Raw genomic sequence first — 72,089 nt, forward strand, 5'->3', positions numbered from 1 at the left:
TGCATAGTAGTAGGCAGCTTCAATTGTTTCCTGAGGGCAACAATGTCCTCTTCCTTTTTCTTTATTAGGGCTTTTATGCCTTTGGCATCCTTGGGATCATGTCCCAGCTCGATGATAATCTCTTCCAAGGACTTTATTCTATTGTCTTTGGCTAAAGAAGATGCCTTCTCCAAATCTAGTTGGGCAGATGTGTTGTTCAATGAGTTCTGCAATTTATAAGCCAACATTTCCTTATCTGCCAATGTAGAGTAGACCATCTCTCTAGTTTGCTTATGTAGCTCAATTTGGTCCATAGGATGAATGTCTTTGGAAAGGACCTCCAGATTTGTTCTAATGTAGTTAGCTGCTGACTGTGGCTGCTGCACTTTGGGCTTGAAGTGGCTTAAGATCATTTTTCCTTCTTTTATATCATATGCAAACATCAACCTTTGCTGGTTGGCGGGGGTCATCTTGAGAAGCTGATTATAAAGTTGCAGCCTCAGTGGGTCATTCCAGGATTTTATCTCTGTGAATGTCTTTTTGATCTCAGAGCCCTGCTTTCTTTGTGGCCTTTTGAAGGAAACTTCCACACTGTGCTGCCTTTCTGGGTCCTGCCTATGAGAGTTGGTGGATGTTTCTATTACCGGGGAGATCTGTGGGCTGGTTGACCTCTCGCCCCTTAGGCTTTCTATGGTTTTCTCAATAATTTCTTCTTCAGATAGAGGATTTATTCTTTTCCTTTTTGCCCCTGGTTGCTCTGCTGGTCCACTTACAGGTGTGGGCTCTTCTCTATCTCTTTTCCTGCCCCTTTCCTCATTTAGAGGAGTCTGTAATGCTGGTATCTCTGGTGCTTTGGTTTGGACAGGAGGAGTTTGTCCTTGGCCCTGTTCCTCTGATGTTGCTGGCTGATCTGTCATTATGTGCTGCTCTATATCTAGCACTTCTTTGCCCTTTGATGTCCCTGCAGCTGGTGTAGTGCTTTCTTGGGCAAGTTGCTGTGAAGTTCCAGCAGATGATGTACCAACTCCAGTTTGCTGAGGTAGCTTGAAAAATACCTGTCCAAAAGAGTCCAGGTCAAGAGTATTTTTTAGATTTTTCATAGCTTGTTCCATTTTCTCTTGCTCAGTAAGCTCTTCTATCAATGTGCCTTTCACCCACTCATCTTGATTAGCAAATTGCTCTATTTCAGGGATCCTACAATGTTTATAGGCTGATAGCCTGTTTTTTACTTTTCTTTCACTGATAAAGCCATTTGGGTCATAGGGTACCCACCAAAAGCTCTTCTTTAATTTGAGTTGTTCTCCCAATATCTTGTCAGCATCTTCCCATGCTTCCCTTTTGTTAAGGATAAAAGGGCCTAGCTGGTTTCTTATTTTCAGCTGGGCCTTTTTCTTTGCATTGTAGAAGTGAGTTAGATCTGAATTTATTAGTTTCCTGAAATATTCTAATGCAAACAGTCTCATAGGCACATACTTGGGTAGCTTATAAGGGCACAGCTCGCAGCCATATATCCTGATTTCAGTGTGATTCTGGTAGAAGTACCATTCACCTATTCTGTAGCTTTTAGAGAGCTGTAAAATCTTCCTCATGTCACCAGAGAGACTAGGAGGAGAATTTCCTATTAATAGAGAGGAAGCAGGATGTATAAACAGGTCAATAAACTCATAGTAGGTATAAGGAGTCTCACCAATTCTGTGGAAAACAGAGGTCCAAAAGATTACAGGCCTCCTCTCTCCTTTGGAATCCAATGTCTTGATGGGAAATACAAAATGTCTGGATGATAATATAACAACAGGTGGTATATGTAAGTTGTGTATTTAAACACACCTTCTCTTTCCAAGTTCATGAACTGAGTATGGATTTTGCCAGCAATGAAGGAGGCATAATCATACTTAATAGTAGGGGACAATCCTGGAATAAAGGTGGATAACAGAACCAAGACCATCTCATCCACATACTCACTGGACCTAAATCCCAAGATTGCCAAGATCATGTCAAGAATAATTCTCCCAGTCTCATTAAACTGGACATGTAAATAAGGAGGTGGCCCCCGGGCCTGGCAATTTGGTTCCATGAATAACTTAGCAATCTGGCCTATTTCTGCAGTGGATAGTTGAGAGCCTTGTTCAAGTAAAAATCCCATGGACTAAGGAGCAAGAGGCTGAATTGGATGGAATTGTAGCATTTCATTGATAGAATCAGCAGTTATGTAGAAAATGACATCTTGTGATGGAGAGAGGACTGCCTTAGTGACAGGGTCATAATTTGCATAGTAGTGGCAATTATATCAGGGAATATATTGATTGAGGGAAGGTAATATCTGGGGAGATTGGATTCCCATATTCCATAGATATCAGAGTTGTTCAAATGACTGTTTCTGACTAGGCAGAAGGTACGAAGACGATTTTGGCAGCTAATTGGGTCCTCTATCTGGAAATCTCTGTCAGCTAAGGGAAAATGATGCTGGTTAGTATGAGGAGCATTTAGAGGCGCAACATTAAGGGCCACAAGAGCTTCCATTATTCAGTTCTCTATGTTTTTTAAGCTGGGGGTCAAGTTTCTATGGGAAAAACGGGCCAAATGGGAGTTCTGGTGAATTTCGGTGGGCTAACAGACTGTTCTGTTCTTGAATTTGGCTCTCACAGATATAATTTGTAGAGGAAAAACCAAAAACACGGGTTTGGGAGATGGACCGGGGTAAATGCCTGTGTTTTTGCGGCGAATGAGCATAGTTTTGCAGGTTGGATAATGAATTGCAGAGCAGGATGCCGGATTATTCTGGCCAGGGTGGTGGACTGGAGCTCTGGTAGCAGCTTCGACGTAATTTGCATGCACCGGTCTCGTGAAAACAACCAATAGAAATGAGCGAAAATGACACTTTTTTCGCGTTTTTAACAAAATTTTGGCTTTGGCGGGCTTTTTGGCGCTTTTGGTAGGATGACGTCAGCATGAAGGAATGTTTTGTTGCGAGGCGGGGTAAGGAGGAGTGATGTGGCAATGATGCGGAGGTGACATCAGTGGATGATGTGGTGATGACGTCAGTCGGGGGGTCAGCAGGGGCGGTAAGTGGTTTGGGCCCGCATCGCTTTTAAGCGAAGGTGGTATTGGGTGGGAGGGCCACGAGCATATCGGGAGGGCGCCGCGTGTCCCACGTACGGCAGAAATACCGCCGGCTCCCCGGGCGGTAATCTTCGGAGGGTAAGGGCCTTGCGATATTACTGTGGGCTGTCGGATCGGCGGGCTAGGATCTAATGGCTGGCGGTCAATGGGATGTGGCGGAGGTTGAAACAGCGTGGGCCCAACACAATTTTAAATAATGTTGTTTAATATGGGCGAGTATGATTGGTTCGTGGGACCTTGGGTTAAGTTATTTAATCAACCGGATGTTGATAAATCCTTATAAATGGCGCTGTAATGGGTTATTAAAAGGTTTCAAATAAACCTTTTAATTCCTTTTGAACAATAATATATGGCTATAGTTTAGCTGGGGGGTGGGATAGTAAATATTTCGGGGGTTTTTTATATGTTAATATAATAAGGGAAAGGGGCATTAGGATAGGGATTTATACGATAAAGTTACTGGTTAATATGAATATGAGGTAGGAATAAGCGCTAAGTTTAATGTTTAAGATACTTAGGCTGAGGGGAGAAAAGTATTTTTTCAAAAGAAATGTGGTTTCTTCTTTCAAAGCAAGAATGTTGTACTTCTTAGGTTTTTCATGAAATGGAGTGTTTTTAAGAGTATTGAGCAGATCTCAATATCCTTGGGGGGGAGGTTAGCAAGTGTTTTTAGGAAAAAGTGTGAAGGGAAGTTAGACATGCTTCATTTGATCTGTCACCACATAGTTGCCATGGAACTTATGATAGTAATAAGATGAATCACCTTGGAAAGACAAAATTACTCATAAGCCCGCTTCTGCAACATCAAAAATGCTTACCCAGCCTATTATACCTAACATTTTTTTTCCTTTTTCCTTGGGTGCATTTAAACTAGCAAACCCTTACTCTCTTCTTTTCTTTTAACTGCTATCCTATCTAAGTCTGCCCTTATTTCTTCCAGGGGCTCAGATTTAGCTGTTGAGCTCCTTTGCTTCTCTATCTAACTATTTATTTGCCAAGCTTGAACTGTTTGGATAGATTTTATTCTCTATCTCTAAAACAAGAAATTTAAACATGAACTGGCCAAGTTTAAGCTGTTTGGCCATCCATCAACTGTGACAAGAGTCAACTGATTGCACACGATGAGATTCTTTGCAAAAATAGAATAGTAGTGGCATTTTGGACTAGCAAACTTTCATGGTCTTCTTCATTTGAGGTTCATTTCTTTTCTTTTTGACCATTTCATTGTTTTTTCCCTTTGATCTTTCTTTTAGGGCATATCTTCTTTTCATTTTTTAATTTTTTCAAAATACGGAACATTTGCAGCATGGAAAGGATGAACATATTTGGGACTTTACCAGTCAATCATGAAATATGACACCTATTGGTATAGGAGCATAACACTGGCTCCACTTGGGGATGGCTTTTCCTAGTGAAAAGTCAAGAACAGCAGGTCAGATGGCCTTATATTCAATTCTTGCTGCATTCTGAAATTTCCCCTTTGCTGTAAGTAAACAAAACTGTACCTCTGCAACATATATACATTTCTCATTAGCTCATTCAAACAATTGCAGCTCTGTTTTGGATAGTTTGTTTGAATGTTTGTTCTCCTATTTATAGCTCCCAAGTCTTCTTCTTCAATTTCTGGTAAACTAAAAAGGTAACACAAAAAGGTAGCACAGTTCCTTGACTGTTCCTCAAAATTTGCTACATATTGCTTCCTATCTTATTGCTGTAATAAACTGCAGAAAGTAAACATTTTTATGTACAAGTTAGAGTCCTGACATATCAACAAACTGGATCAAAATAATGCTTCAGCATCCGACCATTAACTGGTCCATCTTCTGCTTCTGTGCCATTCAAGCTCTTCAAAAAATAGGTGTTGTTTCCTTGTGAAGCCTGAATAATAAAAGGTCCCTTCCACAGGAAGTCAAACTTCCCATGTTTTCCTTTATCTTCCCTTCTGGAATCCCATTTCAGTACCTTGTCTCCTATGAAGAAATATTCTACCTTAGTCCTCTTGTCAAATATCTTCTTGAGTTTATCTTGTAGAATTTGAGATCTCTGATACACCTCTTCTCTAGTCTGCTGTAAATGTATAGTCTGATTTATTCTTCTCTGAATGTCATTGGGTTCTGCCTGCATTTCTTGCAGCAAATTTATCACAGGGACTCCCAACGATGAAGTGAATATAACCTCCATGACATAAACCAATTCATAGGGGCTTGCTCCAATGGATCTCTTTGTAGCTAATCTATCTGCCCAAAGTGCATTGATAAGCTTCTTATGCCAGTTTTTCTTGTTTTCTTCCAATACTTTATTAATGATATTGATCAGGCTTTTATTGGATGACTCAGCTAGACCATTACCTTGAGGGTAATAGGCTGTGGAGTGGCCTAAGGTGATGTGGTATTTGTGATAGAAATTAATCATTCTCTTGGATTTAAAAGCAGCAACATTGTCGGTTATAATCTTTTCAGGACAGCCAAATCTGGACAGGATATTGGTTTCTAGGAATTGCATGATTACTAAATCATTGGCCTGTCTACAAGGGATGGCTTCTATCCACTTGGTGAAGTAGTCCGTGGTAGTCAAAATCCATTTATGCTGGCCAAAAGAGGGAGGGTGAATTTCCCCAATGAAGTCTAAACCCCATTGTTGAAATGGTCTTTTAGTGGAAATTGGTCTGAGGGGTAGAGGTAGAAGCTTTCTCTTGCCTTCAAAGATTTGACATTTATGGCAAGTAGTAACAAACTTTTTGACATCAGCAAACAGGGTGGGCCAATAAAATCCAGCCCTTAGGATTTTATCAGTAGTTGATTTCCAATACAAATGTCCACCACAGTCCCCTGCATGAAATTATTTCAACACTTTGTCAGTTTCATCCTTTGTTAAGCAACTCAATAAAATGCCTTCATGATTTTTCCAAAATAAAACATTATCTAAAATACAGAATTTTGAAGCTTTCATTTTCAGAAATCTTTTTTTAGTTTTGGATAACCCTGGAGGAGCCTGCAGGTTGAGCAATACATAAATTATATCAGAATACCAAGGTGATTGTAAAAAGGCTTGATTGATCTGTCGAGTCGCCATCTCCTGTTCATTATCCAGTTCATTAATGTCAAGGGCTTGAAAGTTGGTTTTAGTCATAAGTTTAGCTAATCCTTGTCCTTTTATCAACTTTGTTGGTTTAATTTCAATGTCATATTCGAAAATGTTAGCTATCCACTTGCCCCGTTTGCTTTCAATTCCTTCATGAGTTAGGATGTCTTTGACAACAGCATTTGGCACATAAGCTATTACATGCAAGAATAAGATATAAACTCTGAAGTCCTTAATAGCTTTTACAAGTCCATAAGCCTGTTTTTCCATGATTTGATACTTAAGTGGTGCATCTCTACCTGCTTTGCTGAAAAAAGCTATGGGTTTTTCACACCCCTGATCATCTTTTTGTAATAAAACAGCAGCAATAGTATGTTCAGATGCAAACGAGAAGATTATGAAGTCTCTGTCAAATTTTGGGCTTGTAAGGACTGGTGTTTTGGTTAAAGCTATTTTGATTTCTTCAAAGGCTTGTTTAGCTTCTATTTTCCACTTGACCTTGGAATCCTTCTTTAACATGTTGTTCAGTAGTCTGATTAATTCAGCCAAATTAGGTATGAATCTTCTTAGAAAGTTGATTTTCCCCAGGAAAGCTTGAAGTTCTTTGATATTTCTAGGGTGAGGAACTTGCAGAATGGCTTGTATTCTATCTGGATCTATTCTAATGCCTTCTTTGGAGATGATGTGACCTAACAGTTTGCCCTCTTCTAGGCCAAATAATGATTTCTTTGGGTTTAGTGATATACCATATTTTCTGCAGATTAAAAACACTTGCCTGAGATGATCTAGGTGTTCCTAATCTGATTTGGAAAAGGCAGTGAGATCATCTAGGTATATGACCAGGAAATCATGAATTTCTTTAGCAAAAGCTATGTCCATGGCCCGTTGAAATGTCGCTCCTGTGTTCTTCAGTCCGAATGGCATCTTTACATACTTGAAAGTTCCCCAAGGTGTTGTAAAAGCAGTTTTTTCTTGATCATCAGGGTGAACTAAAATCTGGTTGAAGCCTGAAAACCCATCTAGCAGTGAAATTCTAGAGGCACCTACTACCCTTTGTAAAATGTGATCCATTTTAGGTAAGGGGTAGTGATCTTTTAAAGAGACTTTATTCAGATTTCTCAAATCAACACACAGTCTTATTTCTCCTGTTTTCTTCCTAGTGGGCTGGTGGGCTCCAGTATTGTAGCAATAATGCTACAACTCCTGGAGCTTCCTTCTTTAATTTTATCAACCCGGTTGTTCGTAACAAACTTGGGAGCGACGGTGCTGTATGCACAAGTACTAGCTCTTGCCGCAGCTGTCACTTGGTCAGCTGGCACAAGTCCGCTAGGGGCTCAAGACAACTTCTATGAGCTCTTAGAAGAAGCTTTTTAACTGATGGATGAAAGCTAACTCAAAGGAAGCTAATCTACTTGCAGAAAGGAACTAAAAGCCAATGAGAAACACAAACCCTAGCAAACCCTAATTCTACCAGCTAGTCCTACTGATGCAAAGATGGGAATGAAAACTACTGAAAGAGATGCCATTACTTCTATGAAGGTGAGATGCATGTGTCTAGACTACTTCTACCTGAAGAAAACATCTTTTTGTATTTTTGAATAAGTCATTTAGAATTATCATGCATGTGCTTGTAACTGGCTTTTTACTGTGCAGAGGCGGATCATGGAGGAGAAATGCTTGGAAGAGGTCGGGAAGGCTCAGAGAGGGTCTAAGGAGTTCCTAACATCCTTCCAGAGAGTTTCACAAAGTTTGGCTGCCAAGAAACCGCGTTTATGAGCTTCTACAGGAAGTCTGCAGGGGTTCTACAGGATGTTTCAGAATTTCTACAGGATGTTCAGTAATTCCTACAGGATGTTCTACGATTGGATTTTGGATGATGGGTGAGTGGAAGAGGCTGCATGGATGGATAGGGGGGTAGGAGAGGGGTTTGTAATGACTTAGTGACAGAGAGATGAGGTGATGAGAGGGTGTGTAAAGCTAGTTTGTCTCAAAGAGGGCAGAGGGAATGGAAGGCCAAAAAGGTAGGATGACGTGGGCAGTAGAGTAGTTGTGAGACGAGGGGTCTAATTTGGAGATGAGAAGTTGGCCTGGACGAAGCTTAGAAGGACGAGAGAGTGATGGAGTTGCAATGCACAGTGTAAACTGAACCAAATCATCCACGTCCTGCACATAATCAAAATATTACTAATCTCTCCTAACTGTTTAATGAAACCAATGAACAACAACGTTATTTCTAAAGAGAATCATGTATGGTACCGAAGCAAAGAAACATTCCAGGAGGTCTGAGCGCATGGATAACTTTTACAAATGAAAATATTGCACCAAAGATTGCATGAGTATGCTACTAGTGTTTTTGGTTGGGAAGCACTGTCTGCAATTCCAGCCCCTAGAAAGAGGTGAAAATGAAAGTGCAGGCAACCCTTTTCTGGAACTCTTATCAATTCTAATCTCTTTACTCTATTCTAGACATCTGAAGCAACTCTATCTTCTAACAATGACCTACTTAACCACACCACGAAATCTAACTCAACAAACTGCGTTTCAAATGCATGTAAAGAAAACCATATTGCTGAAAGGAAAGATATCAATACAAAAGAAGGAGGCCCTAGGCTATCAGGTTGGGCCCAACCCCGAGAGCTATGGCTCTTTTAGAAACTCAGAGCTGGGATCAAATCTGACTGCTTCTCATTAAAAAATAATAATCATAAGTCAAAAGGTCTGCCAATGATGGCTACTAAAGAGCAAAAACAGAGCTGGCAGCTCGTGGTGCAGAATGTGCAACGGTTTTCCAAAAGTCCCTTTCGAAGGCTGAAGCCTCATCATTTATACATCACGAGGCCCCAAGCTGGCCTCCTAAATCTATGGGACTTGGCTGACCAAACTGGGAGTGAACAGCTGCTTCCTCAAAATCCGTTTGGCTGCCTTCTAGATCCGGTTGTGGTGGCTTTTGGTGCTCAGAGTTGGGGGTGAAGATCCCGAGGAAGGCTATTTAATGCCGTGGACAACCCTCCTACGAATCCTCAACCCCATCTTGGCTGTCTCCTAGCCCTTATCTGTTCGGTTTTGCTCCCACATGTGTCAAAAAACCTGAAATGAGCACGTGTTAGCCACCTAGGAATAGTGACTGCCCTTATTCGTACAAATGACATAAACATACTAAAAAATGATGCATAAGTTATGAAAAATGAAGGATTGAGCAAGGGTAGTTAGGCCAAATGAGCCCAAAATGTTACCAGATTTGGGGCTCATCATCACCCCCCAGCTAAAATGATTGCTCATCCCTGAGCAACTAATCCAGCTCCTCGTCCTTCATTGCTTTCACCGCCACTTTCACATCCCAGGCTTCTGAAGTAGTATCCTCTTCACTGGCATGGAACCCAGCCTTCCTTTCCACCTCTTCCCACTGCTTATGCTCTTCTTTTTCTGTGCTGCCTTCCATCAATCCTAAAAGAAAAGGTGGGCTTAGCTTGAGGCCAATCCAGCTGGCTTGGAGGTTCTGTATGGACTTCTTATAGAGGGGCACCCGTACTAGAGCTTCCCTCATTCGAGTTGGAGTGTGATATTCCCTGATTTTGAGGCTGTGGGACAATGTGTTCCATCGGCGGGTGCAAGCATGAACACAGTTGTCCCCTAATAGTCGCTCCATATCCTCGAAATGTGCTATAGCCTGAGCCTGCTGATCCATGTATTTCAATAAAGTTTGAGGGTTGGTGGCTAAGTGTTGGTGGGCCGATATCAATGCAGTGGGATCCCCTGGCTTTGCTCTAATCAGCAGTGGCTCATGTAACTCTCGGTTCATGACCTCTTTGACCTCTGCTGCTCTCTTTTCTTCATGGTTCAACCATGAGGCAAATGCCATCAACTACATATCTCCTACGACTGTGTTGGGATCCCATGAAGTCACATTAGGAAGGGCCAAATTATGGAGATAGAACTCCGATAGTTTGGCCTTGTCCTCTGATGAACTGCTATTGCATAACTCTGTGAACTGCTGGGGGTCTTAGATTTGGGAGATACCCCTCTGTGCCAATGCATTAATTTGGAATTGCAGCCATTGGTCCCGTAGGTATAGGCCATAAGATTTGGCCGGTTGTCTACATTGTAGAGCATCCATGGCCCAACTGGCCATGCAGGCCAGTTGTGCCTCTTTTTGCTGCAACTGCTGTTTGAGAGCTTGTATCTTGATTTGTGCTTGTAGTTCCCTTTCCTGTAGATGCGAGGTTAGCTCCCCAAGACCAACTTGCAGTCCTTCTTTGCCTTGATGTTCTGCTGTAGTGTCCCCTGATGATGTGCCCCTTTCTTTCCTCATTTCCTGTAGCTGCAGTTTGAGTTTCTCATTCTCTTCCTGTAGGAATACCTGCTGGCAGTTTGCCACGTGTTTGGCCATAGCTAATTCTCTTCGTGCCTCCTTGAGTTGTTCCTCCAAGGGGCCTATATCTGCCACTCCTTTAGATTTAGCTATCTTCATCCATGTGTGGGTTCTCACTCTTTCTTCCTCCAACACAAAGAAAAGCGGCACTGTGAATTTCTATGGAATAATTTTTCCAGCCTCCAAAAAGTTATAATACGAGCTCAAGCTTGGCTGGGGACTAGGTTCCAGAATATGCTCTTCCTCTTCTTCCCTCGGTGGATCTACTCCATCTTCCCTAAGTGGTGATGTGGCTGCCTCTCCCTCCATTCTCTCTGTCTCCTCGAGCCGGGCCAATGTTTCCTGTAGAACGGCCTCAGCATCCTGTAGCGGGGTTTCTGAAGCCAACCTGTCCATTCTCTCCTTCCAAGCAGTTGTCTTCGGGCTCCCCTGCTCATAAGTGACTGATATTTTTGAGGGGGACCTCTCCCTTGGCGAGGTAGGGGTGTCTTCTATGGTAATTGGGCTGCTGGATGGAGGTTGGGGCCTGCCTGTTTTGATCCTCACACTTCTCCTTGCTTTGAAATACAGAGGGATCTCCCTCTTTCGTTTTTCCCTCGGCTTGGGAGGGGTACTAAGGGTGGCCAGCACGGCTGCCACCTCCCTTGCAAGGATTTCGGCTGTCTTCTCCTTTGGTTTTCCTTTCTCAGGACTTCCTGTAGAAAGCCCTGTAGCAGCTGATTTCTGGCTTCCTGTAGAAGCCATTTTTGGTTTTCCTGTAGAAACAGGTGGCACTGTTTTAGCCTGTTTGGCTGAGGGTGCTTTGTCTTTTGACTTTGCTGAGGCTGCTTTCAAGGTGCCTTCACTGACGTGGACTTGTTTAGTCCACCCTACTCTGTAACCTTTTCTCCCTGGGTGTCAATGTGGGTTTGTCATCCTCTTTTTCGGCAACCTGGTGTTTCTCTTGTTTCCCCTTTTGTTCTATCTTCGGTGCTTTGGCCATGGTTTCTTGGCCTTTCCCTTTCTTCTCTGTTTGTATTGGTTCCTTCTCCTCGCTGCTGGAGGAGGTGAGCTCCTCGGTCAACATTTTGATGTCGCCATCCTTAGTCAAATTTTGGAAGGCTTCCCACGAGAGAGGGACGGTGTATGTGTGGAGTGCATCCTCCACGAGGAGCTTAATGAGCCCATGATGGGCTACCTGGTCTGGTGTGCCCTCTCGTAATTTGGTGGCACATTCAGTCATGGACTGCAGGAGGAAGTAGAGAATACTTAGCATGTTTTCTGAAGGTAGGTCCATCTGGTGCCTAAGTTCTGTGAGCAGCCGGAAATGGTACCCATATACGACGCTGAATCGTCCTTCACACGTGATATATTTCATAATTTGGAGGCTGACCTCACTCCAAAGCGGCTGTAGACTAGCTCTGCGAACCCCGTTCTTATCCTCTGAGAATTGTTCCTTCGGCAGAAAGAACTCCTTTTTAGCCTTCTGGCCTAGTTTTCTCTCCTCCTTATTCCACGGTACCCCCATTGGGAGATCAGTGACTTTGCTGATGAACTGTGGGGTGAGTCTGAGATTTAGACCCCTGAAATTGACGACGGCCAGCGTTTTTGATTTTGGCTTCAAAGCTCGCAGGAATTCCTCTGCCACCTCATCATCGTAACCCTGCAGCTTGTCGCAGAGCGACATCCATCATGCACGAGAAAAAAGTTCTACCACCTCAGGGTTTTCCCGTAGCTTCTTTGAGTCCGTTGGTTCCTTCCTAATGAACCCACCCGGCATGGTGAAAGCTTGCTGTGTTAGCCGGAGGTGGCTGGCACGTATCACAAGATGGGCCTTTGGGATTTCTCTAGACAAAGCGCAGAATTACGCCTCTGTCAAGCACATGGTTCGTGAATTCTCGGCTATCTACAGGTGAGCCTTGACAGGGGCTCAATTACGGCCGAAATCCTGTAGAAAACCCCGCATATACTACGACGACAATTCTCATGCAGAAGGAAGACGACGCTTGCAAATTTATGCGCAGACTATAGTTCTACTTTTTTAGGACGTCGACTTCGCCACCCTTCAAACCAATTGCATGGGAGGACCAGGTTCAGGCTTACCTCTTCCAATTCGCCACCTTTGACGTGAATAGATTGATTTCCTCCGTAGCAGTGAGCTTCCTGTAGCGCAGCTTCCTGTAGAAGTCGCGCACGGGCTCTGGAGAGCGCATCAGTGGTTCTGGGTTTTTTGTGCAACCACCAGACATTTGAACAAGCCGAGGACTCGGAGTAACAGGCTTCAGGGAATTTCGGACGCTTACTCGACTGCAAAGCGGTTGATGATAAATGAGTGGAGTGACGATCTAGCCGGTGGATTTGAATCCCTGCGGAACTCGTGGCGCGGGGGTGAGTTGTCCCTGCCGGACCGTTGGACGATGTCACCTATTCATTTCACTGCAAGTCTGCCTGACCGCCGCATCATTCCCTGCATATCTACCGCCACCATTTCTGTTAGATCGCCGCTTCTCCCCGACTGGATGCTTCCCACGTGTCCATTTCCTGTTTTGCTTGACACGATCAACACTTTCCGAATCTGACGAGACCGTCGGACTGGTCGTGGTGGCCAGTTGAATGACTACCTGACTGGCTCAACCCATTCATTTTCATACTCGCAAACATTTTAGAGCATTGTTCATGTAATTTGACGAAAAAGGGTGAGGCACTTACCTGTGCGGCCGCGACGTTATTTTCAGGCTTCAGGACGAGGGTGATGGATCCGCTTGCTGCTGCTTCATGCACAGGCACGGGGGTTCCTCCTTGCCGACTGCGAAACTTATTACCTGGCTATGGATGGTGCATGTGCCCGCTCTATGTGTTGCAGGTGCCTTCATGGTGTACGCTCTAGCTGGATGAACTGCTACGGGATTCCTGTAGGATATCTTGTAGCAGTTTCTCCTCCTCGGGTGCATGCCGAAACGGTGGAGACGGTGGCATCACGGTCACGATCGCAGGGTCCTCGGATGGATTTGATAAGTAGCACATGGGGCCTCTGCATCCTTTATTCCATTTGAGAATTGCTTCCTCTGAGAATCCAACGTTTTGATTTGACTGTGCAGGTATTTCCATTGCATGGCAACAGGAGTGGTAGAAGGAGGCGACAGCAGTGGGTGATGGAGAAAAACATTGGCTTGCATGCCTCCATGTCAGACCTCGGGCTTCAGATCTTCCCACACAGTCGGTCCTGGGCCGTCCAAAGATTCTACAGGAAGTTTCCTGTAGAAATACATAACTTCTTGTAGAAAGTCCTGTAGCTTCCTGTAGAAGGCTAAACTGTGATCAAATCATGCCCAGACCTTGGAAGAGATGAGTGTTTCTGGAGGGAGTGCTGGTGAGGTCACCTGGTAGCATAGTAGGGACCCTTGTCCTTGAGTTGAGGGCCCTCTTTTCCTGCATGGAATACTTGCAACCTGCATGAATTATCAAATCTTGAACCTGTTTTCCCTGTTTGTTTGTTTGTTTGTTTTTTTTTTTTTGAAAGACAGTAGGGGCGCCTCCGTGAGGTTTTCACCCTTGCCATTTGCCTTGAGCGCCTCAGAAAGGTTTTCACCCAAGGATCTTTTTTCAAACATTTTCAGAAAGACAGCAGGGACGCCTCAATGAGGTTTTCACCCCTACCATCTGCCTTGGGAGCCTCAGAAAGGTTTTCACCCCTACCATCTGCCTTGGGAGCCTCAGAAAGGTTTTCACCCAATGATCTTTATTACACATTTTTTTTTTTTTTTTTTTTTTTGAGATGTTCAGGGTATGCCCAAAACAGAGGCAAAACCCTTCTCTATGACCAGCACTGATTTTTCCACAGTTTTGATGAATTCTTGCCTTGAAAGAGGTCTTTTGTAGATCTTTAGTCGATTCCCATTGACAAGCATGGGGATGGCCTCCTCATCAATGGTCCGAATAAGAACAGACCCATTGTCATTACATTTTTCCACTGCATATGGTCCCAGCCATCTGGTTCTCAGCTTCCCCTTGAAATCCTTATGCCTGGAATCGTACAACAGCGCCCAATCACCCGGCTGAAATTGCTTGTCATTGAGGTGTTGGTCATGCCATACGTTCCTCTGAAGTTGAACCACTTCTGAGTGGAGAAGGGTTTGCATTCGGTGCTCGTCCAATCCATTCAGCTGCAATAACCTTTCTTGTTGGGCATGGCTGAGATCCAGGTCCAGCTGAGCTGCCATCCTCAAGGTGTTGTACTCGAACTCAATTGATAGCAAAGCTCTCTTCCCATAGACCAGCTCATAAGGTGTGAAGCCAGTTGTGGTCTTCCAAGTGGTGTTGTAAGCCCACGTGGCCTCAACCAGGCGATTTGCCCAATCTTTTCTACTACTGCTCACCACCTTAGTCAAGATCCCTTCCAATGCTCTATTGGTGACTTCCACCTGCCCATTTTCTTGAGGATGATAGGGGGTGGAAGTCCTATGCTTGATTTTGTGATGAGCGAGTAGGTCTTCAATTAAGTTGGAGGTGAACTGGCTCCCTTGATCGGTGACTAGCTCTCTTGGGTAGCCAAATTTGTAGAAGATGTTTTCTCTTAAGAAATTGGCCACCTTTTCTTCTGTCGCTGCTTTGATTGCCTTAGTTTCTGCCCACTTTGTCAGGTAGTCTGTGCACACAATGATGTAAGACCTTTGCCTCGAAGGAGGATTGATTGGACCCACAAAATCCATACCCCACTTCTCAAATGGCTCAAGAGTCACTTGAGGTTGGAGAGGCATTTCGTCCCTTGGAGTCAGTTTCCCCATCCTTTGGCATCGGTCACATTGGCTGATATACCTTCTGACATCTTGATGAAGCGTGGGCCAATAGTAGCCTGCCTGCAGGATTTTGAAGGCAGTCCTTTTGGCTACAAAATGTCCTCCACAAGGGCCGTCATGATAGGTTAGGAGGATATCAAAGACTTCCTCCTCCCTTACACAACGCCTTAAGATCTGGTCGGGGCCAAGCTTGAACAGGTTGCCCCCGATCCAAGTGAATGAGGCACTCTTCCTCACGATCCTGCTCTTCTCCCTTGAGGATAGGTGTGGAGGGAACTGTGCTGAGACAAGGTAGTTTGCTATATCAGCAAACCATGGAGAGAGTACTGAGATAGCAAACAGATGTTCATCTGGCATCTGGTCATCCACTGTTCCATCCTCACCTGCAAGTAAATCCAATCTAGACAAAAAGTCAACAACAACATTTTCTTTACCTGGTTTGTCAACGATAGTCAAGTCAAACTGCTGCAACAAAAGTAACCATCTAATAATACGAGCATTCACATATGGTTTATTCATTAAATATCTAATTGCAGCATGATCAGTATGTACAAATGTTTGATAGCCAGTGATATAATGTCGGAACTTGTTCAGTGCATGGACCACGGCCAAGAATTCTTTCTCAGTTACAGTGTAATTCTGTTCCGCCTTGGATAAGTTTTTGTTGACAAAGTATATGGCGTATGGAAGTTTTTGTTCAACTTGTCCTAAGGCTGCCCCTATGGCTTTGTTCGAGGCATCAGTGTGGATGTGGAAAGGTAGGGCCCAGTTTGGACCTCTCAAGATTGGGGCAGACACCAACTTATCCTTTAATTCATTCAGAGCCTTCTGACAATCGTTAGTCCATTTAAACTCAACATCTTTTGCCAAGAGGCTAAACAATGGCGAGGCTAGCTTACTGAAGTCTTTAATGAATCTCCTATAATACCCTGCTAAACCTAAGAAACTTCGAACATCTCTTACCTTCTGAGGAGGTGGAACCTTCTTGATGAGAGAAATTTTGTTAGGATCCACCTGTAACCCCTGGCGAGAAATGGTATGGCCTAGCACGGTCCCTTCAGTCATCAAGAATTCACACTTTTCAGGACTAAGGGATAGGTTCATCTCAATGCACTTGGTTAGGACTTTTCCCAGATTGGACAATGCTTCCTGGAAGTTGGACCCATAAGGAGTGAAGTCATCCATATATATTTCCACCGAATCATGGACCAGCTCAGAAAAGATGCTCAAGACGGCTCTCTGGAAGGTGGCAGGAGCATTGCATAGCCTAAAGGGAAGAACTCGGTAAGCAAAGGTACCCCAAGGACAAGTGAAGGTGGTCTTATCTTGGTCTTCCGGGCTGATTTGGATCTGGTTATACCCGCTAAACCCATCTAGGAAAGAGAAAAACTTCTTTCTTGCCAGTCCATCCAACACTTGATCTATGAAGGGTAGAGGAAAATGGTCTTTCTTGGTGGCTTTGTTCAGTTCTCGGTAGTCCACACAGATTCTCCACTTCCCGTTTTTCTTGGGAACCAACACCAGAGGGGACACCCATTCGCTATCCGAGATGGGGTAAATGAATCCGGCATCCAACAGTTTTTGCAATTCTTCCTTGACGATGTCCTTAAGGGCTGGATTCATTCTCCTTTGGGGTTGCCTAACCGGTTTACAATCTTCTTTGATGTAGATGTGATGGGTACAGACCGAAGGATGGACTCCTTTCATCTCCTTATAGCTCCAAGCAAAAGCATCTAGATGACTGGCCAACAGACTACACAGCTCCTTTTCCTGGGAAGGAGATAGGGAGGAGCTGATCTTTAACGTTCTCTCGGGGCCGAACTCCACATTTCTGACTCTGGGAGCGACCGGGTTGGTCACACAAAGGTCCACTAAGGTGCTGGCTTGGGCATCCTCCACCAATTCCTCTAAGGACAATGCACTGGGAGGTGGATTCTGAATCAAGGTCTCAATCAAATCATCCTCGGTTGGGGGGCCTCCCCTAGTGGTGTCTAGGGTGCACAAAGGTGCTGAGTACACCTCATCCTCTTCTCCTTCCTCCAACCAAAGTGATAAGTCATGTTCTAATGAGGGTTGGGCAGGAGGGTACAGGACTAGCTGCTTGGACATAGGACCATTTTTGATGGTCATGTTTCTTGCACGGCAGCTTATGTAAGCATCTGCAGTGGCTAACCAAGGCCTTCCCAAAATAAGGGGGTATCCAGTAAGCTTTGCCTTTGGTTGCAGAACCAAGAAGTCTGCAGGGTACTCCCAAGAGTCAACAGAGACCAGGACATCCTCTACAATCCCTTCGGGAGTCACAGTGGAGCGATCTGCTAGTTGCAAGACCGTCGAGGTCTTTCTCAGGGAACCCTGAAGGTTGAGTTTGAGCATGGTATCTCTGGTCATCACATTAATGGCAGCACCCAGATCAATCAATGTGTGTGGTATGATGGTGCCATTGATGTGTACATCAACTACAGGACTCCCAGGATCCAAATACTTTGGGCAGATTACTTGCCCCAACATAAGATCAGACAGTTGTCCTATGACATTTGATGGTTGAAGCGTCTCTTTTTCGCCTGCCTGGGTGTCTGAAACACTTTTCCTTAACCAGTTTGTTGTATATCGGTACATCTTTGATGGCTTGGAGAAGTGGTATTCTCACACACAACTGTTTGAGTTCTCCCAGAAGCTCATCCTCCTTTGGGTTGGGTTGTGTGGTGGCCGTTAGTCTCTCAGGAAAGGGTGGAATGGCTTTTGGTTCACTTTCCTGTTTATCTTCCTCATCCTCTGGGGGAGGAGGTTGGCGATCCGGAAGAGTCTTTCCAGATCGCAGGTTGATCTCCTGGATCTCCACAGCATAGGTAGGGCATGATGTTTCCCCAGTATATACCTGCTGGGCCTGTCGGTTGTTGGGGTTCGGGTTCAGTTGAGCAGGCATTTGGGTTTGCCTTGGAGGAGCAGGAGGTAATGGTTGTGGTTGAGCTGGTGGTGGAGGCAAAATGGCGGGAGGAGTATTGTACTAGGGCCTCCACCCCTGTTGAGGTGCATTCCACTGAGGCTGTGGCTGGGCATGTGAGTGAAACGAATGAGTAGTGGGCTGAGTATGGTACTGAGGCGGGTAAGACCATGGAGGAGGCACAGACCAGGAAGGATGAGCAGGGGGACCCCAGGAAGGCATAGGAGTCGATTGGTTGGGGCTATAATAAGCTTCGGGTGCCCCTTGCATCCCCTGTTGGTAAGGTCTAGGTACATGTGGCCTCCTTTGGTTGAGGAAATAGAGAGGTTCAGTGGGCGCTTCTGTCCCTTGGTACATGGCTTTCAGCCCAGGTAAGGTTGGACATTGGTTTGTGGGGTGGTCCTCCTCACAAACAAAACATACCTCAACCGAATGTAATGGGCACTCGTTCTTAGGGTGTTTCCTTGTACACCTAGGGCAGAAGATAGCCAAAGCCCTCTCAGCTTCCTCTTTCTTCTGCTAGATTCGGAATGTATCGAGTTGCATGGCAATGGTCTGTCTCACCTCACTCTTGAGGTCCTCTAATTGATTTGCAAACTCATGTTTGGAGAAAGGAATACTAGCTGAGAGGAGGTTTCCTCTACCTCTTTTCCGGGCTGCCCTAGAGTGGTTTCTAAACACAGTCTTTATATCCTCATAAGGTAGTTGGTAAATATCTCCTCCAGCTAGCATGTGAAGGGTATCTAAGAGGTCTTCAGGGACTCCTCAGAGCAGGACCAACTTGAGAGATTTAGGGTCAAGTGTGCACCTGGCCCGTTTATAGATAAGTTGGAACCTTTCCTCATAATCTTCTAAGGACTCATCATTCCCCATGGTCATCCAAAAGATTTCTCCCTTGGCTTCCTTGGACCTACAGTAGTCCCGGTATTTGGTATTGAAATCTTGCTGCATCTGGGCCCAAGTGGTGATACTGTTCCCAGGTAAGCCCATGAACCAGCGTAATGCTGTATCCTTAAGGGTAGAGGGGAAGAGTTTCAGTTTCTGCTCATCTTCGGTATAGTCATAAGTTCGACAAAGGACGACAAACTCAAACAGGAAGGTATCTGGGTCTTCAATAGTCAGTCCATGGAAGTGAGGTAAAGCGGAGGGGCTTATGTTCTTCATTTTCATGTTTCCATTGGTCTCTCGGATGGGGAAGGCACCTTCAATTCTCTCATCTTCACCCCTATTGTCAGCCATAGCTTCAAATGGAGTGTTCTCAAACTCTTCTTCTGTTATAGGATCTTCGTATATCTCAGGAGGCTCTCCTATAGGTTCTTCTGGATCACTGTCACCAAAGAAGAGAGAAGGGTGATTCAGTGACGTGGTGGGGGTGTTGGGTAAGAATTTGCCTGTTTTATCTCGATTTCTACGAGGCATGAAATGGAAAGACTTTTGATTGCTTTTGTTCTTTTTTCTGGTACCTGCAAAACTAAAACAGATTTCACTGCAACTAACTATCTTGCTGAAATGGAAATGTGGAATTGAAATGAAAGCATAAAAGAACTAATCTATTTTGCTCAAATGAAATTGCAGGAATGAAATGCTAGGCTATGCTTGCGGAATTGAAATGATAATCTACGCTTGCAGAAATGAAATTGTGGAATTGAAATGTTAATCTATGAAAGCAGGAAATGTCTATGCTACTTTTTCGGAAAGGAAATTGCAGAATGGAAATGAAATAAACTACTTAGCAGAAGGCGAGAGCAGGAAGATAGAAGAAAAGCAACAATCACCAATACTCTGACGCTTCCCCGGCAATGGCGCCAAAAAGATGGTGGGCTCCAGTATTGTAGCAATAATGCTACAACTCCTGGAGCTTCCTTCTTTAATTTTATCAACCCGGTTGTTCGTAACAAACTTGGAAGCGATGGTGCTGTATGCACAAGTACTAGCTCTTGCTGCAGCTGTCACTTGGTCAGCTGGCACAAGTCCGCTAGGGGCTCAAGCCAACTTCTATGAGCTCTTAGAAGAAGCTTTTTAACTGATGGACGAAAGCTAACTCAAAGGAAGCTAATCTACTTGCAGAAAGGAACTGAAAGCCAATGAGAAACGCAAACCCTAATTCTACCAGCTAGTCCTACTGATGCAAAGATGGGAATGCAAACTACTGAAAGAGATGCCATTACTTCTATGAAGGTGAGATGCATGTGTCTAGACTACTTCTACCTGAAGAAAACATCTTTTTGTATTTTTGAATAAGTCATTTAGAATTATCATGCATGTGCTTGTAACTGGCTTTTCACTGTGCAGAGGCGGATCATGGAGGAGAAATGCTTGGAAGAGGTCGGGAAGGCTCAGAGAGGGTCTAAGGAGTTCCTAACATCCTTCCAGAGATTTTCACAAAGTTTGGCTGCCAAGAAACCGCGTTTATGAGCTTCTACAGGAAGTCTGCAGGGGTTCTACAGGATGTTTCAGAATTTCTACAGGATGTTCAGTAATTCCTACAGGATGTTTCAGAATTTCTACAGGATGTTCAGTAATTCCTACAGGATGTTCTATGATTGGATTTTGGATGATGGGTGAGTGGAAGAGGCTGCATGGATGGATAGAGGGGTAGGAGAGGGGTTTGTAATGACTTAGTGACAGAGAGATGAGGTGATGAGAGGGTGTGTAAAGCTAGTTTGTCTCAAAGAGGGCAGAGGGAATGGAAGGCCAAAAAGGTAGGATGACGTGGGCAGTAGAGTAGTTGTGAGACGAGGGGTCTAATTTGGAGATGAGAAATTGGCCTGGACGAAGCTTAGAAGGACGAGAGAGTGATGGAGTTGCAATGCACAGTGTAAACTGAACCAAATCATCCACGTCCTGCACATAATCAAAATATTACTAATCTCTCCTAACTGTTTAATGAAACCAATGAACAACAACGTTATTTCTAAAGAGAATCATGTATGGTACCGAAGCAAAGAAACATTCCAAGAGGTCTGAGCGCATGGATAACTTTTACAAATGAAAATATTGCACCAAAGATTGCATGAGTACGCTACTAGTGTTTTTGGTTGGGAAGCACTGTCTGCAATTCCATCCCCTAGAAAGAGGTGAAAATGAGAGTGCAGGCAACCCTTTTCTGGAACTCTTATCAATTCTAATCTCTTTACTCTATTCTAGACATCTGAAGCAACTCTATCTTCTAACAATGACCTACTTAACCACACCACGAAATCTAACTAAACAAACTGCGTTTCAAATGCATGTAAAGAAAACCATATTGCTGAAAGGAAAGATATCAATACAAAAGAAGGAGGCCCTAGGCTCTCAGGTTGGGCCCAACCCCGAGAGCTATGGCTCTTTTAGAAACTCAGAGTTGGGATCAAATCTGACTGCTTCTCATTAAAAAATAATAATCATAAGTCAAAAGGTCTGCCAATGATGGCTACAAAAGAGAAAAAATAGAGCTGGCAGCTCGTAGTGCAGAATGTGCAACGGTTTTCCAAAAGTCACTTTCGAAGGCTGAAGCCTCATCATTTATACATCACGAGGCCCCAAGCCGGCCTCCTAAATCTATGGGACTTGGCTGACCAAACTGGGAGTGAACAACTGCTTCCTCAAAATCCTTTTGGCTGCCTTCTAGATTCGGTTGTGGTGGATTTTGGAGCTCGGAGTTGGGGGTGAAGATCTCGAGGAAGGCTATTTAATGCCGTGTACAACCCTCCTACGAATCCTCAACCCCATCTTGGCTGTCTCCTAGCTGTTATCTGCTCGGTTTTGCTCCCACATGTGTCAAAAAACCTGAAATGAGCACGTGTTAGCCACTTAGGAATAGTGACTGCCCTTATTCGTACAAATGACATAATCATACTAAAAAATGATGCATAAGTTATGAAAAATGAAGGATTGAGCAAGGGTAGTTAGGCCAAATGAGCCCAAAATGTTACCAAATTTGGGGCTCATCATGGGCACTAAATTTGAGACCCATTCTGAAAATCTAATGGGTGCAATTATCCCAGCTTCATACATTCTTTTGACTTCTTTTTCAATTAGAGGGAGGAGTATATTGTTGACCCTTCCAAGTTTCTGTTTGAAAGGTTTTTGATTCTCTTTGAGGGGTATTGCATGTTGAATCACAGAAGTGTCATAGGATTTGAGATCTTCCTAGCTCCATGCAAAGACATCCTGAAATTTTTTGAACAGTTCAACATATTTCAGCTTTTGGTCAAGAGGCAAAGTTTTAGACAATTTTATCATTTTAGGATTTTGTTCAGTGCCTATGTTACAGTCCTCAATTTCTGCGTTTAATGGCTGCATTTTGGGTTTTCTTGGGATATCATTAGAATAAAAAATGTCTTCTAGAGGAGTTAATCCTGTGGGTAAAAAATTGTCCTTTAAATCAATAACTTCAGACTCTCCTTCAACAATTTCATCAAAGTCTATTTCTTTCAGCTCTTGTAACTCTTTGCTGGTAAATTTTGTTGGATGTAATATTTGATTTGCTATTTCAGCTGAAATGTGAGTTTCAATTTTGTCTATTTGATGATCTTCACCAACAATGCCTGTGTCTATATTAGTGCTGGAAAATTCTTATTTTGAAGTCAGGAAATTATTAATCTGAGTGTCATTGTCAAACACTTGCCAGTTTTTAACATTGTTAGGTACAGCCGGCCTATGTTTAATCTCAGCCGTAAAATGATGATTAGGCTCAAATGGCAGTTTACAAGTGCTGGCAAATGTTGCTAAATTGTGAGCATGCAAATTGTGTTTCCTTGGAATTTTGGCAAGCTGTGATTCTAGAAAGGTATTGAGTATTTCAATTGCTGCCCCTCTGTAAGATCTTAACCTGAGGTCATTTGTGATGAAGTTTCCTTTCATATGTTGAATAACTAAATCAGAGTCTCCCAAAATTGATATCATAAATGCCCCTAAACTTTTGATCAATTTGAGTCCTAGCAGCAGGCCTTCATATTCAGCCATGTTATTTGTGCACCTAAAATTCAGCCTGTATGCATGTCCTTTAGCATGATCATTTTCCGTGTTATGTATCCAAATCCCTGCCCCTGCTCCTAGCTTATTGATAGATCCATCAAATTCTAAATACCATAGGATTTCTTGATTACAGCTAGCATCAGGAGTTTTAAAAATTTTCTTAGTAGGCAGATTTGGATTTTCAGTTTCATGTGGTTTTCCTTGTGTGTCTGTTGTATCATTGGTCACAGAAATTTCTTGAATCTGAACACTGGATTTTTTATTTATGACTTTCTCTTGTGCTGATACTAAAACCTTGTCATTAGTTGGAGGGCAAATTTCAGCATTGTATAGGATGAAAGAGTCCATATCAGAATGCATGGAATAGATGGGAAAATTTTGGGGTTTCTCCTGGCTGCTGACCACATATTTCATCAGAGTTTCCCGGTACAATCTCTTTGGCTGACCAAATACTGAAATGGTAGCATAGGACATGTCCAACTGTAAAGATCCCTGGAGCTTTGCACCCCAAGATCTAGACAACAACATGCCATATTTTGGTGGGATATCAACTACCACTACATCCATTAAAATTGTCTTGGCAGGGTATTGAACTAATGATACACATAAATCTTTGATTAACCCTAGACATCTGACTTGGCTAGAATCAAAAGAGAACAAGTCTTTGTATGGCCTGGTGATATCTAGGTCCAACTTTTCCATCACAGATTTGGGTATTAAATTATGGGAAGCTCCAGAATCAAACATTTCATTGTGAAGTACTTTGTCATGAATATTCAGAATTACATAGAAAGGAGGAACTCCTCCATCTACTCATTTGCCATTTACTTCAGGGCCAAAAATTAATTCTGGCTGGTCATCTAGGACATTCACTGCATCTCTGTTTTTTGAAATTTGAAGTGATTTTCTGATTTTTTCTCTATAGACATCATGTTTAGCCAATTCGGACAATGGAATGGCTATATTTAATTTTCCTATTTCGGTTTCAAGGCTGAAGGGTTTTTCTATTTGAATTTTTGCATTTCGGGCAGCGAGATTTTCTTTTCCTGTTGTATTTTCTGTGTTATTTTCCTTTTCAGGAGTGTTGTTATGAGTTGAATCTATTTCCAAGTCCATTTCTAGAGGCTCTTCCACAGTTCCTTTAAGAGGAATAGAAGTTGAAGGTTGTTGATGGTCTGATATATCTTCCACTATTAGATGATTTGGATTATGGCTTGCTTTAGGAAAAGTTTGTACAAGAGGGTTCTTAGCCTTGGTTTTGGTAGGTTGCTTGGTTCCTTTCTGCTTGCTGGTTTCAGGGACATCTATCATTCTGCCTTTCAGATTGTACTGCTTGTGAACCTCATAAACAGCTGTATCATATCCCTCCCTAAAATTGAATGATTCCCTAGATTGGGTTTGGAATTGATTAAAAATATGAGCTTCTTGGTCATCCTGGGTAAAAAAAAATTGCTGTTCACTATTGAGACCCATTAAGTTAATTTGAAAGTCCTCTGTTGGCTTACTAGAAGTTGAAGCTTCAACATAGTTTTCTTGGAATGGAGGTCTAATGTTTTGGTCAGGACCAGCCTTTCCAGTATTGGGATTCTGATTTTTTCTGAAATTTAGGTTTCTTCCAGTGTTGCTCGGTTGACCATCCCAAGAGGATTTCGTCTCAATTGTTTCTACTCTATCATTGAGTCTATCCATTCCTTTAATAATTGCATCTAATTTTTGTTCAAATGCAAAAGGTTCTTCTTTGAAAGGTGTCCTTCTTTCAGCTCTAGCTTGAGCTCGTTTAGAAATCAGGTTGGCCTCTACACTGACAGCTATACTCTGCATGTCTTCTAAGCTTGGAGGAGCTCTTTCCCTAAGCTAGTAAGCCATGTTAGAATCAAATCCATCAGGGAATTTGATCAAGGCCAGGTCTGGTGGAGGTCTGAGATTCTGAGGGATAGCATTGTATACATTATTAAATCTGGAACAGTAATCTTGAACAGTTTCTTGTGGGTCTCTTTTCAAGCTTTCATATTCTGATAGGATATGTAAAGGGTCCTTCTTTTCCCATTTGTTCAAGAAAGATTGATAAAGAGCATCTGGGTCAGCAATAGTGTTTACAGGTAGTGCCCTAAACCAGGTCCTTACATCTCCAGTCAAGCTTTGGACAAAGATCTTCATTCTCACATCATCAGCATCAATCTCATAGTTTTCAAAATAATCTGTCATCTTCTTGGTATGTTGTTGAGCTGTGTAAGTGCCAATACCATCAAAATAGGTGATTTTGCTTTGATAATCTTGAGGCATAGCCCCTGGATTTGCAGGTAACTGCAGGGGAGCATATCGGTTTGCCATATTTGTAGGGATAAGTGTAACAACTGGGAGAACAGGGATAACAGCTGAGATATGTGAAGTGGATGGGGGAGTGGGAAAGATGGTTTGAAGTGCTAATGGTGAACTTGATGAAGCAACAGTGATGGCAAAATGGATTTGTGATTTTCCAGCAGTAAGCTCAGTTTGGATAGGGCTCTTCTGAGGTGTGTCAAGGTGTGAATCAGCAGAATGTTATTGACTTTCTTGGCTTCTAAGGTTCTTAGGGATCAAATTAGGATTTTCAAAGATAGGTGGCAGATTTGGATTTGGATTTGATCTGGTGTAACGGATCCTTTTTTTTGGAGCCAGCTTCTGAATATATTTTTTGGGTTTTCTTGAAATATTTGAAGGATACAACTTTAGACAGTATCTTTCTAGGAAGTCTAAAATATGTGAGTTTTGAATTTTCATTTAGATATATTGAAACAAGGGACTGATCAAGTATTTGAGACAGATCTTCAAGGCCTAAAACTGGACTGGAGGTAGACTGAAGTAGCTTTTATTTACTCCTGCAATTGCATAGCAAAAGCAGTTTCAAAGGCTAGCTGGCTAACTTCAGGCTCCATCTGTAGATTTAAAAATAAACAGCAGTAACAATTTTTTTTTTTCGTTCCCCTGCGGAGTCGCCAATGATGTTATCACTTAGGTTGTTCCCAAAAGTTGTAAGAAAGGGAATACGGCCGAGGTAACCATAGATCAATCTTTAAGACACAGATTCTAGCCAATCTGCACCTAGAGAAGGCTCTCTCTTTATAATTTAGCGTTGTTTCTGAGAAATATTAGGCTAGTTATGAAGTACAAAGGTTTTTTTGATTTTTGGATGGTGATATTCAAATAGAACAGGGGTGTAAATTTGAGAATTTCAGTCCATTGGGCTAATGGAGTCTATGAGGATGAACTACTGGATATGGTTTCTTTGACAAAGGGTGGCACTACAGAGCAAGGTAATCAATCATGGAACAATTTATACGCTGGAATCAGATGGGATGGAGTCAGTGGGTGAAGAGCAATTAAGAATCCTTCATCATGCAGACAGAGGGAAAGTGGATGATTATTTCTAGGGAGCAGTTAATAATTCCTTAGCTAATATTCAAGATGTAAGAACCAGGGGAAACAAGAGCAGTTAAGAATTCTTGTTTATGCTAATTTTGAAGAAAACATTAATAATAACAGAGATTGAACACAGAGTGCGAACAAACAAATTTTGAGTTATTCTTTTTCTCTATTATTCAAATCATGAAACATATATGATATAGTAAACACAGAAACTGAAAACACAAGTAAAAGAGACTTATTGATCCATAAGATGATTCAAGAATTCTGTAACATGGTCCTCTGCTATCAATTCCACATCTAGAGAGTCCAGCAACAATGGATTCTAGCAGCTTTTGTATTCAGAAGGTTTTCAGAGTTATAGCGCAGTCTAAGAAATGTATCACCAACCCCAAATACTTCGCTTGGGGAGGTATTTGTACAAAAGTGTTTACAAAATATCTCAAAGAGATAATATCTAGTAATAACTCATTCTACCTACTTTACAGGAGAAGTAAATGATCTTGAAAACAGGGAGAAATAAATGAAGAAGTAAATGTTGTTGTGCTGGTTGCTCAGTTGGTGAGATGTGTTGACTGTAAGCTTGGTGAATCGGCTGGTGGCTATTTCCACTGATATTCCATGCCGCTGCCTCATCTTTCTCAGGCGTATTTAATTTTGATTTGATAGACTGTTGCCCCGCATGACTCTTATCTGTTCCTATTCTCTACTTTATGGTATCTGTTGTATCCTGGGTAAAACAAAAGTTGAAACATGCCTATAGGATTTCCAACATGCTTTGCCACCACTTCTGTTCTGGTAAATTATGTCTTTGTAGCTTTCTTAAAGTCTCATCAGCGTCTGTGTACCTAAAGAAGTTAGGCTGGACGGTAAAAAGATGTTTCACCTCATGCTCAATATAAAATAGATTTTCCAAGTTGTTGTAGAGAGTTTGGCCAAATGGAAGGGCCTTCTCTGCAGAAGTAATTGATGATGCATTTACTTGATCAGCAACATGTTTGTCCAACCTGTGCGTGTACTCAACTTGTCTCAACAGGCGTTCATTGCTTCCCAACAGACTTGGCAAGCCCCTTTCATGCAAAACTGCAAATCTTTCTATAAAAGAGTCTATCTCCACTTGCATATCTTGGCACCTCCTTTCCAGATTCTGCATCAGGGTTCTCTTGGTCAGAACTATTTTGATTGTTAGGATGGTGCCTGTCCTGTCTCTGATGTCTAGTGCTGCTAGTTCTTCACTGGTCTTAGTATTCAAAAAATGGATTAGCCTGTTGGCCTGTTTGGGCATATGTCCCAATTAAGTTCTGGCCCTTTGAATTTCCACTTGGGCTACTACTATCAAGTCAATCTGCTCATAAATAGTTTGAATAGATCTCCACACATTATTAATGGATTGACTGATGTTATCCCACAAAATTCCTTTAATTTCTCCCAAAGGCTTATCTAAAGAGAGGTCCTTTTCCAATGCTTTTACCTTGTTCTCTAATGATTTCACCTCTCTTGTCTTTTCTGCCACAGTCATTTTGGATTTGTCATAACTCACTTCTAATTTTGCCAATTTCTCTTTGGCTTCTTTCAATTCTGATACTTGGAGTTTTGATTCCTCCATGGATTTTATTAACTCTTCTGTGGTCATGGTAGTGCTGCTGCCTGCTACTGTTGTTGATGTTGGAGAGGCAGTTGTGACTGTTGGAGCTACTACAGGTGGCTGGGAGGTCGACTCTCCCTGCTTCTCTCTTATTGCTTTCTCTAATGCCTGCTCTGTCTCATTTAGTCTCTCATTCATTTTCGACCATGTCCTCCTCTGTTTTTTGCTGTACAATCTCTGTAGTTTGTGGATGCATAGCAGTAGGAAGCTTCAATTGTTTCCTGAGGGCAACAATGTCCTCTTCCTTTTTCTTTATTAGGGCTTTTATGCCTTTGGCATCCTTGGGATCATGTCCCAGCTTGATTATAATCTCTTCCAAGGACTTTATTCTGTTGTCTTTGGCTAAAGAAGATGCCTTCTCCAAATCTAGTTGGGCAGATGTGTTGTTCAATGAGTTCTGCAATTTATAAGCCAACATTGCCTTATCTGCCAATGTAGAGTAGACCATCTCTCCAATTTGCTTGTGTAGCTCAATTTGGTCCATAAGATGAATGTCTTTGGCAAGGACCTCCAGATTTGTTCTAATGTAGTCAGCTGCTGACTGTGGCTGCTGCACTTTAGGCTTGAAGTGGCTTAAGATCATTTTTCCTTCTTTTATATCATATGCAGACATCAACCTTTGTTGGTTGGCGGGGGTCATCTTGAGAAGCTGATTATAAAGTTGCAGCCTCGGTGGGTCATTCCGGGCTTTTATCTCTGTGAATGTCTTTTTGATCTTAGAGCCCTGCTTGCTTTGTGGCCTTGTGGAGGAAAATTCCACACTGTGCTGCCTTTCTGGGTCCTGCCTATGAGAGTTGGTGGATGTTTCTATTACCGGGCAGATCTATGGGCTAGTTGCCCTCTTGCCTCTTAGGCTTTCTATGGTTTCCTCAATAATTTCCTCTTCAGATAGAGGATTTATTCTTTGCCTTTTTGCCCCTGGTTGCTCTGCTGGTCCACTTACAGGTGTGGGCTCTTCTCTGTCTCTTTTCCTGCCCCTTTCCTCATTTAGAGGAGTCTGTAATGCTGGTATCTCTGGTGCTTTGGTTTGGACAGGAGGAGTTTGTTCTTGGCCCTGTTCCTCTGATGTTGCTGGCTGATATTTCATTATGTGCTGCTCTGTATCTAGCACTTCTTTGCCCTTTGATGTCCCTGCAGCTGGTGTAGTGCTTTCTTGGGCAGGTTGCTGTGAAGTTCCAGCAGATGATGTACCGACTCCAGTTTGCTGAGGCAGCTTGAAAAATACCTGTCCAAAAGAGTCCAGGTCAAGAGTCTTTTCTAGATTTTTTATAGCTTGTTCCATTTTCTCTTGCTCAGTAAGCTCTTCTATCAATGTGCCTTCCACCCACTCATCTTGATTAGCAAATTGCTCTATTTCAGGGATCCTATAATGTTTATCGGCTAATAGCCTATTTTTTACTTTTCTTTCACTGATAAAGCCATTTGGGTCATAGGGTACCCACCAAAAGCTCTTCTTGAATTTGAGTTGTTCTCCCAATATCTTGTCAGCATCTTCCCATGCTTCCCTTTTGTTAAGGATAAAAGGGCCTAGCTGGTTTCTTATTTTTAGCTGGGCCTTTTTCTTTGCATTGTGGAAGTGAGTTAGATCTGAATTTATTAGTTGCCTGAAATATTCTAATGCAAATAGACTCATAGGCACATACTTGGGCAGCTTATAAGGCCACAACTCGCAACCATATATCCTGATTTCAGTGTGATCCTGGTAGAAGTACCAGTCACCTATTCTGTAGCTTTTGGAGAGCTATAAAATCTTCCTCATGTCACCAGAGAGCCTAGGAGGAGAATTTCCTATTAATAGAGAGGAAGCAGGATGTATAAACAGGTCAATAAACTCATAGTAGGTATAAGGAGTCTCACCAATTCTATGGAAAACAGAGGTCCAAAAGATTACAAGCCTCCTCTCTCCTTTGGAATCCAATTTCCCGATGGGAAATACAAAAATGTCTGGATGATAATATAACAATAGGTGGTATATGTAAGTTGTGTATTTAAACACTCCTTCTCTTTCCAAGTTCATGAATTGAGTATGGATTTTGTCAGCAATGAAGGAGGCATAATCATACTTAATAGTAGGGGACTGTCCTGGAATAAAGGTGGATAACAGAACCAAGACCATCTCATCCACATACTCATTGGACCTAAATCCCAAGATTGCTGAGGTCATGTCAGGAATAATTCTCCCAGTCTCATTAAACCAAACATGTAAATAAGGAGGTGGCCCCCGAGGCTGGCAATTTCGTTCCATGAATAACTTAGCAATCCGGCCTATTTCTGCAGTGGATAGTTGAGAGCCTTGCTCAAGTAAAAATCCCATGGATAGAGGAGCAAGAGGCTGAATTGGATGGAATTGTAGCATTTCATTGATAGAATCAGCAGTTATGTAGAAAAGGACATCTTGTGATGGAGAGAGGACTGCCTTAGTGACAGGGTCATAATTTGCACAGTAGTGGCAAATTATATCAGGGAATATATTCACTGAGGGAAGGTAATATCTGGGGCAATTGGATTCCCATATTCCATAGATATCAGAGTTGTTCAAATGACTGTTTCTGACTAGGCAGAAGGTACGAAGATGATTTTGGCAGCTAATTGGGTCCTCTATCTGGAAATCTCTGTCAGCTAAGGGCAAATGATGCTGGTCAGTATGAGGAGCATTGAGAGGCGCAACATTAAGGGCCACGTGAGCTTCCATTATTCAGTTCTCTGTGTTTTTAAGCTGGGGGTCAAGTTTCTATGGGAAAAACAGGCCAAATGGGAGTTCTGGTGAATTTCGGTGGGCTAACAGACTGTTCTGTTCTTGAATTTGGCTCTCACATATATAATTTGTAGAGGAAAAACCAAAAACACGGGTTTGGGAGATGGACCGGGGTAAATAACTGTGTTTTTGCGACGAACGAGCGTAGTTTTGCAGGTTGGATAATGAATTGCAGAGCGAGATGCCGGATTATGGTGGCTGGTGTGGCGGACTAGAGCTCTGGTAGCAGCTTCGATGCAATTTTCATGCACCGGTCTCGTGAAAAAAACCAATTGAAATGAGCGAAAATGACACTTTTTCGCGTTTTTAACAAAATTTTGGCTTTGGCGGGCTTTTTGGCACTTTTGGTAGGATGACGTCAGCATGATGGAATGTTTTGTCACGAAGCGGGGTACGGAGGAGTGATGTGGCGATGACGCAGAGGTGATGTCAGCAAATGATGTGGTGATAACGTCAGCCGGGGGGTCAGCAGGGGCGGTAAGTGGTTTGGGCTCGCACCGCTTTTAAGCCAAGGTGGTATTGGGTGGGAGGGCCGCGAGCTTACCGGGAGGCCGCCGCGTGTCCCACGTACGACGGAAATACAGCCGGCTCCTCGGGTGGTAATCTTCGGAGGGTAAGAGCCTTGGATATTGTTGTGGGCCGTCGGATCGACGGGCCAGGATCTCACGGCTGGCGGTCAACGGGATGTGGCAGAGGTTGAAACAGCATGGGCCCAACACAATTTTAAATAATGTTGTTTAATATGGGCGGGTATGATTGGTTCGTGGGACCTTGGGTTAAGTTATTTAATCAACCAGATGTTGATAAATCCTTTTAAATGGCGCTGTAATGGGTTATTAAAAGGTTTCAAATAAACCTTTTAATTCCTTTTGAACAATAATATATGGCTATAGTTTAGTCGGGGGGCGGGATAGTAAATATTTCGGGGGTTTTTTATATGTTAATATAATAAGGGAAAGGGGCATTAGGATAGGGATTTATACGATAAAGTTATTGGTTAATATGAATATGAGGTAGGAATAAGCGCTAAGTCTAATGTTTAAGATACTTAGGCTGAGAGGAGAAAAGTATTTTTTCACAAGAAATGTGGTTTCTTCTTTCAAAGCAAGAATGTTGTACTTCTTAGGTTTTTCATGAAATGGAGTGTTTTTAAGAGTATTGAGTAGATCTCAATATCCTTGCGAGGGAGGTTAGCAAGTGTTTTTAGGAAAAAGTGTGAAGGGAAGTTAGACATGCTTCATTTGATCTGTCACCACAGAGTTTCCATGGAACTTATGATAGTAATAAGATGAATCACCTTGGAAAGACAAAATTACTCATAAGCCTGCTTCTACAACATCAAAACTACCTACCCAGCCTATTATACCTAACATTTTTTTTCCTTTTTCCTTGGGTGCATTTAAACTAGCAAACCCTTACTCTCTTCTTTTCTTTTAAGTGCCATCCTATCTAAGTCTGCCCTTATTTCTTCCAAGGGCTCAGATTTAGATGTTGAGCTCCTTTGCTTCTCTATCTAACTATTTATCTACCAAGCTTGAACTGTTTGGACAGATTTTATTCTCTATCTCTAAAACAAGAAATTTAAACATGACGTGGCCAAGTTTAAGCTGTTTGGCCATCCATCAACTATGACAAGAGTCAACTGATTGCACACAATGAGATTCTTTGCAAAAATAGAATAGTAGTGGCATTTTGGACTAGCAAACTTTCCTGGTCTTCTTCATTTGGGATTCATTTCTTTTCTTTTTGACCATTTCATTGTTTTTGCCCTTTGATCTTTCTTTTAGGGCATACCCTCTTTTCATTTTTTAATTTTTTGATTTTTTCAAAATATGGAACCTTTGCAACATGGAAAGGATGAACATATTTGGGACTTTACCAGTCAATCATGAAATATGACACCTATTGGTATAGGAGCATAACAAAGCAGAAGAATGACACGGAGCGTGAATCCTTTGCACGCTGTGACGTGAAGTTGAAAGCCGAATTGGTTGATGTAGTCAATCAATATGGAGATGTGTTTCAAGAACCAAAGGGATTTCCACCAAAAAGGGGAATTTAGCATGAAATTCAGCTACAACAAGATTGTCAACTCCCAAATATCAATATGTATCGAATGTCAATTCTGGAAAGTTCAAAAATTAAGAAACAAGTCCAGGAATTGTTAGATAAAGGTGTAATTCGTCCCTCTACTTTGCCATGTGGTTCACCAATTGTTTTGGTACCCAAGAAAGATGGAACCTGGTGCATATGTGTAGATTATCAAGCTTTGAATAAAATTACCATAAAGAATCGATCCCCACTACCCAGAATAGATGATTTGCTAGATTAGTTGAAGAATGAAAAATATTCAGTAAATTAGACTTGAGAAGTGGATATCATCAAGTTAGAATAGCTCAGGAGGATATTTGGAAGACTGCTTTTAAAACCAAACATGGATTTTTTGAGTGGCGGGTTATGCCTTTCGGTCTTTGCAACTCTCTAGCTACATTCATGAGAGTTATGAACGATGTTTTAAGATCCTTTCTTGATGAGTTTGTAATTGTCTATTTTGATGATATTTTGATATTCAGAAAATCACAAGAAGAGCATGTCAAGCATGTGAGGAAAGTGTTGGATGTCTGGAAAAAAGAACAGTTATTTCTGAAGATGTCTAAATGTGAATTTGAGAAAACTTCCTTAGTGTATTTGGGCCACATAGTTGGAGGAGGTGAGCTGAAGATTGACCCCTCTAAAGTTTCGGTCATTGTGAATTTCCCAATACCCAAATCAGTTGAAGAAGTAAGGAGTTTTCTGGGAGTAGCACAATACTGGAGGAAGTTCATTGCCAATTTATCTTCCATAGTATCTCCACTACATGCTTTGACTAACGTGAAGGTTTTCTTCCAGTGGGGAGGAAAACAACAAAAACATTTGATGCCTTAAAACAAAAGATCACTTCAACCCCAGTTTTAGCACTACTGGATTTGAAACAACCATTTGAAATACAAACAGATGCAAGTGACTATGCCATGGGTGCAGTTATTTTACAACATGGTAAGCCCATTTCATTTCATTATAAGATTTTTAATGGTGCTGTTATTAACTACCCTACATATGAATAAAGAGATTTATGCATTGGTGCAAAGTGTGAAGAAATGGAAGCACTACTTAATGGGAAAAGAAACCATTATTCAGACCGATCATCAACCTTTGAAATATCTGCAATCTCAAACAAAATTGCAGCAATCAAGGCACTTTCGTTGGATGGGATTCTTACAAAAATTCCACTTGGTAATCAGGTACAAGAAATGTATTTATAACAGAGTTTTTGATATGCTTTCTAGACCAGTTGTTAATGTAGCCATTTTACTCAAGAATCATTCTGTTTTGCCTGAAAGTTATGTTGAACAATACGCACATGATGTTGACTTTCAAGAGGTATATTCAAACTTGAGTCAAGGTCACCAAGTTGAGGAATTAGACTACCATGTACATGATAATATGTTGTATCATTTGGGAAAACTTTGTCTTCCATAGGGAAAGAGAGTAAATGTCACAAGGGAAGCACACACTTCTCTTATTGCTGGACATTTCAGTGTAATTAAAACAATGGAAAATCTTCAGAGGTATTTTCACTGGCCTCGTATGCTTGAAAGTGTGCCACGTTTTATCAGAGGTTGTTCACTGTGTGCAATCAGTAAGCCTAGTAATAGGAAACTAGGATTGTACACACGACTTCCGCTGCCTTCACGTCCATGGGAGAGTGTTTCTATGGATTTTGTAGGAGGTATTCCTTTATCAAGAAAAGGTCATGATTATTTGTACGTAGTTGTGGATAGGTTCACCAAGATGTGCATATTAATGCCTTGTAAAAAACAAATTACAGTTGAACAAACAAATCAAATTTTCTTTCAAAATGTATGGGTTCATTTTGGATTACCTACTTTTATTGTAAGTGATAGTGATTCCCAATTTTTTGGGAATTTTTGGTCAAATTTATGGAACTTGATGGACACCAAGTTGAAGAAAAGTATAGCCTTCCATCTACAAACAGATGGTCAAACTGAAGTGGTTAACAACACAATTATTCATTTGCTAAGAGGATATGGCAGCAAACATCCTAAGTTGTGGGATGAACAATTGCATTATATTCAACATGCTTACAACTGAGCAAAACAATCTTCTACTCTAACTTCTCCTTTTGAGGCATGTCTTGGTTATTTGCCTAAATCGCCTTTGGATTTCATCTTTGAGAATGATGTAGCTATAGATGGACATAGTGACATAGACAAAGCAAAGAAATTCATTGAGAAAATTCAGTCGATTCACGAAATAGTTCAAGAACAACTAGAAAAGAGTCAAGCCAAGAATAAGGCAAGGCATGATAAGCATTGTGTGGATCATCAGTTTCAACTAGGTGATGAAGTTTGGCTTTACATTAGCAAGGAAAGGCTTCAAGGTGAAAGTAAAAAGATGAAACCAATCCGTTATGGTCCATTTAAAATTATGGAAAAAATTGGTAATAATGCTTTAAATATTGATTTACCTTCATATATGCAAATTTATTTTGTCGTTAATGTTGAAAATTTGAGATTGTATGAGCTTCCTTTGTTTGAATATTAAGGAGAAAGTGTATAGATTCCATCAATTGAAGATTTTTCTCTAGAATTTCTTGATGAGCTTCAACAATACACCATACTTGACAAAATAACGACGTCATCAAAGAGGGGAAATGTTGATTATCTTCGAGTGGGTCTCAAAGGTACAAATCCATCAAAGGCCAAATGGATTGAAGAGGGGAAGGTGAGGGAACAATACCCTCATATGTTCAATAACTGAATATAATCTTTTGGGGTTCAAAAGACTTCCAGTGGGGAGGAGTGATTAGGTGCTCAAGTTTATGCTCAAAAATAAAAGTGTCAGAATTTTTTAAACTGAGCTTTAGATCGAAGAGCTTGTCATTCTGATTCCAACGATGCGAATGACACTCAAATCTGAGCTTGTATGCATAAGTTAGAGTAAGTCAAAGTTCAAGTTTGACTTGTCTAGGTGGTAGGAGGAGATGATGTGGAAAAGGTCTCAGTGAATGGGGAAACGTCAAGCGGCAGGTTGCCATTGGGTCCTGCATATCGCATATCGGAGCAAAAGGAAGAAGCGGCTTAAGTAATCGGCCCCCAACATTATCGATTTGCAATTGCGATATCGCATATCGCATATCGGAGGTGGACAAGAGGTTATGAATTGGCCCTCGACAGAGCTTAGTTGCGATGGGATATATCGCATATCGCAATTGCAAAATGGGTTGGTGTTTACAAAGCAGCCCTGGCTGTAACCTCTGTTTACGATTTACGATAGGGCACCGGATGTGATATTGTTATATGTTGAGTTTTATAATCCCAACGAGTCCGTCTTATCGTAGAACACCTGTACACCGATGGTTCTGTCGATTGCGATTTCGATTTACGATGGAGCCTTCTGGAACCATCGCCTACACCACCGGATCTAACCACCATGTGACCACTCAGCCTTAACCGCGAGATAGGCGGGGAAGTTGGCAGGACCGCTAATTTCGGCGAAACTACCAGAATTAGCTCCGGATAATGAATTTAACTGACAATTAGCTAGATTTGGAGGAGAAAATTGTGGGAGAACTGGGAGAGGTCATAAATTCTTCATTTATTATCCAAATTATGTGCAAAAAGAGTCAATTCTAGTAGTTTTGTATAACTTCAACTCAATGAGACAGGTTTCGGAGGCATTTGAGCATTGTAAAGAAACTTTTGTTGTAATTTTGAGCATAATAGAGAGGCCCAAGCATTGGAAGATAGACCAAGGAGACATAGTCCAGGAGGGGTGAACTCCTCATCAAATCTTTGTGTTGTGTGTTGTATTTTGATGTTCTTTGCTATTATTTTTCTGCTATTCATCATATGTTTTATGTTAAATTATTTATAACATTTACATAAGAAACTCTCATGGGAATCAGTAAATTAAGCAAAAATGGTGAATCCTTAAGCACTTGATAAGAAAATGATAAGCATCTTAGGTTTTATTATTAATGGGGAATTATCACAATATTACTAATCTTATCCATTTCAGATCAGTTGGAGGGTGGGGAGAGAGGGAAAAAGAGAGAGATAGAGAGAGGGGTAGAGGCAGAGAGAGAGAGGGGGGGGGGGGAGAGGAGGAAATAGAGAAAAATAGAGGGAGGGAGATAATGACATAGTTGGAGGGTGGAGAGGTAGAGACAGTGATTGTGACAATCCATTTGGGAAAACCCCCCTCCTATAAAAATTGTAATAAGCTTGCAAATAAAATACAAAAAAAGGATGAGATGAGACACAAATTTCAGAGCTTGGGGAGGGAGACTGGTTGGGATTAGCAGAAAATTTGAGTTTATTAAGTGGAAACAATGGAGGCTACCAATTGCGCTCAAAAGGATAGGTCATGTAAATTCACCAAAAAGAAAATGAGGACAAGGACCATGCCTCTTTGCAAACAGTTACAAGTAATAAGGGACAAGAAAATTCAATAAAAGGTGGCCAAAATGTTGTAGAGTCACTTCATGGATAAAGACATGTAGAGGTGATATGACCATTGGTTGTAACAAGAAACAACTAGAAATACAAATCAAGAAGACAATGGGGAGATAGAAAGGCAGGTGGCACCATCTCACTAGTTTGGGAAATTCTGGTTAGACACAGAGAAACAAACCATGAAGGCACGAAGTAGAGGAAAAAAAGGGGAGAAATTTAGATAGAAGGATAAGGGAAGAAGTACAGATAGGGAATCAAGAAGACAATGGGGAGTCAGGGAGGCAGGTGGCACCATATCATTGGTTTGGGAAATTCTAGTTAGACGTGGAGAAACAAACCATGTAGGCATGATGCAGAGGAAAAAAAAAGGGGAGAAATTCAGATATAAGGATAAGGGAAGAAGGAAAGACAGGGACTACACCTAATTGGAGGGGGTCTGCGCAGAGAGAAGTGCAACATGGAGGAAAAAAGCAACATGGGACAACGAGAAGAATAAGGAGTTATGTTGTATTTTGGGGGAGAGTATGCTTTCAATCATTGGAAAAGAATGAAGGAGGAGGCCAAGGAAAATGGGAAGAAATAACTTCCAAGAGACTAGAGAGAAGCATGGGTAAGCTGTTGAAGCAAACAAAAACATCAAAGTATTCTTCAAACTGTTGAGTTGCAGGGATTCCAGTGATCTCTGGATTCCTGGTTTGGGGTAAAGGCACTAGCTATAAATTATTGGTTGCTGGGTGGAGATGGGGAAATATTTGAACTCCCAAAGGAGTTAAGTGTGAAATCCTTTGATCACTCTCACTAAAGCTCTAAAATCTGGCTTGGGAGTGACAACTACAAGAAATAATTGGTTGCAGTTTGTCTATGGTTGGGTGAAAAATTAGATTCCCAATATCAATTGGGAAGTCCTTTGAAGAATAATACATTTACTCCTTATGTTCTATATACCAGTGAATTTATATAGATAGTTATTGTGTTATCTAAATTCCATTCATATGTGTGGAACTTGACTTGAGTAAAGATGAATTGATAATGCTATAATTATTTCCTAAGTAATGGTACATGCACTTATAGATGATATGAAATATTAATTCCTGTAATGAAAATCCTTGTGTGATTCCAAGGAGTGATCTAACTCTTGTGAGCGGTGCAATGGTGTTTAATATGCTTTAGGTGCAGGTGATTCTAGATGAATGTTTACTATATTGTTTAAATGCCATTAGACATATGAGGGATGTCACATCCCTATATAGATAAGAGTATGACTTCCTATACTGATGATTGATGTGAATTATTTGGGATATGGTTCAAGATTCTTGTGTTGATCTGAGCATGGAATTGTGTTTAACTGTTGTGTAAATCTCCGTGATATTAACTGTTTGTAAACAATCTAAATGCCAGGATTAATTGAAATACTAAGTGGAGTTCCTATGCTTTCATATAGTAAGAATAATAGATAAGTAGGTTGATGGTCTTTGTATACTTATATGTACTAACATGTATGTATATATATGTATATATACATGCTAGCACTACATTGGGAGCACAACTATCATGTGAATCATATGTCTATAAATATCTAGGTTATTATATTTAGCATGATATTACCTTAGTTTCTTCATAAGGATTTGTGCATTTATGTGATAATGTAAATTATTAATTTACCTATGAATTATCCTGTGAATTAGCCAACATTCCTAGGTACATAATTATGCACAAAGTATTGAAATAGGAACTGAATTGTGTGTCCAAGCCTCAATACCGAGCTTTGTATATAGTGAGACACACACACACACACACACATGTATACGGGGTGCTGGCCGTAAGGATTAACCCTGTAACAATTTGCATTCGGATATATGTAAATACATATAAATATAGAACAAGACCTTGGTGAGGCCAATGCGAGAAAACATACATATACATATACATACATACATACATACATACATACATACATACATACATACATACATACATACATACATACATACATACATTTTTTTTTCCCGTAGAAAAAGTCGTAATTTCTATTAAGTCAAAGAAATTACATTCTGTAGATGCTGAGCATATGCATACTGAGGCTGAGTGCCTTTCAAAACTATCAAAAAGGAATTTTTGACGTTTGTTCCAGAACTGAACAGGTGAGCTAAGAGAGATCATTCCTTTCCCTTTGTGTTTGTCACCACACAGGGAGTGTACATCCTCCAAGGAGGTTTATATTCAAAAACAATATATGCAGCAAGTCTATATCTTGCTGTCCAAAAAAGGTATAGTAAACAGACTGTTTTCCGCCCCGAGGCGGTGCATACATATATAACCGATTTTGTATTTAGTAAACATAGAAAAATAACCAAAAAAAACGGTGATATGTTGGGACCCCTTTCAGTGTTGTGGATCCCTTTGTGGTTGTTGATCAACAAAGGGTCTGTGGTAGTGCTGAAAGAAGGTCCCGTCCAGCTCCTCCTGAATTAGCCAGTCCGCTTCCTGCCTCTGTGCTGCTTGCTTGGACAGGTGGTCCGCCCGAACGTTGCGCTCCCTGTATATATGGCGACATTCAAATTTTTCAAGAGCATCTGTTAGTCTGAGGGCCTCTTCCAGAATATGTCTTAAAGAGTATGCATTACAAATTGATTTTCTGTTGAGCCAATTGCAGACAAGCTGTGAATCCCCAAACAATTGCAGATGAGTGCATCCTTTTCCAAGAGCAAAAGAGATAATGTGTTTTGCCGTAGTAAGCTCAGCATAGTTGTTTGTCCCCCAACCCAGAGGAATTTGTAACATGAAGTAGTGGGCGTCTCTGAGGAAGAGGAGGGCTCCCCCTCCACAACCCTCCTCTTGGGCTGAGCCATCAAAATACGCCCATGGGATGGATTTGTCAATGAGTTCAGGGGTGATGGTGCGGGGGGGAGCAGAGGGAGGATCGTCTGGGATAAGAGCAAGATCAGCAAAGATGTGGGTCAGTATGGAAGGCCAGTGAGGAAGCTTTTGATCAAAAATGGCTCTGTTCCTTGCTGTCCATATGGACCAGCACATGAGGAGAGGGATGTTTTTGTCCTTTCCCGAATGTTTTTCCAGCCAGCATTTCCATGCTTCAAGGATTGTGGGGCCCTGCCATTGCTGGAGGGTGGGGGAACGAGCAGAAAGGAGAGTCCATTGTTCCTGTACCACCGGGCATGTGAGGAAGAGATGCTCTGTGTCTTCATCGTTCCTTCTGCATAAATGGCACCAGAACGGTCCATGAAAGGAGCGTTTTTTTAAGTTTGCGCCAGTAGGAATTTTGTTGTACAGGATTGCCCACATTAGCAGTCTCGTTCTGGGGGCAGCCTTTAAATGCCAAATGGATCTCCACCATTGTTGTATATTGTCTGGCTGATAAGGGCGCATGAGGTGCAGGTATCCTTCCTTTGGTGTATATAAGCCACTCTTTGCTAGAGCCCAAACAATCTCATCTTCCTCCTCCGAGATTCTGATGTGTGCTTGTGTGAGAGCCTCGGTGTAGGATTCCCACTCTTGTCTCCAGTGATCCGGAATGAGGAGGTCTGTTGCTGACTTCCAAGCCTGGTGAAGAAAACAGGTGTTTTCCTGGTCAGCAATATGAGTGATGTGTGTGACCCCTTGTTCCTGTAGGTGAGCCCTGAGCTGTCCTGATAGTCTATGCATGTTGCCACACCCAATCCAGGGATCTATGCCAATGCGGACTGAATTGCCTTGTTGGATTCTCCAGGTGAGACCCTCCCGGATGAGAGGAAGAGAGTTTAGGACAGCTTTCCAGATTATAGAGTGTCTTCCAGTACCTCTGTGATCCCTACTGATCCAGCTGTAAATGCTCTCCGGGGCAATATATTTTTCCTTTACTACCTTGTTCCAAAGACTGTGAGAGGTGAGAAGCTGCCAACCCAGCTTTGCTGCCAGAGCATTTGCAAATAAGTCTAGTCTCTTTATTCCCCATCCTCCCCATTTTTTGGGTCTTGCAATTGTGTCCCATTTCACCCAGGCGAAGAGATTTCCCGGTTTGTTTCCCTTCCATAGGAAATTGCAGCAAATTTTTTGTAGCCTGGCTAATATCCCCCTTGGTATCCATGCCAGTGACATCCAGTACACCGGTGTAGCTTCCAACACTGCTTTGATGAGAGTAAGTCTTCCAGCCCTTGAAAGATATCTGTTGTACCATACATTAATTCTTTTCTCCACCTTTGTAATTAGCCATATCCAGTCTGCGATCTTGTATCCTCCATGTTTCACTCGGAAGCCCAAATACTTCAGCCCTTCCTCCATTGGATGAACTTGAAAGGGGAAGCGATTTTTAGTGTAGATGATTTCCTGTGGAGTACAACCATGAGCAGTGATAGTGGATTTCTGAACATTTATAACCATACCAGTGGCTTTCTGAAAGAGTTCAAAGATGTGTTGTAGAGTGGATGAGTCCGCCATGCTACCATTCAAAAAAATGAGTACATCATCCACAAATAAGAGATGAGTGAGAGAGCAGTTGTCCGCAATTTTGATACCTTTTAAGCGTCCTCTCCTGTGTTCCGAGGTAATCAACCTACTTAGCCCTTCCATAATGAGGAGGAAAAGGAGGGGCGAAAGGGGGCATCCCTGTCTGAGGCCCCTCTCAGCGGTGAAGAAAGGGGTGGGGGATCCATTTAGGAGGACACTGAAAGGGATATCAGAGATGCAACCCATGAGACTTTTGATGAACGGGTAGGGGAAGCCCAGGTGAGTGAGGAGCATTCGGATGTAAAGTAGATTAACCCTATCAAAAGCTTTCGAGAGGTCTACTTTGAGTATCATGCCTTTCAGCTTCTTACTCTGCATCGAGTGGAGGAGCTCCTGAGCAGTGCCAATAGCTTCATGGATTTGACGATGGTGAAGGAAAGCAAATTGTTCAGAGGATATATTGTCCGAGAGGATGGGCTTCAACCTGTTTGCTAGGATTTTTGCTAAAATTTTGTACAAACAGTTACAGAGCGAGATGGGTCTAAAGTCATCAAAGGATTCCGGCTTATCTGTTTTCGGGATGAGGGCAATAAAGGTGGCCTTAATGCTAGAAGGGACGGAGCCCGTGAGGCTGCAATGGCTTATGGCTTTGAGGAGATCCTGGCCTAACAGTTCAAAGAAAGCCAAATAGAACTCAATGGTCCAGCCGTCAGGTCCCGGGCTTTTGTCTTTCTGGAATCCTTTTATTGTGGCTTCCAGCTCCACCAATGAGATGTCTTTAGTGAGATCCTCTGCAGCTTCGTCATCCACAAATCTGGGGAAGAGTTCTGCCACTCTCATTACTTCAAGTAGGCTAGCTTGCTCCGGTGCTTTGTAAATGTTCCTGAAATGTGTTGAGGCCAGGTAGGCTAGTTCCCCTGGATTACTTACTTGATTTCCTTGATCATCTTTGAGCTCCCAAATGGAATTGATCGCCTTCCGACCATTTGCAAAACGATGGTAGAACTTAGTGTTCTCATCCCCCTCTTTGAGCCAGATGGCTCTACTTCTAAGTCTCCAAGAGTCTTCCCTGTCTCTGAGGACCTGTGTTCTCCTTTTGATGAGACTTTCATAACTGGACTTCTGGTCTATGGTCATGTAAGTTCCGTCTGAGTCAGATTCAAGAACTTCTATAGCTTGTTCAGCCAGCGAAAGAGTGTGATCATCCTGAATTCTCTTCATTTTTGCCCATTCTCTTGAGATCCCTTTGAGCGCTGAGAGGTTCTTAACAAAAGCAGTGGCTGGGTCTGCATCCTCAGGGATCGGATGTGCCTTCCAGAAGTCAGTAATGAGTTTGATATAACTGGGGTCCCTGAGCCAAGTGGAGTTAAATTTGAAGGGGGCCTTTTGAGTCTGGTGTCTAGACCCCATCTCCAGGAGGATGGGTCTGTGATCTGAGATCCCCCCACTTCCCACCCACTGCCGAGATCTGGGGTGGAGATTGCATAGCCCTTCCTTGATGATGAAACGATCTAGCCTCCTGGCTAAGCTTTGATCCCCTGTTCGGTTGTTCTTCCATGTGAATTGGACTTTTGCTGAGGGGAGATCAATCCAGTGGTGATCCTCAAGCAATTGCCCAAAAAAGTCAGAGAGGGGGTCAATTTGAGCCTGATGTCCCCAAGATTCAGAGAATCCCATGGAGAAGTTTAAGTCTCCACCCAATATAATATTATCCGCCTGTAGCAGAGGGGAGTTGAAAAGCTTGTTCCAGTAAATTTCTCTGTTCATGCATGGACCATAGACGTTGATGATTCTATAGCTTTCCTCCATTTCTTTTGAGAAAATGTCTGCCCCCAAATACCCCTCTCCACCCCAGATATTCTTTAGCAGGATAGTTTTGTTCTTGAAGCCAATTGCAGTTCCTCCAGAGCGGCCCAAGACGTCGATGGCTGAGAAAGTCCATCCAGGCAGCCATTGACTTAAGATAGAGGTCACAGAGTCAGCGCTACATAAGGTTTCTTGTAAAAATAGTATGTCCACCGGGTTAGTTAGTAAAAGGCGCTTTAGGGCCAATTTTTTTTCCGGGCTGGCCAACCCTCTGCAGTTGAAGGACAAAATTTTCATGGAGGGGGGTGGGGGGGGCCATCCTGCGCTCTAAGGGCCCATGGAATAGTGATCTGTTTACCCAGGAGGATCTCGTCCTCCGCTTGTTTTTGTGCAATAGTCATAGAGGAAGGTCTACCTCGACCCTGCTTAGGAGAGAGGATAAGATTGTCCAGCGGCATTCCGATAGAGTCCGGAACTTTCATCTTGGTTGTCGAGCGGGTAGGGTATCTCGGGGTAGAGTTCACCGAGGGAGAGGGCGAAGGGAAGGAGGGGTGGGGGATAGAGGGATCCGATGAGGAGTGGGGAAAGCCTATTGGCTTAGGGATAGGGCAGGTCATATAATGTGACCGGGGAGGGGGGGGAGGAGGCCGGTCCATCTTGACTAAGTCCTGTGCAGACGGGGAGGAGGGAGGGGGGATCTTGATGGGGGGGGGACAACCAGATGCTGAGAAATTCATAGACACAGAGAGAGATGCAGAGGTAGACAGAGAAGAGGACATACCCGACGAGAAGACCGCTCCCTTTGCTGCTCGTGATCGGGTCAGTGGAGGAGAAGGCGGCCGATTAGCGATTGATGCAGCCTTCTTTCGGCGGGATGCTGGAGGCGCTTCCACCGTGTCGGATGTAATGATGTGGTCCGCTCTTGGAGCCTCTGCTGCCGGTGTTCCAGTATGGCCTTCTGATATTGGTGGATCTTCTCCTGTAGCTGCCTGCTGAGTCTTCTGGAGAAGGGGGCAGTCCTTATAGAGATGCCCCACCTGGTGGCATCGTCTGCATCGGTAGGGGATGCCCTCGTAGTCTAGCTTCTGCGTCCTTGAAGTAGATTTCCACTGAATAGTGATGTTTGCCGGCACACCACCCCTGGTATCCATGTGCACTAGTATTCGAGCATAGGCCAATGCACCCGTCGAGATATAGGACTTGTCTACTTCCATGAAGGTACCAAGCGCGTTGCCTATCCTTTTGAAGATGGCATCGGACCAGTATTGGAGGGGCAGCCCCGGCAATCTGACCCAGATCGGCCCAATGCCCAGCAGCTCCGTCTCAGGATCAAAGAGGGGCGTCCACCGTTTGAGCAGTACCGGGGCTTTTTCAAAGTGCCAAAAAGATGATAGAACCCAGCTTGTGTGGTCCACCCTAGCAAATCTGAGTGCGAACCATCCTCGCACGAATGTATGTACCGATGGGATCTCCGCGAGGTATTGACCCCAGATCTCTGAGGCCCATTGCTTGATTTTCTCCGCCGATGCATGCCTGCCACGGATCCTTCCTACCAGTACACAGTCCGCCATATCCATGGCGTCTTCCCACTGAATGTCCTCTTCCAACCGCAGGAAAGCGTCCTCAGCCGTGGATTTGAAGCAGCGCTGCTTTTTGGAGGGACGTGAGGACATACGACCTTGGTTGGAAGGTGCTTTTGAGCCCGCCGGGGGAGGATTGGGAGGGGGGGGGAGCGGGTTTGATCCCAGGGTGGGGATGGCTTCAGGGAGGGGGGGGACCGCGTGGTAACTGCCGGATGGGGCTGTAAGGGCCTGTGGAGGGCTTGATGTTGCCTGAGGAGGGTTTACCACCGGGTTTGTCACCGGAGGGTTGACAGGAAGGGGGGGGATAGGGGGAATCTCCGGCATATGTGAAGCGTTGCCTATCGGAGAAGACTGTAGGCAGTCCGAGAGGAAACCAAGCGAGGCTGGGGAGGGAACAGCGAAAGTATTCCAGGAGGATGGTTCTCCAGGGTATAGGGAGGTGGGAAGAGGCGGGTCAAAACGGGACGGGGATAGATGCTCAAAGCTAGCAGACAAGTTGCCACTGTGCAGACCCTCTGAAGAGGAAAACGTTGTGCGCCAGATGGAGGACTCCGCCAGCGGGGAATCCGAGTAATCGAGCTCCTCATTGTCCATGTCGACAGCTGCAAACCTTCCTCGAGAGAAACGTAACCGCTCGTTGTGTCTGCCTCGTGAGCTGGTAACCGTCGGCACTGACCTCGGGGGACCGTTTTGGTAATGCAGATTTGCAGGTCGCTCTCACCGGTAGGAGAAAAACAGTAGGCAGCCCAAAAACCCCGTGCTTGCTTTGGTTGTTCCGTTCCGATGCAATTTGCGCTGCCAGGTAAAAACCCTAGGGTAAAAAACAGGAGCCGATGAGCTAGGGTAGAAGTAGGGAAATAGGACCGGGTGTCGGGAGGTAAAAAAATTTTTCTTCTCGGGAGATGGAGTACGGGGCAGGGATGAGTTGGGAAGGGGCTTACAGGGCCGTAGTACGGCCTGTAAACCCCTGTCAGGTGGGGTTCATCCAATTATGCAGAGCCGACTCCATTTTTCCAATTCATCCCATACATACATACATACATACATACATACATACATACATACATACATACATACATACATATATATATATATATCTATATATATATATATATATATATATATATATATATATATATATATATACACATATACATATACATATATATACACATACATATACATATACATATACATATACATACATACACACACACACACACACACACACACGCACACACACACACACATAACCACAACAATGTTATTGTGCCATAGTTTGAAGAGCTCTACTGGGATCAACTCTTGGTCACATGGTGAGGTGTGTGACCTGGAGGAAGTGCTAGGGGTTAGGGCATGGAATCAAGCTTGGGGTTATATATATATATATAGTAAAATTATGCCCTACACATCGAGTAAGGGTCATGTAGGTTACTCCGCATAGGATCGAGTTGAATGCCAAGTCAGAACAGGCCAAATATGTTGAGACCTTAGGAAAGGGGCTTGAGCCATGAGTAAATCATATGGTCAGGTGCTAGGACTAGAGGCCGGGGTGCTAATGTTGATCGACGATGGGTAATGAATGTTGGATTGACATTCCATATTGGAACACGCACCCTCGCCGCCCCCTCTTGATGTTAGTGGGGGAGAGGGGGTTCCACATTCAACCACATCTGTCAGATTGTTTTGAAGATTGAGGGCCTTCATATATTTTTTGTGGAACCTCATAGTGGAATCATGAATGCAGAGCCCCCATGATGTCGTAGAGGTGGGGGGGTACACATTTGCTATCAACCCTTGATCTTCTTGTGCATAAAGTGATGTCAGATAGACGGGGTGGAATCATGTGTCATAATGTGGATTGAGGGGCTAACAAAGGGGCCTAAAGAGATTTCATAAATAAATTAGAAGTATAAAAGGTCAGAAAAAAATGAATAAGTCTAAAGATATCAGAATAGGCTTAAGTCAACTTAGACTAGAAAGTCAACAAGGAAGGGAGTTGGCCCTAGTTGGGGGTCATCTCTGGTCAGGGTTTTTCCCTAGTCAGGTATAGATTGGGTTGGTCAGGTGAGTCAGGATTTCGATGTAGTCAGGCCAGGCTACTAGGTTAGGGAATCAGTAGTCGAGGGCCTAGCAAGGTTGAAGGCCAGGAGTTGGTACAAGGGTGCGTGCGTGATTGGGTTATGTGGAGAGGCCCGACCTGACCTTTCATTTGTAAGGTTGGGATTTAGACCTCAGTAATGTGGTATTGCCATGCTCACATAATGATGACCCTTGTGTCGAGGTGAGGTCACCATGTAGGCACCTCGTCGGTACCACATGGCATGGCTAGAAATAAAGGGGTGAAATTTTGAGTGGCCATAAGTTCTGATCAAGAAACCATATTGGGGTAAAGTTTATATCATTAGAAAGGTCTCGATGAGACAAACACAATGGTGTTGTTTATTTTGGGTTTTGAGGAAGATGAAAAATGGCAAAAAAGAATTTGGACCCCATTTCCATAACTGAACATTGGAAGTTGGGTTAACACAGTAACAACCTCCTTGGGTTAGGGTGGAAGGGGGTGTATTACAGTGATGGGGGGGAGAGATAGAGGGGAAAAAAGAGATAGAAGGGGAGAGAGAGAAGGAGATAGGGAGGGAGACAGAGATGGAGTTGGAGGGGGACAATGAGGGAGGGAAGAACAAAGACATATAGAGATAGAGGTGGAGAGAGAGAGGGAGTGACAAGGGAGAGATGGAGAGAGGAGAGAAGGAGGTAAGAGAGAGGGAAGGATAGGAGAGAGAGAGGGAGAGAAGGGAAAGAGAAGTATAGAGAGAGAGAGAGAGAGAGAGAGAGAGAGAGAGAGAGAGAGGGGGGGAGACAGAGGGAGGTGGGAGAGAAAAGGTGAGAGAGGAAGGAAGAGAGAGAGAGGACTTGAGAGAGAGAAGGAGAGAGGTAGGGGGGGAGATATGGAGTTGAAGGGGGAGAGAGAGAGAAGGAAGAAAAATACATAGAGAGATAGAGATGGATAGAGAGAAAGGGAGTGACAAGGGAGAGATAGAGAGAGAGTGAGGTAGAGAGGAGAGAAGGAGAGGGGAGTGAGAGAAAGAGAAGGGAAAGATATGAGAGAGAGGGGGAGACATAGAGATGGAGGGAAGAGAGAGAGAGAGAGAGATAGTGACATAGTTGGGGAGAGAGAGAGTGATGAGGGGGAGAGACATAAGGAGGTGGGAGATAAAGGGAGAGAGAGGAAGGAAGAGATAGAGGAATTGAGAGAGAGAAGGAGAGTCGAGGGAGAGAGATACATATGGAGTTAAAGGGGGACAAAGATGGAGGGAAGAATAAAGACATTGAGAGATAAAGGTGGAGAGATAAAGGGAATGACAAGGGAGATATAGAGATAGTATTAGGGAGAGAGGAGAGTAGGAGGAAAAAGAGAGAGAAGGAGAGAGAGAGGGAGAGAAGGGGAAGAGAGAGAGAGAGGGAGAGGAAGAGGGAGGGAGAGAGAGACATATAGATATGGATAGAGAGTGTGTATGTTTAGGGTGAGATAAAGAGACAAACAAGGAGACACAGAGGGAGATAGAGATATAGCTGGAGGGGGTAGAAAGGGAAGAAGAGAGAGATGGAGAGAGGAAGGGAGGGAAAGATAGATAGATATGGAGAGATAGAGAGTGTGTGTGTGTTTTGGGGGTGAGATAGAGAGGAAATGAATGAGATATGGAGGGAGATATAGATATATGGTGTGGAGAGAGAGAGAGAGAGAGAGAGAGAGAGAGAGAGGAAGAAAGAGATACACAGAGACATATACAAATATTATATAATATTAAAAATTATTAACCATAGAGGAAGAGGAAGTAAGAATTTTACAAAAGGTTAAAGAAGTTGGATTTAGAAAGCCATGAATATTTTGGTTTTTCAATGAAATAGATGCATTGATTTTAGTGTAGATTTTATTTCCAATCCTATTTAATTGATTGCACTGGGTGCATTGATTTCAATGTAGTTGTTGATTTCTAATCCTATTTGATTGGTTGCACTAGATGCATTATTTTCAATGTGGATGTTGATCTCTAATCCTATTTGATTGTTTGCACTAGATGCATTGATTTTAGTGTATCTGTTGATTTCTAATCCTATTTGATTTCTTACACTAGATGCATTTATTTTAGTGTAGATGTTGATTTCTAATCTTATTTGATTTTTTGCTCTAGACGCATTAATTTCAATGTAGATGTTGATTTCTAATCCTATTTGTTTGCTTGCACTAGATGCATTAATTTCAATGTAGATGTTGATTTATGATTTGATGTAATTAGAAGTATGATTTACATTTGTTTCAAAGTAATTAGATTAATAGTGTATAATGATTTTAGTGTAAGCACAAAAGAATTATTGACGATGTGCATTGATTTTTATGTTACAATAATTCAACCAAAAATAAATATCTGAATTCTCAACATAAATAAAATGTTCAATTAACTAAAATGTTTGATTCTTGAAACTGTAAACTATTTGTAATTGATTACATTCTTATTATTTCCATTTTCCATCTTTCAACATTGTTAGTCACTTTGCATTCAAACGAGGTAACAAAAAATAACTACCATTGACACTTGGGGTTTAACACTCCATACATCACAATGATTGACATTGGAGGAAGCTACTATTAACATTGGAGAGTAAGAGAGACAAGGTATTATGTTTACTGCAATAAATCGAGTTAAATATTTGAATGGTATGCCATTTCAACCGCCTTTTTCTTATGATCAATATAAAAAGATGGAAAAACTAATAGGTGTGACAATAAGAACAATAGAAGAAAATAGTTTGAGATTGATCACAACGAAAACTATTTGTAATTGACTACATTCTTATTATTCACATTTTCAATCATTCAACATTGTTAAATTGTCACTTTGCATTCAAAATTTTTATTTCATCCTTTTTTCATCATTCAAGTTATTAATAGTATCTCCCATCTCAATAAACTGAGGTAATTGAGCAAATTTAAAATTAAAATGACCAAATTAATCTTAGACATATTTAACATATTAAAATGATCAGAATAATTATACGTTCAACATATTTTCCATGGCCGCACATGACTAAAACCACCCTAGATCCATCTTAACCCCAGATCTAACAAGCGTCGAGAGGGATCAAGTCTCTCGAGGTGCAAACCTTTCCTCAAGTTTTGCACTCAAAAAAGAGGTTTGCACCTCGAGAGATTTGATCCTTCTTGGCGCTTGATATATCCAGGGTTAAGATGGATCTGGGTTGGTCTTAGTTATTTATAGTTGATATAAATTATATTATTTTTACATGGACATTTATTTATTTATTTATTTTTTTCCGAGGAAAGAAATCTGCCTTCCGAAGCCATTACAATGAGATTCATCAAGGTATTATAGCTCGTCATTTCACTAACCTCGGTGGGGAAGATAACAACCATTCTACACAATCACTTGAGATAATACTAGTTGATTAGACATTTAAATATTTTATTTGTGGCTGAGAGTGAAATATGTTTATCACATCTCATTCATATTGAATTGTGATATCAATAACTAACCGAGTGAGCACAATGATATTAATGTTTTATAATGATTTTAACTAAAACTAACCAAACATGTATATTCATTTTTATTTTTTATTATAGCCGACATTATTTTTCTAATTTTTTTTTTTTGTTTCAAATAGATTTTTGGGTCCATTATTTATGATGGTTAGATAATCTACATTTCTAACCCACAACTATGGTTCATCTTTAGGATAAAAGGAACATCTATCAACTCTAGGTTGAGCACAAAAGGAATTACACATCTCCCTCATACGAGGTGATAGAATGTGCCTCTCGACACAATAACATATTTTTTTTAATTGTGTGTGTGTGTATATATATATATATATATATATATATGTATATATATATATATATATATATATGTATATATATATATATATATATATATATATATATATATATATAATTGACATTGAAGCATTTTCTTTAATATGAGCATTGGAATATTTTATTTATGGACTAAATTGCCCACATTAAATGTTCTTTTTGTAACTAATATATTTTTAAATACACACTAATATTATTTTACCTTGCAAGGGGTGGTAGGAATGGGTGTGGTACTTTAAGACATAGAGGAAACACGAGTTGTTAAATATTCATGGGGATTAGGAAGCATGAAAAATAATTAAGTCAAAGCTTATGCATTCCTAAAAGGAATTAAGTTAGCTAAAGAAAATCAAATAGCCACGCTCATAGCATTATGAGGTTCCTTTGCTCATTATTCAACATTTAGTACAAAGAACTTTTCTGAAAGACAAAAATCTAGAAAATCTACCGAAGAGAATTAGGAAAATAGGGGATGAATTGGCATCCATAAAGTACTATCATGTACTTATGGATCTCAATAAAATAACTGATAATTGTGCCAATGAAGGTTATCGATTAAGAATGGGTGTGTATGGTCACAATAGACAATAAGAAATTCCATAGATTCAATTAAAATAAGAAGAATAGCCAACCCCCTAAGGTTGTGGGGAGGTATGCAAGATTAATCCAAAGGGGGAAAGGTGGGGATTCAAAGTCAATGTGACCACCCATGTGAAGTGAAGCATGAAAAAGTTGCCAATACCTTTCACATTCAATACACTAGAATGGTGAAGTTTAAATTTCACACATTGAAATCCTATCACATGTAGTGCAATACCACTTACGTCTGTTACTTGAGGTTTCACACAATCTTTTGGGATAGAAGAATTATGAATCATAATACATAGAAGTGGGGTGGTGAGCGTGCGACATGGGAAACACCACCATTCCCTCATGAGAACCTACTTATCCTTTGCTTAAAGTGGAAATGCCCATTTTAATCCATTGCAATGGTGCAAATTTCATTCGATCTGGGCATGGTAGGTTTGCAAAATGGGGAAAGAAACTTATTTTCGATCACATTGGACTAGGTTGTATACAATTCTCTAGAGTTTGGCAATCCGTATGGGAAATTCCTTCCTTCCATTCTCTAGCATGTTTGTTGGAATCAATTCAAAGCTTTGGAAAGGGTCACTAGTGACCTCTGTGGGGAGCTAGGTCATCCTAGTGTGAATGATAATATAAGAAGTTTGGTTTTGCCTCAATCATTATGTTTGTTTCTCTATCAAGCTCAATCTCAGGCCAACCATATTTACTCATATGATTCCGGCTATACTTGGCCCAAGAAAATCCTTAAGAAGCCTTGGTAGGTAATCAATATAAGAATTATTATTGTGCCTAGAGGTCCTCTATAACTCAGTATGGGAGAGATAGAAATAGTAAATAATACTTACATTAAGAAATTAAAAATAGTATGAAAAACATGTCTACCAAAATTTCCCACAGACACATATAATTCTCTCTCTCTCTATCTCTCTCTATATATATGGAGAGAGCATCTCAGCATATGCTTTTTAGCATCTACAAAATGTAATTTTGTCTTATGAATAAAATTACGACTTTTTCCACGGGAAAAAAATTCTCTCTCTCTCTATCTCTCTCTATATATATGGAGAGAGATTATATTCTATGGATATTTGTTTTCTATTTTAGAATATGAAGGGGCATGTATTAACATTTTAATATGGATATCGTGAATCATAAATAAAATATTTAAGTGAAAATAAAAAATTGCTTATATTTAAAACATTTTATTAGTGTGTTTCTCAAAACTAACATAGATCCATCTTAACTCAGGATCTACCAAGAGTTCAAAGGAATCAAATATCTCAAGTTGCAAACCTTTCCTCACGTTTTGCACTCAACAAGAGGTTAATATCTCGAAGTGGAAACCTTTCCTCAAGTTTTACACTCAACAAGAGGTTTGCATCTGCCCTTGGTAGATCCAGAGTTAAGATGGATATATGCTAGTACATATTCTTCATACTCTGAAGCATATTGAGAGTGAGATTATTGATGCTTTGTGATTATTTAATAAAACTAACCAAATATGTATGTTCATTTTTTTTATTATAACTTCATTAGGTTTTTATTTAGAGAATATTTTATTTATATTTAAAAAAATCTCTACTTTTTTATTTAGAGAATATTTTATTGAACCGAGCTGTAAAATGCCTCTCAAAGCAATTTTTTTATTAAAATAAAAAACAAATGATAGAGGAACATACCTGATCAAGGAGCTCCAATTAGACTTTATTTGTTTTTGAATGATATCATTACAACAAATAAGATAATTTACAGTTATAGTAATTGTTGACTTTTGGCTACACTTGGGGACATTCCTATTACGTCTTCTCTTATTGGTTGTTGTGTTAGGAATAACTACTCACTGGGCTTGGAAACATTGCAGAATTGTGCGTTGCATCAACCATAAATATTGAAGTAATCTAATTTAAAGAGAGGTTGTACAAAAAAAGTTGGTGAATGGTAAAGGTAGTGAGCAGGTAAGAGTTTGCAAAGATGGTGAATAACAAGGTGCTAAACCAAGACATTGGATGTGTTGTAACCTCAGGTGGGTTGTTGGCAGAGGTAACCAAACCCTATTTGGCTTAGATGCTATGCTTGATATGGAGGGTACCCACTCGCGATATTTGCCCATCATCCAACGCCTCCAAAGAAAAGGTCTTTTTTCATTGGAGCACATTGGAGCTGCAATGTATGGCGACTTTCCCACAACCCAGTGGTTGCGTCTTGATGATTTAGATTTGGAGCCAACTTTATATTTTGAGTGGGAAAACTTCCTCTCCCATCTCATACATGATGGAATCAACCTTTGTGACAAAGAGGACAATCTCACATGGGGTGGTATTTCTCAAGGAGGAGACATCTATGCTAAGAGTGCATATGATTATATCTCTGCTTGGCCCTGGTTGGACCCCTTGGACACATGGATGGCTCAGATGTGGAAGTTGGCAGTTCCCGCTAATATGAAATGTTCTATTTGGCTCTTGGTCTGCAATCACATCCTTACTTGGGATAACCTAATCAAGACAGGCTTCTAGGGCCCTAACTTCTGCTCCCTCTGCAGATATGATTTAGAAGACGTCGCACACCTATTCCTGGGGTGTCCCTTCACTTTAGCTATTTGGGAGAATGTAACGTCCCTCCTCCAGACTTGCCAACTTCTGAATAGACAATCCATCATATATTTCTTATAGGGCTAGTCTTCTAGATGCCTGGGATTTAGAACTCTCCCTCTATGCATTTTCTAGGGAATTTGGTGTTGCAGGAATGAATCAATTTTTAAGAATTTGTCCCCAAATTTGCATGCTGCTACTGCTCGAATTTTGAATTGTTTCATTGAGGTTGGCCCTTGTAAAGCTAGTGGATTTATGCATCATAGGGCACATATGCCCCTTGACAATGTCTACCCCATTGGTTTTTTCGACGGTGCCTCAGTTGGTGGGGAGTGTGGATGCGGGGCTCTAATTTCCCTTTGCCCATCCTCGACTTATCAATTCTTTTGGTTTGGGGGCTTGGGCTCCAATACTAGAGCAGAGGTTTTGGCACTATTGGGTGCCCTTGAATGTGCCTTGGTTCTTGCGGTGGACAAAATAAGTGGCAAGGGATTCAAAAGTGACCATTGATTGGATCAAGTGAGTGCATTCTCTTGTTGTGCTGTCACTATCCCAGTGGCTCTTGCAGATCCAAGATATGAAGGTGGGATTCCGCTCCATTACTTTTTGTCACATGTTCTGAGAGCAAAATTCTCAGGCATACCTAATTTCCAAAAGGGGTATCTCTGTCCTGCCTGGACAGATAAGGTTCGAATGCCTTGATCAAGGATCAATCACCAACTAGGGATCCTTTGCTTTCGCGTGATGGAAGGTTTCTTTTATTTGCTTCCCGAGGAAAAATTACTTAGATAATCTGTTTTATTTTGGATTGGCCCAGGGCTTCTACTAGACAACTTGATGGTTTCTTGAGTATTTGAAAATACTCTCTCTAGTTTTTGTTTTTTTTCAGTTGGGATTTCGTCCCTACTTTGACCTTGTATTTATTTTGGTTACTAAAATAGTTTACTCCTAAATTTTGTAAGTATAAAAAAAAATACATTAAAATAGCTGTGAGAAGAAACTATGAAAATTGGTCCATGGCTATATGGCAATTTACACACATTTAATAAATAAATATAAATATAATAATTAATGAGGCAAAATAATTGTCGTATCATTAGTTTTTTGAAGATTTGGGAAACATATTTAATTAGTTTTTTTAAAGATTTGAGAAACATATTTAATAATAAGGTTATAATTAAAATTAAAACTTCCATTATGTCGATTTCAACAAATTACAGTAGGTAAAAGATTTTGAAATTATATTTTAATGAATAATATATTTTATAAATATTTAAATATTAAAAAATAATTAATGATAAGTTTTTTTATATTGAAGATAGTCTTTCAGAAATTTAATTTTGCTCTAACAAAAAATTAGGTAGATGATGACAATTTCATTTTCACGAGTCATCATCCTAAGATTGAAATTTATCTCATCTTTTATGTGCCTCCTATTAAAAAAATCTAATCTCACAATTTAAAAAATCTTTATATGTATGGCCCTTTCATTCTCTTTCAGTGAGTATTATTATTTTCCTGGCTGGAGAGTTATTGCTATATTTTCTAACTGGGGTATTGTGTTTTGTTGTGTGGCATGATGCTTGTTACATTGATATGCCCATGCATTATCCGTGACACAATTCTAGAACTGCTCTTTACACAGCGGAACGATTTCACCGGCTCTAAGAGACTCCTTGCCAATCACAATGGGCTGTGCAGCGATCTACCCTTATAATTGAATTTACTGTCAATTGATAGGGGTTTCTTCTGGAATATAATTGAGGTGTTTCAAGATAATTGCAACTATCTTCGGAGACAAAAAGCTATATTATAGATAATAAAAGTGCTAAAGTTATATTATAGATAGTAAGAGTGCTAAGAATCTAATTAAATTAATTAAATTGACTATGAAGTGATGTGGGCTTTTTTTCTGAGGTCCTATGTTTCTGGTGAACATTTCACCCATTTTGGGAAACAAAAAATTATATTGTAGATATGTGGGTTTTTTTCCTGAGATCCTATGTTTCTGGCGAACATTTCACCCATCTTGGAAGACAAAAAATTATATTGTAGATACTATCTAACCATTAGAAGATGTAGAGAAATTATAAATATTAAAATGAGGAATTTAATAGTTAAGAGATATAAGGAAATTGTGAACATTAAAATATATATTTAATAATTATTAATTACAAAAGTGAAAATTCAAATTAGAATAAATAAAAACAAATTATAAAAATAAAATAAAATAAATTGAATTGTTAAATAATTAAATTAGGTATGATAAATTAAGATTTGGTCAAATTAGTCATAAATTAATAAAAAGCGTTGAGCGAGTTTAATGTTAATAAAAAATAGCCCAATCTAATATTAATTATTAATATTAGAAGGGTAGGGGTCATATCAAAATATAGAAACAATAGGTATAATAAGAATAATAGAAACAATATTCTTAAATTTTTTATAAATTAAAAGATTTGAACAAAGTTACAATACTTTTTTAATAATAAATTTTGGTTAAATTGATGTAAATTTTGTATAGAAATAATACTAATGAAGATAATGATACAATATTTGTATATTTATATTAAATAAAAGATGGAAATCAAAAGTAAAAAGAAAGTGAAAGATTTCAGGTCAAAGGCTTTTGTGAGAAGAGTACTTATGTTCAAGCATTTATGGATTACTTACATCAGAGATTTTGATTGTTGACATAACTAGCCAGCGAGTGCAGCTCATCCCGAGGACAATAGGGTCAGAAAGGAGAAGAGACGTTAGGATAGATGAAAATTAAGAGGTCAAATATGAAAAATTCAACAATCAAGAAATTCAATGTGTTAAACAACTTGGCCACCAGAGCATTAAGAATCTCTTATGAGAGTCACCTTAATGAGGAGAAAACCCACTTACTGGGTGTTTTTATAAAAAAATGTTATAAGTGATGCCAAGTCATCAAGGCTTTTCATTAAGTCAGACAAGGTCCTAGGCCAAAGAGGGACCTTTTGGATCTTAGCCCCAAAGTTCAACTTCCCTATATTTAGGGAACCACTGATAGGATTTCTCGCATTTTAAGAGGGAATCACATTTCCGCATCCTTTAAACCGTTGAATACCATTCATGGTATGTTGAGGTTGGTTAAGGATCCTATTGACCCTTCCAATATGAAAGGCATCTATTTAATTCTATGGTCATGTGGTGCTCCCTATATTGTCAAAACAGTTCGATCTGTTAAGCAAAGGATTCAAGAACATATTGCTGACATTAACCATTGTTGGTCTCATCCCAATGTTCTTGTTGAGCACGCTGAGAAAACAAAGCACCATATTTACATTGGAGACTTTAGGATTCTAGCAAAGATAGATATCTATTATCACAAAAAGTTGAGAAAAGCCATTGAGATTGAAAAACACTCTAGCAATTTGAACATAAATAATGGTTGGAAAATTAGCAAGAACTAGATTCTTACTATTTTATTTTGGTTTGAATTCCTCTTGACTTTTATCTTCCCCTTACCTTTCTTCTTTTCTTTCTTATTTTCCATTGATTTTAAATTTAGTTATGATTATTGATTTATTATTAATCATAATATATTAACATGTATTATTAAATATGTATTTCCTATATTAATAATTTTATTAATGCATTTATTAATATGTATTGATTACATATATTACTTAATTTTCTTATTAGTATTATTAATTTTTTCTCATTAGTATTATTAATTTTTGTTTGGTTGAAATATAATTTTTGGATCCCTTACAATTATAAAGGTTGTAATCGACGTTTCGAACTACTACAATGGCTTATCATCAGGATGAGAGAAGACGTGAAAGACTGATCTCTAGGAAGGTTTAAATAAAGAGGTAAGGATGAAAAAGAGCCGACATGTGAAAACCCTTAAATAATGAAAATATGGGGGTAAGTTTAAAATAATTAGAAGGGAAAATGTATATAAATGAAGTTTGTAATGAAGCTTTAATAATATTATTATGAATATTATTAAATTATTAATTTTATATTATTAAGATTTTAGTAAGTAATGAAATGGAAGAAAAATATTTAATATGAAGTTTATAATGAAGCTATAATAATTAGATTAATGATTTTATATTATTAAGATATTTGATAAGTAACCAGATATATTTAATGTTAAAAGATATGTGTTTATTAAAAGATTTTTTTAGTGAAATGATATTATTTTATTAAATTTTTTAATGATGTAGTTACATAAATTATTAGAAAAGATAGATTGAAGAACATTGGGGTTTGGTTTAAGATGGGATCATTTTGGAGGTCAATGTGGGTATCCAATTGTCACTAATTTTCTATCCTTCATCTCTATTGAGGTTATTGGGGTGTTTGTTGATTTCTATAGCCTCCCTAAATTTTCTATGAAAATAATGGTTAATTTTAGCAATGATATGGGAGTTATCTATGCATATTTGATGCTTAGTGTTATCAGAATGTTCTGTTAGCGCAAATGTCTTGGTTTGATTGTGTTTTATGTCAGCTGAGTGCTCTTGGATCCTGGTTTTGATGGATTGACCGATTTCTCCAATGTATGGTTTTCCACAAAAGCAGGGTATAAGATAAACAACTTATGTCATTTAGGGTCAAGGGTATCTTTTACAAATTTTAGGAAACTCCGGATGGTATTCATAGGTTTGAAAGTGGTCATGATGTTATTCTTTTTCAGGATATGGGTGATTTTATCAGTGGTTCCCAAATTATATGGTAAGTTTAATTTACCTAAAATGTTATCCATGTTCTTGTTATTTTTAGGACTTTTATTGGCATTACAGAAAGCTCTTATTGCTTGATGTTTATTGTAGCCATTTTTTAAGAAAACTTTTATTATATGAGTCTTTTCCATATCTAAGTGTTCATTGTCAGATATTCTCATAGCTCTAGTTGCTAAGGTGTTAAGGACTCCAAGCTTTTGGGTGGGGTGATGGTGGGAAGAGGCATGTAGATATTGTTCAGTATGGGTCATCTTCCTGTATACTTGGTGAGATAAGGATCCATTAGGGTTACGGGAGAGGATGATGTCAAGGAAAAGGAGGCTAGCATTGACTTCTGTTTCCATGGTGAATTTGATTGAGTTAGATAGACTATTAAGATGATTTTTGTTTTATTATTTTTCATGATTAATTATAATAATATATTAATATGCATTTTATATATATATATAAAAATATATATATAGTTTCTATATTTTTATATTTGTTTATGATTCATCATAATAAATTAATAATATAATTATTATATTAGGTTTACATTTATCTTTCTTTCTTAATTCCATTTTTTTATTAATATATTTATTTTATTATATAATTTTAAATAAAAAATATTTAATTAAATTTAACTTTGGTTAATTTTATTTATTTTATTTAATAATTATTTTTTAACTTTTAATACCTTTTCACATATTTTTTTGACTTGGTCAATATTTTCATTATTTCTTTTGAATATTTTATTCTTGATTATTGAATTTCTCATATTTGACCTCCTAACGCTCATCTAGCCTAACGTCTCTTTTGCTTTTTGATCCTACATCTCTCACTTATTTATCTCTCAATGGATAATCAAATTTCATATCTCTATCTTGAGGATGAGCCACACTTGCTGGTTCAAAACGTCAACAATCAAAATGTTTGATGTGAATAATCCGAAAGTGCTTGAACATAGTAAAGATTTATGTCAAAATTGGACTATTAATAGAAATAAGGGTTAATTAAATTATTAATATTTTTTTTTGATAATTAATAAGTTAAATTATTAAAATATTAACATATTTTTTTTTTTATAATTAATAAGTTAAATTATTAGATAAAACTGAGGAAAAATACTAGAAAAGGATTAAAAAGGGGGTTAAAAAGGGGGGAATAAAGTTAAAGAGAATAAAAATAAATACAAGTAGATTAGATTTAGATTGAAATCTAAAAAATTGAAATTTAAGGATTGGAATTGAACAAATATTATAATTATAATTGGATTAAAGAAGACTTAGAGTAATTATAGGATTATATAAAGGATTTTAGTATTAGAAAAATAGATTATATTAGGATAAATAGAAGGAGAAAAAATGGAAATCGATTAGGGAAAAAATAAGGGAACATAGATGGTTAGTTGGAAGGAATCAGGGGAGTGTGGGGTTTTCTAACATTAGGGTTAGGGGAATTTGATTTAGAAGACATAAAATGGATAGTGGGATTCCAAGATTGGTTTAATTGATATCCGTTTTCTTAAGTGAAATAGAAATCATCATCACCCACTGATTTCAGTGGTCCCTCGGATGTTCGACATCAAAATAGTTTTCACATCAGTGGTGCACTCTACTTCATGATCGTTACATTCGTCGAAGACCCATGCATTTAAATTGCACCTCCTTCAACAATGTCCTATATCTAGTGCATGAGGGCACCTAGTTCAGTCTATTTGTTAGAGACGCCCCCAAGGGTGAAATCAATTATCTTCTTCATCTGACAACACATCAATTACTTTAGTGCTGATTTGACAAGATTTACCTGTGCCTTTGTAATATCTTAGTCAGAGTCATGATCACGAGCATGGGACATGCCCACCTTGTATAGACACTTTTTGTACAAGAATTTCTTTCAGCATGATGTTCTTTCGGTTATCAGTAAGGTTTTTTTTCATCCTCTCCTCAACAAGACACTTTATCTCAAGAAGTTAGCAGGACTCATCATCAGACATAAAAAAACTTGATGTATTTTGACTATATGCTTGCCCCTAACCTCATACATCAGTGGGAAACTATTAATATGGAGAAATCATACACACAATTGTATAAGTAAGGTGGCACTCACCATCATAAACAACATGTACAGGTGTATCATTCTCTGTTGGAAACATCATGGAACCCAAAAAATTAAAAGGTTCTCTAAGTCCGATTTAAAAAATTAAACTTCGCAGCTGTGCCAAAGACACGTTTTTTCATACCCTCATGTCTATTTCTTTGATAGTCATGAGGGTTCACCAATGTGCCAAGTCAACATTCCGGGGACCAAATTACATGAATGGGATGATTTTCCTTGACAATACATGGTCGACTAGTTTTTTTTTGAGCTTTGCCAGTCTTACTTAGATGATATGCATCCCCCAAAAGAATCCTCATGTCCTTCCCCAAGTCTTTATTCCATTAAATTAGCTAGGGGGGGTAGGAGCTGATTCAAAAATATAAATGTAGGGAGTTGGATAGCTAAAGATATAGAGAAGTTCATGTATTGTTATGATACCAAAATTTCCCAAAGCAATCAAGCATTACATTGCAAGGAAGGATTTAACATTTTAGTGTTTTCCACATGATTTTTCGAGAGAGAGAGGTGCTTGCAAAGGATTAGTGAGAAAAAATCCTTGTTGAGAGCTAAGGGGAACCATTTCCCTCATTGATTCTCTTCAAGTGTCTTCAACACTTATTATATCCCTACCACCAACAACTAATAAAGTTGACTTTTTCCCATACTCTTGGTTTAGTTTGTTTCTCACAATTTATTCTGTTTTTTCTTCATTGCTTATTCTAGTTTCTATGCATTGTTTTCCACTAATCACAATGCATTGTTTGGTTCATGTTTAGTTCCAACATATTCTATTTTGTGTGAATCTTTGCAGGTAGTAACCAACTGCAAAGAAAGAGGAACAGGGAGATTTTTGTAAACAAATCCAAGACACACTTATCCCTAGCTTCTCTAAGTCAGGCATTCCTTTCCTTCAAGGTTTGATTTTCATATTTAATGTCTATTCAACACCTTGAATTCTCTGACTTGTTTCTTAAGGTTCTTTATTCTATTACTCCTTTTCCTCTTGTGTTGTGATGCTTTAGGTACATCAATCACTTTCACATCTTCAGTCAATTTAAACTCTTCATGCTTAGGGGCATCAAGTATCTCAATTTCGTTTGTTTTCTCAAGTCCCTTTCTTGCTGTGATTCCTCTGGGGCATCGACCACCTATACTTATTTGGTTTACTTAAAATTTTCAGGCTTAGGATCTTTTTGTAAGGCTTCCTATGCTCATTTAGTCAATTCAGGCCCTTCAATTGACTTAAATACTCCTAGTTCAGGAACATTGGGCATTTCAATTTCATTAACTTGCTCAAATCCATTTTCTTGTTGTAATGCCTGTAGAAATATAGTGATAGAATTGCAACTACTCAAGAAATTTCATCTAAATCAAGAGACACAATTACACTCTACTTCTTTGCGAAAATTAATTCACAATCTAGAAAAACATTCACAAACATGCATTAATCACATACGCAAGTACACAAATTTATGTAGGGTAAACCAACTGCTAAAAAACCCTTAAGCCTGCTTGCATTATTCATATGAATAGAAAATTTATTACAATTTCTTGCCCACTCTGAGCACAACCTCAAAGTGAATAACCTATCTATTTTCTCAATGAGAAGCTCTGACCCAGACTTAGTCAATTTCTGCCTCTGATTGAGCCCCTATTTCCTTGCGCAAATCCTGAGGAATTAGGCCCGTATTTTTTAGGATTTTCCTTCCAATTGATTGTGCAATTCCAAAAGTTGATCCTATGACAAAATGCAACACTTGTACACTCAAGGCTAATCTAAAATTGATGTTACACTAGCTTGGAATCTACACCACAACTAGGGAACTCAAATTCTCTGCATGCACTAGCTATATTTAGTTGATTGATCAATTAATTGGATGATCAATGAGTTAGATTGCTGTCCCATTGCAGAAGTGACCTCCAACTAGTTCTATCAACAATTATAACTAGTTTAACTGAATATAATTGGAAATAAATGATCTGGATTGCTACAAATTAGCAATCACACATGCATAACTGAACTCTGAGCTCTCTAACTCAAATTTACAGAGCTAATTTAGTGACAAGAGACATGTCACCTTAGTTAACTATCTCCAAGTTGTCTGCTGATGTGGAAATTCAAATTTTCTCAATTTGACCAAGGCAAAGTCAAATTGAGACATTCCTTCAACGCTTCTCAACACTCCCTCTTAGAAAGAAAGGGATTTTCAACCACCCTATCTTGCACTTGTGGAATTCAAACTTACCTCTTAACAAATACTTTGTCAAGATGTCAAAATCTTGTTCCTCTGTCGGAATTTATTGTAGCAACATTATCTTCCTATGCACACAGTATCGTAAATGATGATACTAGATATCTATATGCTTGGATAGATCGTGAAATACCGAATTCTTAGAGAGCTTAACGCAACTTTGATTATCACAATAGATCACAGTTGGATCCATCTACTGACCAAACAGTCCCACAAGTATCTTTCTCATCCAGATTGCCTCACATGCTGCTTGACTTGCAACCATGTATTCAGCTTCTACCAAGATGAGCGACATAGAGCTCTGCTTCCTGCCGTACTAGGAAATAACTGCAGACCCAACACTGAAAATTCCACATGATGTACTCTTTTGATTGGATGGAATTCCTTCCCAATTTGTATTTGTGAAGCCACACATCTTCACTCCCTCTTCCTGTATGTACCATAATCCATACTGGGTAGTGCCTCTAAGGTACCGTAAGACATGCTTTGCTGCCTTCCAATCCAATTTGGCCGGCCTAACCATAGCTTGGATCAGCTGGTTGACTGCATATGAAATATCTGTTTGAGTGTTCATAAGCTACATCAGTGAACCCACTAGCTGCCGATAAATGGTAGCATCAACCTCTTCAAATGAAGTGACATCATCCTTCCTCCAGTTGGTCGCTAGAGGTGTCTCCATGGGCTTAAAACTCTCCATGCGAAATCTTTGTAGTATCTCGATGGAAATTTTTCCTTGAGACACAAACAACTCCCCATCACCTTGCCATACTTCTAGCTCGTGGAAGTAGTGCACGAGACCCATGTCTTTCATCTCAAATTCCCTTACAAGAGCTTATGAATTTCTCATCACCTGTCAATATTAAATCATCAACATATAAAATAATGATAAGAAATTTTCCTTCTACCAAAATATGATAGAGGTTCGCACCTGCTTCACTTTTGGTGAAGCCCAATCTAGTGAGATAACTTTCGATTTGAGTGTACCAAGCTCGGGGTGCCTATTTGAGACTGTAGAATGTTCACTTGCATCTGCACACACGAGACTCCCGATCAAATGTCTAAAAACCTTCTGGTTTTTTGATGTACACTTCCTCCTCAATAAACCCATTGAGAAAAGTTGTTTTTACATCCATCAGGTGGATCTTCCACCTCATCTGTGCAGCCAGTGCAAGATTTGATGTAATGGATGAATACCTTGCTACAGGAGCAAAGGTTACCTCATAGTCAATTTCCTCAACTTGAGAGAATCATTTGGCCACAAATCTGGCCTTATACTTCTCTATGCTTCAGTGTGCTACATGCTTAACCTTGAAGATCCATCTAGATCCCACAACTGATTTATCTGCCGGTCTTGGGACAACTTCCCAAACAATGTTCTTCATGATGGATTCGTATTCTTCCACCATTGCATCAACCCAAACTAGTTGCTCAACTGATTCCTTAAACGAGGATGGCCCAATCCCTACAAGGTCAGTCATTAGAGCCATATAGTTATTTCACGTCTCAGGTGACCTCCTTTGCCTACACAAATTTGAAGGAGGTCCCACATTCTCCCTCATATCCTGCACTAATCTATCAACTTCCTTGGTTCTTTTTCTTCCTTTTCTGGATAGATCTGCTTGAGTGGATATCTCCACTTTTCCTCCTCTCTGATTGTCCATTTGTGACTGATCCACAACTTCCTGAGGCTCCTCCTTTAGAGCTAAAAGCTCCTCTTTTGGTAGGATCTTAAGCTCCCTCTCAAGAGAGACCACATCTCCTTCTCCTCATCAAAATTTACACCCCTTCACACAACTATCATTTTGAGGGAAGGTAAGTACACTCGGTAATTGTGTGGAGTTTTAATCTAACCCAAAAAAACTACAAAATTTTCTTTCGACTCAAGTTTATTCCTTGAATCTTTGGAGACATGGCAGTAAACAAAGGCTCCAAAAATTATGAAATGAGAGACATTCAAATTTCTCCCTGAGAAACCCTCGTACGTTGTAATCATACCAAGAATCCGATGAGGACTCCAGTTATGCAAGTAGATTGCTGTGTTACATTCCTTTTCCCACAAATGCAATGGCAAGTCTTGATCATGCAGCATAGCTCTCACAACTCCCACAATGCTCCAATTATTCGTCTCAACTACCCCATTCTGCTATGAGTTATGGGGTGTTGTTATCTGTTAGGTCCCTATACTACTAGTGTAACCCCTTATTGTTATTAGTACAACCCCCTTATTATATTGTTGTGCCCATGTAGTCCCCATATTGTTATTATTGTGCCCCATAGAAGCCCACTATTGTTATTATTGTGCCCTTACATTATTATTGTTATGTCGCCTTTGATTATATTATGACCCTTTAGACTCCTATATATAGAAAGGAGGTCTTGTCATTTGTATCATCGAAGAATTGTTCATTTGTGTAATGTAAAGGAGTTTTCCCCCTCGAAGAGCTTATTTCTAAGGCATTGATTTATCTTTTCTATATTTTTGTGAGCTGGTTTCATAACATTTGGTATCAGAGCTTTCGATTCTAGGGCTTCTCTTCTCTAAACAAGTCATTGTGGAATTTTTGCTATAAATCTTTTTTTTTGCGACGTTTCAGAAGCTAACGCAAAAACCCATTTGAGAGGAAATCTCACTAAACCTCGGGTCCAAATTTCAAATCTTGTATCACTATATTTTCGACGATATGATCTGAGGAAGTTAGGGTTTTTGCAAGCGCCAGAATTTCATCTAAAACAGGTCATCGTGGAAGTTTCGCTATAACTTGTTCGCTACGAAGTTTTAGAAGCTAAAAAAAAAACCCATTGGAGAAGAAAGCGGTCTGAAACTTAGGTCCAAATTTCAGATCTTGTCTCGCTATATTTTCGAATATATGATCTGAGGAAGTTAAGGTTTTGGTAGACTCCCAAATTACATCTTAAACAAGTGACCTTGGGAAAATTGTCATAACTTTCACTCTGAGCATCAGATTGAAATTTCGTAAAAAGTTACAGAAAGAGGATGGATTGTAGGTTCCTGTTTATATTTTTCAGATCCGAAGGTCAAAACAATGACACATGGAACTTCATACAAGTTTGCTCTTATGAAAAGGTATATAATCAGGTCATCTTAGGAGATTGTGCATAACGCTTTCTTGGAGAATCCAATTTCGATCAGACTGGTGGCGTTGGAAAGAGGATGCAGAGGGATACTTTAGGTCAGAATTTCAAAACTGGAAAATTTGAAATTACATATTTACAGTCGTTTCAAGATCGAGGTCCTAAAATCAAGAAAAGGCAATATGAGGAAGTTTGATGGAAAGGATCCGGTAAAGTGGATACTACAGATGGAGTAATATTTTGATCTACATGAGGTGCAATTGTTACAAAAGGTACATATTGCATCTTCATATTTAGAACCAGATCAATTTTTATGGTATAAAGGGTTGCATTCTCATAAAGCACTTGTCGCTTGGTCAATTTTCATGGAAGAAATGATAGCACATTATGAGGATACAAAGAGTAACACCTTCTTTAGTCAATTGACAAATCTCAAACAAAAGGGTTCAATGGTAGAGCACATTGAGGATTTCAAAAAATTGAATATAAGGGTAAATGATATTCTAGAGAAGAAAAGGATTGATGTCTTCACAGGGAGTTTAAAAGATAACATTCAACATGAGGTTCGTCTTTGGGAACCTAATTCATTGGAGAAGGCATTCAGGTTGGCAAGAAAAATTGAAAGCTAAATTATGGAAACAAGGAATCCTACCACTCATAACTATAAATATGGAAGTGTTTTTTCTTCTAGCCTTCCACAACCTACAAGGCTTACACGACAATAGTTGGAAGAAAAAAGAGAAAAAGGACTTTGTTACATTTGTGATAGCAAATACACTAAAGATCATAAGTGTACTGAGAAGAAATTATTTTACATAGATTGTGAAGAGGAGGAAGAAAAGGATCAAGAAACATCAAAAGAAGAGGATATACACCAGGAACCAACCCCAGAGAAAGAAGAAATGAATCTAAACATATGTTGTAAAGCATTGGAAAGAATTACCACTCCTCAAACTCTCAAGATAGAAGGACATATCAAGAAGAAAAAGGTTCAAGAAGTGAAAGATCACATCGAGAAAGAAGAAATGAATCGGACCATATCTTGTAATACATTAGCCAGAATTACCACTCCTCAAACTATCAAGATAGAAGGACATATCAAGAAGAAAAAGGTAATAGTGTTGATTGATTCGGGTGGTACACATAATTTTATTCATTGTAAGATAGCCAAGGAATTGAATTGCTTCCTATATCCAACACCAGAGTGTCAAGTGATAGTTGCAAGTGGAAGAACCATAAATTGCTCTGGAAAGTGCCATAATATCAAGTTATCCATGGGAGAGTATATATTGAATAGCCCAATGCTTTCCATTCCAATGGGTGGTGTTGATGTTGTACTAGGATTCCAATGGCTACAATCCCTGGGTACAATAGCTTTTAATTTTCAAGAACTTTTCATGAAATTTTCTTCGGAAGGAAAGGAAGTTGAATTAAGGGGAATCACAGGGAAACCGGGAAATATAATCAGCTTTAACAAACTGACAAAGCTTCTAAAGAAAAAAAAATCAGGCATAATTGCACAATTATGTTCGCTAGAGGTTCCCACATCGAAATCATCTATTTCTCTAGATCTCCAAAGAGTCTTGGACAATCATTCCAAGGTATTGGAGACTCCCAAAGGCCTCCTGCCTATTCGTGATCATGATCATTCTATTCATTTGATTCCTGGAAGTGTTCCTCCAAACATTAGGTCTTACAGATATCCCTATGCCCAAAAGAGTGAAATTGAACGCATGGTTGCAGAAATGCTAGAGGCTAGTATAATTCAACCTAATAAAAGTTCTTTCTCTACTCCAGTAGTATTGATGCACAAGAAGGATGGGTCATGGCGCATGTGTCCAGATTATAGGGAGCTCAACAAGCTCACTATTAAAGATAAATTTCCCATTCCTGTCATTGATGAATTATTCAATGAATTTCATGGATCAATTTACTTCACCAAGTTGGATCTTCATTCAGGATATCATCAAATCAGAATGAAGACTGAAGACATTCTGAAAACAACATTTAGAACTCATGACGGTCATTATGAATTTTTGGCCATGCCTTTTGGCCTTACCAATGCACCTTCTACATTTCAAGGTTTGATGAATTCCATTTTCAAACCCTTCCTTAGAAAATTTGTGCTAGTATTTTTGGATGATATACTAATCTACAACAAGTCTTGGAAGGATCATGTTCAACATGTTGATAGGGTGATCAAACTATTGGAGGAGAAACAATTATATGCAAAAAGCTCTAAATGTTTCTTTGGAGTACAAGAGGTGGAATATTTGGGTCATATTGTATCTCATGAAGGTGTTAAGGTAGACCCTAGAAAAATTAAATCCATTAAGGAATGGAAAATCCCCACATCCATAAAGCATATGCGAGGATTTCTCGGTTTGACAGGGTATTATCGCAAGTTTGTTAAGAATTATGGGAGAATAGGAGCACCTCTAACAACATTATTGAAGAAAGATGCATTTTCATGAACTCCAAAAGTAGCAAAGGCCTTTGAACATCTTAAAGAGGCAATGTGCCAAGCACTGGTCATAGCTACGCCAGACTTCACAAAAAACTTTATTGTGGAATGTGATGCTTCAAGAAATGGAATTGGTGTTGCTTTAATGCAAGACGAAAGACCCATTGCTTTCGAAAGTCATCCAATCAAAGGAAAGTATTTACACAAAGCTATTTATGAGAAGGAAATGTTGGAAATACAACATGCACTTAAGAAATGGGGACCCTACCTAATGGGAAGACACTTCAAGGTAAAAACGGATCATGATAGTCTTAAATACTTTTTAGAACAAAGATTATGCTCTGAAGAGCAACAAAAATGGGTCACAAAGATGTTGGGTTATGAATTTGAAATCATATACAAAAATGGGAAGCAAAATGTTGTGGCAGATGCGCTCTAAAGAGAGGATGAGGATGTGGAAGCATTTTTTTGTGCTATTTCTATTATCCAACCAGATTGGATAAATGAAGCAAGGGATGAATGGAAGAAGGACGAAGAAGTGTGGCCACTCATTCAAAAGTTGCAGAAGATCCTAGTTCAAACAATATTTCCAGAACTTGATGAGGAAGGAAAAATCATATTGGAACCTGGAGTAGTCACAGAAACAAGAACCCGACAGCTACGAAATCGATCAATTTCAGAGTATCTCATCAAGTGGAAGAACTTACCCGTTGAAGATTCCACATGGGAGGACAAGAATTTTATATAGAAGCATCAAGAACTACTCAAGTGTTGAGGACAACACTTTTTGAAGGAGAGGGGCATGTTAGGTCCCTATACTACTAGTGTAACCCCTTATTGTTATTAGTACAACCCCCTTATTATATTGTTGTGCCCATGTAGTCCCCATATTGTTATTATTGTGCCCTATAGAAGCCCACTATTGTTATTATTGTGTCCTTACATTATTATTGTTATGTCGGCTCTAATTATATTATGACCCCTTAGACTCCTATATATAGAAAGGAGGTCTTGTCATTTGTATCATCGAAGAATTGTTCATTTGTGTAATGTAAAGGAGGTTTCCCCCTCGAAGAGGCTTATTTCTAAGGCGTTGATCTATCTTTTCTATCTTTTTGTGAGCTGGTTTCATAACATTATCTCTCTTCGAATTCCTTCTTTGGCACAAAAGTCTTTGAAGTCATTAAAAACATACTGACCTCCATTATCACTCCTGAGAGCCTTCACCCTCTTTCTGATCTCTTTCTCAATTAGTGCCTTGAATTCTACAGACTTTGAGAATGTCTCATCCTTCTTTCGCATGAAGAAGATCCAACACTTTCTTGAGAAAACGTCAATAAAAATAACAAAGTACTTGTGTTTGGCAGTGGAGGTTGTCGAGAAGGGTCCAAAAACAACATAGTGGACTCTTTCCAAGAATTCATGTGCTTTTCTATCTCGTTCATGGAATGTGGATTTTACATACTTCCCCAAGGTACAACCTTTGCAGATCTCTTTCTGCTCAAGTGCTCCTTTAGGGAGGCCAGTGGTTATTTGCTGCAATATTTTTATGGCGCCATGATGCAAATGAACCAATATCCTATGCCAGAGTTCATCGAAATTGCGAATTTTCACCTTCTCTCCCTTACTACTTAATGTAGCACAATATTCCACATCCAACTTGTACAGGTTCTTCACATGAACCCTGATCTTCTTCACCTGTCTAGTAGCTATGTCCCTCATAAAGGCTTTCCCTTTACTAAAGATTACATCATAGCCACAGTCTTCCGAAAATGCTTCAGAGATGAGGTTCTTCTTTAGGCCTCACACAAACATGACATGTTTGAGGCGAAGAGGGGATGCTGAATCCCTCTTAAAGGTTACTGTACCAATCTCAATAGAACTATACCTTCTGTCATCCCCAAGCTCAATATGGATATGGAGATATTTCTCCTCTAGGTCACTAGACAACTCTTTACACCCTGCCATATGGAACGAGGCACGTGAGTCCAAGTACCACACACTCCTCATCATAGTGCTAGCCATGGATGCGATAAGGGTGAAGTCTAGCTCAAAGTGTGAAGCCAATGCTTCACTTGCTTCTCCTCCTAAGTTCTTCTTTCCAGACTTTTTGTGTGGACACTTTGTAGCATAGTGATTAAATTCGTGACAATTGAAGCATATTATTTTGGACAAGTCTTTTTTCTTCCCCCCTTGGATGGATTCTGGTTTGGTTTGAGATTTATTTCCTTTTGCCTTATTTTCCTTTCCAAACAATGAAAAAATTCTTCATCCTCTCCCTTCGATGAGATTCCATCTCAGGTATTCCGCCTGATCTCTTCTTGTACCAAATCATACCATAAGCATTCCCAATTCGGTAATTTCTCTCTCTTGTTCACCAATTTTTGGTAGCTATGCCAAATTTTGGGAAGGCCTAGAAGAGCTAGGCTCACTAGGTCATATTCTGCAAAATTCACACTAAATTTTCCAGGCTCATCCCAAACTTGTGTACATCTGGTGAGATACTACAGAATAGTATCATTCTTCTGCATCTTGATTTTTCAAAGTTAGTCTTTAAGGGCCAGTTTTCTATGTTCATTACTATTCTTGAATAGCTCTTTCAGTGCCTTCCACATTACAAAAGGAGTTTCTGTCTGATGGAGATTTGAGATAATGTGGCCTCACACTCCCTCCAAGATAATTCTCCCTGCCTTGGCTACATATTTCTTCCTTTGGGCTAGGTTCTAATCATCAACTGATCTTGGTTTTGCAATGTTTGTCTTGACATATTCCAACAATCCATTGTCATCAAGCACCGCCTCGATACGATCCTTCCATGCAATGAAATTAGAGCTTCCTCCCAAGGCATACTCTAACCTCAACCCATTGAAGGTCATTCTACCAACTCTGAAGAGATTCTACTACATTGAAGCTGCAAAGTCAAAAATCCTGAGAAAGAACTTCGAAATTCTTGTTGTAATGTGAATCCTACTCTAATACCATGTAGAAATATGGTGATATAATTGCAACTGCTCAATAAATTTAATCTAAAT

At 40.1% G+C, this 72,089-nt stretch overlaps 1 protein-coding gene across 1 annotated transcript; it reads right to left on the reverse strand.

Annotated features, from left to right (window-relative positions):
• Positions 1-39,926: 39,926 nt before the first annotated feature.
• Positions 39,927-45,967, reverse strand: LOC149231712 (uncharacterized). Its single transcript, XM_089381723.1, has 2 exons — positions 44,572-45,967; positions 39,927-43,912 (listed from the first exon to the last, which is right to left on the reverse strand). The coding sequence occupies exons 1-2, from the start codon at positions 45,965-45,967 to the stop codon at positions 39,927-39,929; spliced, it is 5,382 nt and encodes a 1,793-aa protein (XP_089237849.1).
• Between the last annotated feature and the right edge of the window lie 26,122 nt (positions 45,968-72,089).

This window comes from Pinus tabuliformis, chromosome J, assembly GCF_031772625.1.
Source record: "Pinus tabuliformis cultivar Carrire ecotype Pingquan chromosome J, CPIR1, whole genome shotgun sequence".
NCBI classification, from domain to species: domain Eukaryota; kingdom Viridiplantae; phylum Streptophyta; class Pinopsida; order Pinales; family Pinaceae; genus Pinus; species Pinus tabuliformis.

Excerpts from the sequence above, each read along its gene's own strand:
- LOC149231712 (XM_089381723.1), bottom strand. The coding sequence starts at position 45,967 with ATGGACAATGAGGAGCTCGATTACTCGGATTCCCCGCTGGCGGAGTCC. Across the intron at positions 43,913-44,571 it reads GGGAGCGGTCTTCTCGTCGG|CCATCGACGTCTTGGGCCGC; the intron begins GTATGTCCTCTT and ends GGACTTTCTCAG.